A 72,089-nucleotide genomic window follows, 5' to 3' on the forward strand; every position below is an offset into this window, starting at 1 on the left:
AGCCCAAACTGATCTCTGGCAGAGAAACTTCTGTCCTAACATCATCATACACTCTTCCCCACTCCACATAGGTAAATTGTGTGTCCTAAATTCCATAGAGCATTTTCCTCCTTATAGTCAAGGTTACGCTTATGAATCCCTAAAGAAAACTCTCTCCCAATCTTCCAGCTCTTGTATAGAAACTGTGAGCCAAGATTTTGGTTCTATTCTTAACTAATCATCCCTTCCCTTGAGGTTTCTGCACAAAGAATGCCATTAATGCCACCGGTGGTGAGGCAACTAATGGGTACAGGGAATCACTGTGGAAGGAACCTCAAGGATTTCCTCAAATGCAGTACATTGCTAAATTACTTGTGCCCCCTTGTCAGCACTAACTCCAAACTCTAACCTCTGACTAGGGGAGAGATGGTAACAAATAGGAAAGGAATCTGGTTGTGTTACAGTGTCACAGCCTGCCAACAGAGGTGGCTGCTGTACTACGTTTTTTGTAATGGCCCCATATGAGTTTGTGAGAGCTGCTGTAACAAGTGCCACAGACTGGGTGGCTTAAACAATAGAAACATATTGTCTCAGAGTTGTGGAGGCTGGAAGTATGAGATCCAGGTGCAGCCACGGTTGGTTCCTTCTGAGGACTGTGAGGAAACTTTTGTTCCATCTTCTCTTCTAGATTCTGGTGGTTTGCTGACAATCTCTGGGGCTCTTTGTTTGCAGATGGCATTCTCCCTGTGTCTTCATATTGTCTTCCTTCTGATTGTGCCTTGTTTTCTGCACATGGCATTCTTTTTGTAAAGACAAAATATCCATATCATAGATTAGGAGCCCACTCTACTCCAGTATGACCTTATCCTAGCTTAATTACCTCTGCAATAACTCTATTTTCAAATAAAGTCACATTTTTGAGATACCAGTTATGAGGATTCCAATATATGACAGAGGTGCATGGCAGGTACATAACTCAACCCGTAACAGACCCTTTTCCCCAGTTGCTCTGAACAGTTTGAGAGTCAAAAGATGGACCCAACATTGGTTTCTGCTACTTCTCTCATTAAAGAGATGAATCCTCTCTGTCTCAGCCTTTTAATTTAGGGGTGCCATGTTTTTTTATGCAGCAAGACCTGGGATCAGAAACTCTGACTTGAGCAATCAACATGAGTTATGATCAACAATTATATGATCAAGACAACTGAGTGGAGCAGGTCTAAACTGGTGTGTTTAACTCCAATTTGATTTTATTTCATACCAGTGCCCATAGAGACTCTTACAACTTAGTCTTTTTCTATCAGTAATTTTCAGCTTTTATTAGTAACCTCAATTTCATGCACTCATTTCATTTAGCTCAAAATTAAATTACTATTTATATTTAACCACAATTCCAGTGCTAATTAAGTCAAGCCTGTGGCATAACATCTGGCCATAGTCCATAACCTAGCATGGGTGAGCACGTGCCTAGGAAGTCCTTAGTTCATTAATGAGCTAGCCCATTAGGTAACAGTTTTTCTTTCTCCTCTTGAAACTTCAGACAAGCCATACATGTTGTGAGGCCTGAGTCTGAGAGTGCAAGTACTAATAAATTCACAAACCCATATTTCCAAGACATCTGTGTTCTCATTGTTCATTCCCCTTCCAGCACTGAGGCTGTGTTCGGGCAGACGCTAATAACAGGTCCTGTCCTTAAATGGAGTAACAGCTTCTCTCATGACAGAAAGAGGGTGTGAGTGTCTCTTCCGTCCCCTGAAGGGGACCTGAGGATAATAAATGCTCCATCTTTCCTCCAGAGTCATAATGGAGAGCAGGGTTTGATCCAGGGAGTCAAATTTTACAGGACAAAGAGTCAGGGTAGTTATTTTAAATACTGCCCAGCTTCTAAGCTCCTTCCATCTCACCTCCTTAAAATGTGCCTGGTCTCACAGCCAAAATGGCAAGTGCATTCAGGGTCTCCTCAGCCATCTGGTCCTTGAGGAACTGCTGGGACCCAGAGACAAGGGCTCCACCCTCTCCCTGCCTTCCCTCCAATTTCCTGCTGAACAGGCACCTCATTGTTTAGGGAGTTCACGTTAGCCATAGGCTAAAATTATCTCCTCCAACCCAGATTCACTTTTTCTGCCAGCTGACAGTGTAAAGATACTACCAGTATTTTATTGCCAGATTTGAGCTACTATTAATATCAAACATATAGACGGCAAGGGAAATAGTCATGCATATTTCAAAATACATTGTATTATCTTTGGTATCAATTGAAAATGAAATTTTAATGGATGCCGAGCATTCAGTTTGCCATTCATATTACATGGCTATTTCCATACAGCCCCAGAGGAGTATTGGCTGCCAACAAGGTTTATACTTGCTCAGAACACTTTTAAAAACTGAGATCAAGTGGAACATGGATGACTTCTCACCAGATCATACTAGTCAATGCACACAACTAGATTATGCAGCATGAGAAAACCCAAATCAGAGAAGCAAAAGTGCAAAGTCACAGGAGAACTGTCTATAACAGAAGAGTCTAGGGAACAAACCAGAGGTGCTGATTGACAGAATGTTAAAAGCAATAGCTAGGAAAATATTAGGATCCAGTTTGGGAATCTGTACTAAGCTAAAAAACTAAAAGGATCAAGGAAGTAACAGGAAATCTGGGCAGCCCAACTGATTTCCCTCAGAGAGGAATTCCTCAGTGCAGGACTTCTCTTGACATTTCCGAATTCTCCCATTTGGACTTAGCTACGCCTTGGTGTTCACGTTTCTGAAATATTGGATCTTTGGCAACTATGGTTAAGTAACATTTGCATTTTTGCATGTTCATTTCATTGTTCTATTATCTTTTTAAACTATGCAAAATATTATCAGCAGAGAGAAATTAATCATATTACTCAAGCTGGAATGCTTGATTTTTCCATAGTTACAGTATTTACCATGGAAATGGATGAACAGATAATCCTTGGGTAACCTGCTGACACCAATACTGGCTTGGAAATGTTTCTAGCATGGGAAAGAATATTTGGCTAACTATGGTAAAACATGAACTTCCACTCCTAGCTCAAACTTCTGACTGGATTTCTAACAATTTCTCCTCCTAACATGTACACCCCCTAGGAGTGTTCTCTGCTTTATCCCATTTCTGTCTGCCACTTACTCTGTTGTTAAGTCCTTTAGATTCTGCAAAACACTGGAAATATACAGACTGACTGCATTTATCTATTGGTTTCTTTTATTGCAATGTGGTAGAGGAGTAAAATGCCCTCCAGTCTGATGGGCCATAATGAGAAAGGGTCTTCCACTGCTAAGGCCTTGATCATGTGTTGGTGGATTTGGAGGCAATGAGTTGTATAAACAGCACATCACTAACAAAGTAATTTTATAAGACTAAGACTGGGTCTTTATTGTAAAACCAATTTAAGTGGGAGAGTTTGTGGATTCAATTCATTAATTCATTCAGTAAATATGTTTGAAAGTTGATATTAGGCTTGATATTGCTCTGGGTGCTAGAGATTCAGCAATGAACATAAGAAAGTCCACCTGTCAAGGAAATGATATTACAATATTTGTGGAGGAGGGGGAAATGGTAGACAGAGAATGAATAAACAAATAAATATGCATGCTAGCAGTTGATACAGCTATGAAGAAAATGAAACAAAACTGGGTTCAGGAGAGAAGGGGATGGCTGGCAGACACAGGGGCTTGTTTCGTATGGGGGAGTCAGTGTAAGCCTCTGATAAGTGGTTATTTAAACAAGGACTTGAAGAAAGCATGGAAATCAGCCATGCTCCACCAACCTGCCCCTCCTACTCCCACCATAGGATTTCTTTACACAGCCCATTCCCTTCCAGTCCATAGCCCACACAGCCTGGTTTTGACACTCTAGCCCTTTGGGGCCAGAAAACAAAAAATGAGTATCATTCACTATTAACTTCAAAAGCCACTGATCCAGGTATAAAACAGAAAGGATTTGAAAAGAGATGTGATCTGGCATAAACATTTCTGCCGCCTTCCCTCCTGGCATCCAGATTTGATAACATTCCTTGAGCTGGGATGGGCATGGAGAGTTGAGGATGAAGCGTAAACAGGGAATACATTTAACGGAGTTTCTCAGACATGACAAGACAAAAATCATGTCTGGATATGTTTAGTTTTTAATTGAATGGGGCTTAGAACCAGAAATATACCTAATCATTCTACTTTTGAAAAATAGTTAAATTCTGCCCACTCCAGCTCACGATTATGAGAACCAATTCCTGCTACACAAAACTAAACCAGTCAATTCTGTGGGGATGAACAAGACTGTGTAAGAACAGCAAAGATGCCATCAGCCAGTCTGCGAAGCTCCTCTGAAGGCCTGCATTGTGCATGGAAGTGTGAGCTTCAGAGCAATCCCCGAGCCTGCTTCAAATCCCATTTGCCCCACAACCCACCAAATATTGCTTAGGCCACTGCCCCTTCCTATTCAAAACTGCCATAGTGGTATTTGGCTTTATGTTTTCTGTGAGAATTAAGGTATTTGAAAATTTGTAAATTGCTAGAGTTGAAGCTTCCATTGGATGTTGATGGCTGCTGGGCCACATTTCTCTTCTGAGAAAAGCTCCCCCACCCTCCCAGGCAGGGTTTTTTTTACCCCTGATGGTCCTTGGCACACAGCGCCATGGGGTCACACAGGTGCACAAGCCAAACACAATGAGGATCCAAGCAGGACATGAGATGCCTTTGGGTAGAGCTGAGCGGTGGCAAAGCAACCTGTTCAGATTCCCTTCTTTGCTATGACTGGGGCAGATGCACACACGAGAGGCTTGACCTGCTTCTCAGTATGTCTGAGCCACCATCCCGACCCTCCATGAAGCCTGGTCCTCCTGTAATCCCTGTCTTGGAAGGCTCTGGGACTTGGAGTTATGTTATAGCTCAGAAGAAACGGACACCCCTATGTGGTTCTTTGTTCCCTTTGGGTTCTTGCCTTAAACCCTCATTTCGCCCCGCATATGTTATGTAACCTCAAAAAGCATATGAATATTCATTTGCATCAGTCAAATAAATATAACGTGTAAGCCAACCGATAAAATTCAAGTAAACCAACACATAAAATATAAAGCTGTTCTTGGGCAAGTTGCCATCAAAGCAATAGGTCTTTGGGGATGGTGAAGGGGGTGCTCTGTAGCTATGTGGACTGTATTGTTTGTTAGACACTGTATTTTATAGCAGCAGGTGGACCTCAGCTCACCACCCGCCCCATGGACCCTTCAGACAGCCCTTTTCCGGAAGCCCTCCGTCCTTAGAACCGGAAGTCAATGTCTTGGCCAGGGAAGCATGAAGGGCCCCGGGGGCTGATAGTGAGGTTGTGCTCCCTCCTGTGTTCGGGACCTTGACTTCCTCTCATCATGGTTGCGGGGGTCCTGGCCTCGCTAGAGACTTTGGATTAAGTCACAGTGGCTGTCTCACAGAGTGTGTCTGAGGACTGAAGTAGCTGCTTTGGAGACCCAGAGAAGGGATGGAAGGAGGAAGGGCCCCAGCAGCTGTCTTTCCTCCCAGAGCTGGCGCCCCAGCGTAGAGAAGAGGTACTGCTACTCTCTGTGTGGCACGTCCAGCTGCTGCAAAGAAATGGCAGCCCCCAACACATGCATGGCATTTGGAGTAAGTTTAGTCACCTGCAGATAATTATAAATTGTCCTGGAGGGAGGTGGTGGTAGATGTTTGGGAGACTACTCTTCTAGACAGCAGAGCGTTCCAGGAACTGCCTAGGAGGAGACAGTTTGGGGATCGCAGGGGGATGTGTTGGAGATGAACTATGCGTTCTGACCAGAAAGGGACAGAGCCCTACCAGTCACCACCCACCCAGCGAGGGCGGCTCATTTAACGGAGGTCAGTGTCTTCCAGAAATTCTCTGCTCTTATTCCTGACCTAAAAGCACAGTTTTCTATTTTTCTTTTGTAGACCAGTCTCATGAACAATTCACTTTTAACCAGAGCCAATCTTCTTATCAGTAAAGTAGTTGAAAAGGCTTCCCACGTGGAGGCAGACCAGACATTTGTGAAGAGCTGTGAAGCTTAATGTTTACAAAGAGCTTTAGAGACAAGATAAAATCTTTTTCATGATGTCTTTCCTTTTCTAATGAGAAAATGTTTCTTGCAATCTATGCGCTCATCACTCAGTAATCCCACAAGCCTGGGGCTGAAATCTGTAGCTAGATTATTTGTTTTGTTTTGTTTCTTTGGTCAATCATATTCAAATTCTTTCAAGTCTGATGGAAGAAGTAAGAAAAAGGGATGGTAAAGAAGGTCCAGACTACCTACATGTAGGTCTTTTGTGGGTTTTCCCCTCCTAAAAAAAGATGATAGTTATTGGAAAGGAGAGTTTGAAGGGGTGTAACAGATTCAGGCACTCAGTAACAACTTGCTGATTTCCTCCTCTGTGCAGGTGCTGATTCAGGCCCTGGGAACAGAACTGGCCATGGAGCTATAGCGTAGCTTGGGAGATAGATGTTTATCAAATACCACACAAACAAATGTGTAATTATGGGTCTTGCTAACTCTCACAGAGTTCAGGAGCTGTGAGCATGTCAGGTACAGATTGACTAATTCTGAGGGAGGGAACGGGGGTAAAGCTAGCATGAGAGGGGAGGCACAAGTAGCTCCAGACCTAGGGAATGGCATGTGCAAATGTCCTAAGAAAGGATACAGCTCTGAGAATTCCTGAAAAAGAAAGAGGGCTGGACTATCTTGAGAGCAGGGGACAAGGGCCAGAGTGGGATGGAGAAGCTGGAAGGAAGGCACCACATAAGGCACCAGTGACCACAGTACAAGTTTTCATTTTTATTCTATGAGAAGTAAAAAGTGCAGGATGGCTGAAACTTCATAAAACTGAGTGGAGAGGTTGGGAGGGCAGTGAGGGGTGGGATGTAATTGGATTTACATTAAGAAAAAAAATGTTTAATGTTCATTTATTTTGAGAGAAAGAGCATGCACTCAGGGACATAGGCAGACAGAGAGGGAGAGAGAATCCCAAGCATGCTCTGCACAGTCAGCACACAGCCCAATGCAGGGCTCGAACCCACAAACCCTGAGATCATGACCTGAGCAGAAATCAAACATGAGATGCTTAACCAACTGAGCCACCCAGGTGCCCCTTAATTGGATTTACATTTTCAGGCCAGCTTGGCTGCAGGAGAAAGGATTGGAGCCTGAGGAAAGTCCTGGAGAGAGGCCACTGCAGGGGAGTTGGTACCCAAGCCCCAATCTACAGAGGACAGGTGACAGGGAGAAGGAGAAATGGAGCAGATAACAGAGGTAGGGGTGAAATAGGGAGAACCCAACCATAGACTAGATACGGGGAGGCCAGAGCAGGAAGTACTGGGGTGGCTTCCAGGATTTTACTGTGAACAGAACAGGAAATCCTAGTTTTTCAATTTTGTTTACATTTCTATCAGTTTCATAGAGCTGTCATAACAAAATTATCTCAAACTAGGTGGCTCGAAGGGACATATATTTATTCTCTGATAGTTCTGGAGACCCAAAGTGTGAAATAAAGGTATCAGCAGGGCCAGGTTGTCTCTGAAGGCTCTAGGAGAGGATCCTTCCTTGCCTCTTCCTACTTCTGGCATTGCCAGTAGCTCTTGACACTCCTTGGCCTATAGCTGCTGCTTCACTCCAAGTTCTGCATCTGTCTTCATGTGGCCTTTATTCAATGTGTGTTCAATCTCCATGTCTAAATTTCTCTTTTCTTATGAGGACCCCAATCATTGGATTTAGGACCCATCCTAATCGAGTATGACCTCACCTTAACTTGATTACATTTGCATACTCTTTCCGAATAAGGTGACATTCACAGGTCCCAGGGATTAGGATTTCAGTATATCTTTTGTGGGGACACAATTCAACCCACTACATCTTAGGATGATATTCTGTTGTGGCTGTTGATACTGTGTACAAATCTTAAATTTGCTGATATTTTCCTTGAATCCCTCAGTTGTCCTCCTTACTGTTTTCTAACTTGTAGATTCACATAACATGGTCAGTTTCAACAGCCCTACAAAGGAGTTCAGGACTGATGGAGTCCCTAGCATGAATTCATTTTATAGCTTACTAGTTTCTCTATAATTAAAGACATTTCTCATTTTAAAAGGTCTTTTGGTTAAAGTTTTCTATGGTTAATTTCATTGATGACTTCTACTTTTTTCCTAAGGAAATATGGCAAAAACCATCTCCAAAGATGATAAGCACAGAATTTTATTAAGAATGCTATGTGGGTGAGGGTCTTATTGCCCTGAAAGAGGGTTTCGCTGGTCCAGGTCCCCAGCTTCTGGAAGAACTAACACACCTAAGCCATGCCAAATTTGTGGTGGTTCTTTTATTGAAGTGTACATGCCTCGAAATGCATTTCTCCTAAGACTCTGTCCCATGGTAAATATGGTTTCCTCAAGGCAGAACCACTATAAGTTTTCGAGAGTTAAAGCACTGTTGCAAATCTCAAATTATTGCAAACACTTGTATATTTATTCATGTTCATGTATGTAACCTTCCCTCAAACAACAGTTTGAAAAATGGCCCATTTATTTTCTTATGTCTTTAGGAAAAATGAATAAATTATTGTGATTTTCCAGTCCTATAACTATGTATATTCTGCATGTTTATATACCCAGAATATGCTTTTCAAGTTCAGGCATAGAGTAATTTACCTTTGTCACTTGGCCTGTTCCATTTATTATAGTCTACATTGCTATCAGGGTTCTATCAATAAGCCTTCAATTTGGCCTCTACTAAGATGCATAGATTATGGTTCAGCCTACAGAAAGACCTGCCCATGCTTCCAATGCCCCACTGAGATCCCTACCTGCTAGCATTTGGGTTCCTTGACCTTCTAAACATATTTCTGGGTCCCATAAATTCTCAGGATCTTGAATATTGTGCCTTAGTTCAGCTATAGCAATGAGCTTCTTAATCCCAAATTCCTTAAATGCCTCTAACCTTGATAACTAAACTTAAAGGTGATCTCCACACCATTCCCTTTTTTTTACAGCTTTACTGAAATATAATTGATATATAAGATTATATAAGTACAACATAATGATATATGTATGTTACAAAATGACTACCATAATAAGTTGAGTTAATACCTCATCAATTCACATAATTGCCTTTTTTTTTTTATTGTGGTGGTGGTGAGAACATTTAAGATATATTCTCTTAGCAACTTGCAAGTATACAGTACAATATTGTTAACTATAATCACCATGATCCCCAAAACTTAATCACCTTATAACTGGAAATTCGTACCCTTTGACCAACACCTCCCCAACTCACAGCACCTGGCAACCAACATCTTACTATCCCTATGAGTTTGGCTCTTTAATATTCCACATGTGAATGAGATCGTGCAGTACTTCTCTTTTCTGTCTGACTTCACTTAGCACAGTGCCTTCAGGGTCCATCCATGTTGCTGCTAATGGCAAGATTTCCTTCTTTCTCATGGCTAAATAATACTCATTGTATGTATATTCTTGTATTACATTTATATTCCCATTTTCATTTATTTGCCATGAATATCCAATTTTCCTAACACCATTTATTTAAGAAACTACCCTTTCTGCATTGTGTCTTCTTGGCTTCCTTATCAAATATTAATTGACAGTTTAGCATGGGTTTATTTCAACATTTTTAATTTTGTTCTATGGGTCTATGCATCTGTTTTTATGCTAGTGTCATTATATTTTGATTATTATACATTTATAATCTAGTTTGAAGTCAGGAAGTGTAAGGCCTCCAGGTTTGTTTTTTCTCAAGCTTGTTTTGGCTGTTCAGGGTCTTTTGTGGTTCTATATGAATTTTAGGATTTTTTTATTTCTGTGAAAAATTCCACTGGAATTTTGATAGGGATTGTATTGTATCTATAAATAGATTTTGATAGGATGGATATTTTAACATTACCTTTTCTGATCCATGAACATGGGATATCTTTCATTTATTTGTATCTTTTTCATTTCTTTCATCAGTGTCTTAAAATTTTCAGTATACAGATCTTTCACTTCACTGGTTAAATATATTCCTAAGAATTTTATTGTCTTTGATGCCATTGTAAATGTGATTGTTTTCTTTCTTTTTCAGACAGCTCATTGTTATTGTGTAGAAATGATTTTTTATGTTGAGTTTGTATCCTGAAAGTTTACTAAATGTATTTATGAGTTTCAACAGGTTTTTAGTGGAATCTTTTAGATTTTCTCTATATAAGATCATATCATCTGTAAGTAAAGACAACTTTACATCTTCCTTTCCAATATGGATGCCTTTTACTCCTTTCTATGTCTAATTGCTCTAGCTAAGACGTCCAGTACTATGTTGAATAGAGATGATGAAAGTGGGCACCCTTGTGTTGCTCCTGATCTTAGAGGAAAAACTTTCAGTTTTTTGCCATTGAGTGTGATGTTAGATGTGAACTTGTCATAAATGGCCTTGATTATGTTGAGGTTTATTATTTCTATATCTACTTTGTTGAAGGTTTATATTATGAAAAGATGTGGAATTATCCAACGCTTTTTCTGCATCTATTGAAATGATCATATAGTTTTTAATCTTTCTTTCTATTAAGGTGGTATATCCCACTTATTGATTTGCATATGCAAACATCCTTGCTTCTCATGGATAAATCACACTTGATTTTGGTATGTTCTTTTTTATAATGTACTGTTGCATTCAGTTTGCTAGTATTTTGTTGAAGATTTTTACAACTATCCATATTCATCAAGGATATTGGTCTGGAGTTTTCTTGTAGTGTCCTTATCTGGTTTTAATATTAGGGTAATAATGGCTTTATAAAATGAGTTTGAAAGTGTTTCTTTCTCTTCAATTTTTGGGAAAAGTTTGAGAAAGATTGGTATTAATTCTTCTTTAAATGTTTGGTAGAATTCCTCTGTGAAGCCATCTGGTCTTAGAGCTGCTTTTGACTCGAGGTTTTTGATTACTAACTCAATCTCCTCTTTGTTATTGGTCTGTTCAGATTTTCTCATTTTTAATGGTTCAGTCTTGGTAGGTTGAATGAGTCTACAAATTTATACATTTCTTTAGGCTTTTCAAATTTGTTGTGTAATTGTTCACAGTGCTGTCTTATGGTCTGTATTTCTGTGATTTCAGTTATAACATTTCTCTCCTCTTTCCATTTACAATTTTATTTAATCGAGTCCTCTCTCTTTTTTTCTTGGTAAGTCTAGCTAAAAGTTGATTTTGTGTCTTTTCAAAAAGCTCTTAATTTTATTGGTCTGCACCATTCTTGAAGACTGATTCTGGCCAAGGTAGAGAGTTAAAAGAAATAGAGCTTCAATTTAGTAGTGGCCCAGGACATTCATTTATTCAATCTGCCACCATTTGTTGAGCACTTATTACATGTCAAACACACTGCAGTAAACTGTGTACAGGTGAAAAGTCAGGTGCTTCTGTCAAGGAGCTCACAGTCTGACATGTGAGAAAGAACACAGAATGGGCCATTTAGTGGAGTAGCAATTGCTTGATAGTGATGGCTGGGAGAGAATGTACTGCTACTCAGATTCTGATTATTCAAACTGAGCCAGATTACCTTATTTCTCTGGTCCTCTGGCTGATGAACAGCCCTATCCCTGTTGGAAGTGACGCCTATACTGGGCATTTTCCCTTTGACCCTCTGTGTTCATCTTCTTCTATGCTAGGTTCTATAGGCAACTGCAACATCATCCATTGCCCTAGGCTTACCGTGGCATTTACAAGCAATAGCTCAGAAGATAGGAGGAGCTGAGTTGAGGAGTGTTGGTGGCTTCTCCAAAGAATGTAGCTACCTCCACATGGCCCCCTCTCTCAGGAATCCTGTGAACACTTCGGGCCTTCCCCCACCAGGCCCAGGGGGGATGAAGTCTCCTTGTTGTAGCTGGCCCTATTGTGCTTCATCATTTCATGTTCATTTCTTTTAAGCTTATTCATGGTTTTGCAAATAATCATAATATTAAACTTTCCTTAATTATCCCCCTTTAATGTGCCATCTTTCCCTGATAAGGTGCTTGTGCCCTTGCTTTACCTTTGAGCTTGTTGCTGAAAGACATGGGTCGTTGGGGTCATTTCTAAGGAACATGATAAGTTGATATTCAAGTATCAAAGTTTGCAAATGACCTGCTTCTTTATGTAAGTTAGAACTGATTCAAATATATGCCTATGATAACATCACTCTCCCTGTCATTATTCTATGCTTTCTTATGCAAAAGCGGAGGTGGAATCACAGCAATCAGCTGGGATTTTCTCCTCAGTGGGACACACATCGGGGCACCATCTTGTGTCCCCTCAAAGTTCTCCCCAGAGTGGATTCCCCAGCCCTGATCCTCTTTCTGGAGGACGTCCTGTTCACCTGTCCCTGGATCAATGAGCTTCTTACTCAATACATTTCATGGATTGAAATCTGAATGTCTGAACACCTGTGTTTGGATGTAGCCTCTGCCACACCCAGAGCCTCCAAGCATACCTTTGCCTTTGTTACATTAGCATTGTTACTTCACAGACACATCTGCTTTCCTGTTTTGCCTTTTCAGAAGACAGTGAGGTCTTCAGCCATACCACCCTGAACACGCCCAATCTCGTCAGAAGACTGTGAGAGATACCAAGAAAGCTGAAAGAAACCCTGTAACTGAACACACCGTGGGGAATTCCTTTGCAAATACTACTGGGTTGGGGTGGGTTTCTATCACTGGCTTTGCCTGGACACATCAGATTCACATCAAAGGAATTCAGTAAAAGAAACACCTGGTGCTATGAAGTTGTGTCTGAAACTACCATGGCTTGTTTCAGTTGATTGGCAGGTAAGGAATGATGAATTCTGATCTCAAATAAAAAGAAAGCATGTGAGCAGAAGAGGAAGGGGAAGGAGAGCAAACAGCTCAGCCATGTAGGCAGATAAACTGTCCCAAGAAGCCCGACTGTGGCCGTCTGGGAGAATGTTCCTCTGCGAATTCCTCTCTCACCACAGATCACAATAAAGTCAGAGACGCTCACGGTCTGGAGGCGGAGACATTGTTCTTTATTCCATGTAAGTCATAAAAACGGAAAGCCTTTTTCTCTTTTGCTAAGAGATCAGCTTACCAAACGGGTTTGGGGAAGAGGGTGGGTAAATGTGGTCAGTTTGATTAGAAGGTCTAGGAGCCAATTCTTTCTTCACAGTCCATTTCTTTTTGTGAGAAATATGTTTCTACAAAAGAACACTGTCCTGATTTATTTAAGAGAAAGTGGAGTTATTCTTAAAAGTTTATAATTGCACAGTCAGATCCATAATCACTGATTAACAAGAGATTTATGAAGATACATGGTAAGTAAATAACTCCTTTAAGTTTTTAAAACATTACATATGACTGTATTTTTAAAGGTCTCTTTTAGCATATAATGACCACACCTCTTCCCCAACTTATATTGGACCACCCAGGATAAAGGGACTTAAACTGAATGAAGGATCCATAAAAGACATGAAGAGAATAGGAAACACACCAAGTACTTAAACACCTAACACAGGAGAGACTACTTTATACATTCTGGAAGATTATATCTTAAAGAAATAGTCTTCAAACAGCTAAAAAGAAACAAAAACAGTAGTGCTGTTTCTGTAAATACCATCTTGCACAAGCCACTACATGTCAGATTGATGAATCTCCTCCTGCTGATGCCAGGATGGGCCCTGGTCTAGCACTCCCACTCACCATTCCTCTGAGGCCCCTCCTGAAACCCTGGCACTCTAAAGGAAACAGTTTGGAAACCTCTAGAAGCATCGGCTCAGCTGTTCTCCGTATACATTCGAGACAGTCCAAGCATACATGGATTTGAAATGTGGGGGCGCCTGGGTGGCTTAGTCGGTTAAGCGTCCGACTTTCGCTTAGGTCATGATCTCGCGGTTCGTGGGAGTGGGAATGTCAGATAAAATAAAGGACTTTTAAAATATTGCACAGAAGCACCCAAACAGAATTCCAGTGGCTCCTGACTGTTGATGAAAGAAAATACAAAAGCAACTCTTTTAAGGCCACCCAGAGCTGAGCATGCTGCCTAAACCAGGAACCCTGAAGTCATGATCTGGCCTCAAGCTTTTTCCACTGCTGGCCCATCTCCACCAAATAGCATACTAGCATCTTGCACAGTTGGGTTCCCGCCATCTGAAATGGAACGAGTCTGAATTGAGATGTGCCATAAGAGTAAAAATGGATTTTGAAGATATAGTATAAAGAATATAAATATCTCAATTAATAATATTTATTGGGCTGCCTTGGTGGCTCAGTTGGTTGTGTCCAACTTCTGGTTTTGGCTCAGGTTATAATCTCAGGGTTCATGAATTTAGCCCTGAGTCAGACTCTGGGTTAACAGCACAGAGCCTATTTGAGAGTCTCTCTCTGTCTCTCTCTCCCCCTCCCTCTCTCTCTGTCCCTCTCCCGCTCATACATGGGCACTCTCGCACAAAATAAATAAACTTTAAAAATATTTTTTATTTTAATTGCATCATAGTTTTGACATGTTGGTTAAACAAAACATATTATTAAAATTAATTTTACCTGTTCTTTTCTCTTTTTTAAAAATGTGGCTGTTACAGTATCACTTATCATCAGGGAAATACAAATCAAAACCACACAGTCAGAGTGGCTAAAATGAACAAGTCAGGAGACTTGTATTGCTCAGATGCTCGCGAGGATGTGGAGAAATGGGCACCCTCCTACACTGTTGGTAGGAATGTAAACTGGTGCAGCCCCTCTGGAAAACAGTGTGGGGGTTCCTCAAAAAATTAACAATAGAACTCCCCTATGACCCAGCAATAGCACTGCTAGGAATTTACCCAAGGGATACAGAATTGCTGATGCATAGGGGCACATGGACCCCAATGTTCATAACAGCACTTTCAACAATAGCCAAATCATGGAATGAGCCTAAATGTCCATCAACTGATGAGTGGATCAAGAAGATGTGGTTTATGTATCCAATGGAATACTACATTGCAATGAGAAATAATGAAATCTGGCCATTTGTAGCAATGTGGATTGAACGCGAGAGTGTTATGCTGAGCGAAATAAGTCAGGCAGAGAAGGACAGATGCCATATGTTTTCACTCATAAGTGGAACAGGAGAAACTTAACAGAGGACTATGGGGGAGAGAAAGGGGAAAAATAGTTAAGGAGAGGGAGGGAGGCAAACCATAAGAGACTCTTAAATATTGAGAACAAAGTGAGGGCTGATGGGGGTGGGGGAGAGGGGAAAATGGATGATGGGCATGGAGGAGGGCACTTTTGATGAGCACTGGGTGTTATATGGAAACCAACTTGACAATAAACAGTAAGAGAAAATAAATTTAAATAAAAATGTGGCTGCTAGAAAATGTACATTACCTATGTTGCTTGCACCTGTGGCTGGCATTATTACTTCCGTTAGCAGGGTTCTAGCTGTGGTCACCAAGCCAGATGACCACAGAGGCTGGCTGGTAACACGGGTGGTCTCCCTGGGGCATCCACAGGCAGTGATGGGGACCGTGGAGTACGTGCCTACAGCTGAGCATGAACAGGGCCTCAATTGTTCCCAGCTCTCCAAAGCTTGTTTGTTTTTTTTAAATTTAAGTATAGTTGAAACATCACCTAAGTTTTTAAAGAAACATTGGAAATCAGGTTGTAAATGTGTGTGGGGAGTAAGTAAGCCTGAGTGCACATGAATTTTCCGAATTTTTAAATGTTGGCAACTGTCTCATAATTTTAAAAGCGAGCGTAGCACAACACTGTTCAAGTCGAACAACATGTGATGGGAGCCAGACGTGACGCGTAGCCTGCCGCGTGTGCCGCACGTCCACCCCTATGTGCCCACCCCACCCCCACCCCTACCCCCAGTGCTGCCCAAAGCTCTCCCTCTGCCACCAGCCCAGGGCCTCCTGGACCCAAAAGGGTTGTGTCCTACGTTCTGTGCTCAAGTGCCCACCTGAGGCAACTACAGATTCGGAATAGAGGGCCGTGCAATGATGCAATCAATAACGCTTCTGGAATTTTCTTGCTTGGAGGTTCTTAAACGGGAACAATTTCCCTCTCTTTCGGAGTCTTGGCTGTGGTCCTGCCCTGAAGGAGAATGAAGAACCAGCTACTTTACCTCGAAAGACCCCCCTCATTCAAACATTTCTGCAAAACATCTCTTTCTTCCTGCCAGAAGGAGTTACTGTAGGTTTTCTTCTGTGCTGGGGCCAGAAGTTCAAAAAGGAGGAGGGGGAGGNCGAGGAGGGAGAGAGGCTGAAACTGAAATTCTGGAATGTAATTTTTAAACGAGGCCTGAATTCTAACCAGGAGGGGATTTGGATCTTCTCCCTTACACGCTCCTTGTAGCTGAGGTTGCAGACTGCACCATGGGGGAGGTGACCTAGGGGCTTGGTCTGTAAGTGGCCGGGCTGGGACCATGATGTTGCCTGGCTGGCCCGGAGTCCAAGCCCCTCAGGGTACCAGGTAGAACTGAGCACACTCTGCCCAAGGCCGCTTCCTGAGTCGTGAGAGCAGGCAGGGTTATAAAACCATACACTTGCCCACACAGTATTTTTTAACATATCCGACGTTTTAGAAACACTAGAGGTCTAAATTCTGCACTCAGTTTTTAAAAATCTGGTGACTTAAAATGTACTAACTTGAGTTTCAATCCTGGGAGTAAATGTCTTTTTCTGTGCCCTGCGGGGCCTGACTCCCGGAGAGGAGGACCTGGTCCCGAGATAAAGGCACCTGCCGAATGGCCGGCAGGTGAGCTGCTGGCTCCCTGCGCTTCTGTCCTGCACCAACCTAAACATTTAGGACGTTTGAAAACTTTTTGCTTTTCAAATAACAATAATAAGCATTAATTAAAAATCCTAAGTACTTTATGTCCCCACGCTGGAAGCCAGCTAAAGTGCCCACTATGAAAACAAGAAAATATGCCCCAAAGAGAAGAAATTAAAAATTGACTCTTCTCTAGGAGAAAATGAAATTGAGTAGCTCAAAACCATGACCTCTGAGAAATTAGTGTGTTTGGGAAAAGGTTTGATTTTCCAGCCACTGGCGCATCAGCTTTGGCCTTTATATTTGCTCAGCTTCTCCTAAAACCCCCCATGCTCCCAGAAGCATGTTCAAAGGATCACATGCTTCTGGTAAAATGTGCACACGTGAGATATTTTGGCTACTTTGTGGTCAAGACATTACCTCTCTGCACTTCAGCTTCACCATCACATTTTCCCGATGTCGAGTAGCACTGGTGAGTCCAGGGGACTTCTGGAGATCTGTCTAAAAAGGAAGCTGAGTTGGAGATCTATGTGTATACATATAACCTTACAGTGTCTCTGGTGTCTATAGTTAAGTCGTGGCCACCTGTCCTGATCCAGGAAGAGCTTCCAGGAATTCTCCTCCCACACACCTGCTGACTTACTCTGTCAGACAGAGGTCCAAGAGTGCAGAAATTATCACAGTGTGTGTGGGACCTCCAGTGCCAGATCTGGGATGCAGATGGGCAATGGCGAAGAAACACATGTATGGAGTCAGGAGTTACCTCGTAGGAAGCTTTCTAGCATCAGGCATGGAAATTGTAAGCCAAGGATTTCGTTCTCACCAACACCTATTCAAAATTAAAGTTTTCCCCTACAGGGAATATATTCCATAATGTGGTGTATGGGATTATAAAAGTGTTGGGCAGCTTTGTTTTGGTTTTTTTTTGTTTGTTTTTTTTTGGGGGGGGGAATCATGCAGAATAGAATTTATCAGAACTCTTGCGTTTAGAAGTCACAAAGTCCAGTAGTGCTCCAAAGAGCTATGTGTGTGTCCATAGCAGCTCCTATAGGAAGGAAAATTGATACAGATGTTCTCATACTTGGGAATGATTCTAAAATTTTATACAACATCATCAGAAAAGAGTTGAAAGGCTAAAGAAAATTTTTCTAAACTGTCAATAGTCAAACAATCATGTTCCAGGCAGGACTGACGTACTTTTTGGTTTCCTCTATAGGAAATATAAAAATTGTTGTTAAATGAAGAGATGATTGGAGTATCCAACCGAAAATGTAGGTCAGAGAATATTACAGTCAGGCAGCTAATTAATAAAAATAGTGTCATATTTTTCTAGATCTGGTGTTTTATATTTTACAGCTTTTTAAAACTGATATATATTGTGACTTCTTATCTAATTTCCAAATTAATAATTTCACTTTTGTGCTTAGTTTTATGTTAAAATTTTTTATTCTTTTTCTTAAAGAGGGCCACTCCCAGACTGTACAATCTCCAAGCCCTACGAAACCAGATCCACCCCTGCCCTTGGGTGAAAGAGGAGAATGACTTTCAAAAGCAATGTGAAACACACATTTTCCTGCTGGCAAAAGGGGGGGAAATGTAAGAAAATTTTTAAAAAAAGAAAGAAAGAAAAAATCTTAAACTATAACTCAAAGAAGGATCATCTGAAAATGGTTAAAATTCAGCAAAGAAAAATGAATACTCTGGCCCATAGGTTTGCATCCTCACTCCCCAGCAACTTTTCTTCTAGCACCAATAGCATTCCCAGGGTAAAACCTGGATGGCAGGCACTAACCAGACTTCTAGGAAATGTCAACTGCATGTCTGAATTCAGAACTTGCCTTCTCCCCCTGCAAGACTTCAGCCTGGCCCCTTAGAGCAGCTCCAGGCCAGAGAATGAAACCCAACATCTGCCCTGGAGTCTTTCAAGGTGGCCCACTCTCCACGGGGAGATGCTATGCCTCATGAACAAATGGGGACGGGGGGGGGGAGGGTGGTAATGGAACCAGGGACTGAGGACCTTGTGGTCTGTGTTTCTTTTTCCTGTCATGAGGATGAAATTGTCCTGAGACTTTAACATTCTTTTCCATTGCTGGTTGTCCAGGTTAGACAGCAAGTATCCCTTCCAGGCCTGGCCCTATTGGTAACATAGCTAATCTTCCCATAAATCAGGCATTGGTTTCTTTATTAATGCAAGCCGAGACTAAAACCTGTTTTGTGGACTAGACCTTCTCAGTTCCTCATGGTCCTTACTTGAACTTGGTCTGTTTTGCTAACTCTAGACTGTGACTCTGACACCAGTTTCTGGCTTCCCTTCCTTCTAGTCAACTCTCTAAATTCATCCCTGGCTTGGGAACCCTGGTTGTGCTGTGCTGTGTTTGTCCTTATGTTCCCTCTCTGCCCAGAGACAAGGTCGTGGGGCCCTAACAGGGCTCTGTCTCTCATAGAATCTCCTGGGGCTCTGGCTTCCCTTCTCTGTGCCTCTGCCTTCGCTCATGCTGAAGTCCTGACTTACAGTGTCATTGCTGCAATCTTTCTTCTCAGTCCCTCCTATTTTTCCTACTCTGCTTGCTTGCTCCTGGATGTTGACTTTTGGCTCCAGACATGTAGCCCCACCCCTCCTCCATGCTAGGCCAGCTCCCAGAGCCCAGGCCAAGGCCAGATTCCTGGACACCCACTGCCAGGGAAAGAAATTCAGACACACACAGTTCAGTTTTGCTTTTTTTCCCTTGGTCTGAACTTTCCTGTTGCCCCAGATGAGCATGCCGGCCCGCTGCAGAATGTCCCTGGCTCACTTGCTCCAACAGTAGTAGGAAGATAGGGTTTGGTGACTAAGTTTATCAGGATAGAAGAGTTGAGAGTTACGTGGCCCAACAGTCAGGCTGAGGCTGTGGCATCATCAGCATTCTGAAGAACCCAACATTGTTAACCCTTGGGTCCACCCAGCCAACCTCCCTTCTGATTTAGAAAGGAACCAGCTTTCCAGGACCAAGGATGCCATGTGGAAAAACTTGGAAGAGATTATTTACTCTGCAGGCCTCACTGTCTAATTTCATCTTTGTTTCAGAACATCTCTGAGACACAGCATTTCGTTCATTGCAGGAATTGTTCTCCAGCGTTTCATCAAACTTTAAAGGTATGTCAGCAGAGCTTGTAACATCGAAAAAGCCACTTGAAAGAGGGTGCTGTCAGGCACGATGAAGAATTTCACCAAAACTGATGAAGAATTAATGATATTATAATTCCAGCTATAAGTGGTGAAATATCCAAATTCTCTACTTCTGTTGGATTCTAACCAAGTAAAAACACTTTGAGAAATAAGAAAGAAGAAACTTAAGAAATATGGTTTCGTAGGAGGTAGCAGCTTCATGGATGACAGAGCTCCCCTGGGCTTCCTCCAGACTCTTGTGATGGTGAGCCCTGCTTGGAACTGCCACCATTCATGGTGTCCACCAAAGATCCCACCTGGTTAAAGGACCACAGGACATAGTGACATTGCCAGCATGGGTCGGCCTGTAGTCTATCCCAAGTTCTTTCCTGAATTCCATTTGAAGCAGCGATTGCAACAAGCAGGCTGTGTGGAGCATGTCTGTTGTCTGAAGGCTTCAAAGTTAAAAGCTGTATAATATTGATCATGATATGTAGTGACTTAAACATTGTTTAGCTTCTGTTACCATTTTAGATCGATTATACTTCAACTGCTCTAAGTCTTTCTTGAGCAGGTGCAAATCATGTCTGATGCCTGTCACAGACCAAACCAAGACCTGAGCACGGGGTGGCTTTGGGAGATGGGGAGTGGCACTCCATCACTAGGTGCAGTGAGAGGATCCAATGGGAGTCCATTCTTTTTGGATAAACTAAAATTAAAGACAGTCATATGGTTTGACTGAGTCACTGATCCAACAAGGAAAGCAGGAGATCCACTTGCAGGTGGGAGGCAATGGTAAAACAACTGAAGAAGAGAGGAGGGAATCCAATCAAGGTGTAAGAGACATTGTTTTGATAAATAAATAATGTACAAATACTTCTGAAATAACCTTTTCTAGCCTCATCAGTCTGTGACTATAAAGGAAATTGCATTTTCTTCTAATATAATTTTACAGTAAAAGTTTCCTAGTGCCTCATTGGCAGTAATAACATAACTGATATGTCACCCCAGTTATTTTTAGTGTATTTTTAAGTACTGTTTATATTGGTTATCTGCTGCCATTGACCAGGCTGTGGTCATCAGGCACTTCTTTTCTTTTCTTTCTCTTCTCTCCTTTCCTTTCCTTTCCTCTTCTCTTCTCTTCTCTTCTTTTTATTTCATTAAATCCAAGCTGGTTAGCATGTACTGTAGTAGTGGCTTCAGGAGTAGAATTTAGTGACTGATCACTTACATATAACACCCAGTGCTCATCCTAACAAGTACCCTCCTGAAGTCAAACTTTCACTCTTTGCAGATGACATGATACTCTAGATGGAAAACCCAAAAGATTCCACCAAAATACTGCTAGAACTGATCCATGAATTTAGCACAGTCTCAGGATATAAAATCAATGTACAGAAATTGGTTGCATTTCTATACACCGATAATGAAGTAACAGAGAGAGAAATCACAGAATTGATTCCGTTTACAATCTCACCAAAGACCAAAAAATATCTAGTAATAAACCTAACCAAAGAGGGGAAAAATCTATATACTGAAAACTATAGAAAGTTAATGAAAAAAATCGAAGAAGTAACAAAAAAAATGGAAAATCATTCCACGCTCATGAATTGGAAGAACAAATGTTGTTAAAATGTTGATACTACTCAAAGCAATATGAGTACATATGATCAATGTACTCCCTATCAAAATATCCCTAGCATTCTTCACAGAGCTAGAACAACAATCTGAAAATTTGTATGGAACCAGAAAAGACCCTGAATAGACAAAGCAATGCTGAAAAAGAAAACCAAAGCTGGTGGCATCACAATTCCAGACTTTAAAATGTATTATAAAGCTGTAATCATCAAGACAGCATGATACTGGTGCAAAAACAGACACTTAGATCAGTAGAACATAATACTCCAGAATATTCCAGTGATCCATAAATGGACCCACAAACATATGGCTAACTAATCTTTGACGAAGCAGGAAAGAATATCCAGCTGAATAAAGACAGTCTCTTCAGCAAATAGTGTTGGGAAAACTGGACAGTGACATGCAGAAAAATGAAACTGGACCACTTTCTTACACCATACACAAAAATAAACTCAAAATGGATGAAGGACCTAAATGTAAGGCAGGATGCCATCAAAGTCCTAGAGGAGAAAGCAGGCAAAAACCTTTTTGACCTCAGCCACAGCAACTTCTTGCTCAACATGTGTCCAGAGGCAAGGGAAACAAAAGCAAAAATGAACTATTGGGATCTCATCAAGATAAAAAACTTTTGCAAAAGAGTTTTGCAAAACTAAAAGGCAACTACTGGAATGGGAGAAGATATTTGCAAATGACATATCAGATAAAGGGTTAGTATCCAAAACCTATAAAGAACTTATCAAACTCAACACCCAAAAGACAAATAATCCAGTGAAGAAATGGACAAAAGACATGAACAAACACTTTTCCAAAGAAGACATCCAGATGGCTAACTGGCACATGAAAAAATGCTCATCATCTTTCATCATCAGGGAAATACAAATTAAAACTATGATGAGATATCACCTCACACCAGTCAGAATGACTAAAATTAACATTTCAGGCAACAACAGATGTTGGTGAGGATGCAAAGAAAGAGGAATACTTTTGCGCTGCTGGTGGGAATGCAAACTGGTGCAGGCACTCTGGAAAATTTCTGAGATTCCTCAGAAAATTAAAAATTGAACTACCCTATCACCCAGTAATCACAGTACTAGGAATTTATCCAAAGGATGCAGAAATGCTGACTTGGAGGGACACATGCACCCCGATGTTTATAGCAGCACTATCAACAATAGCCAAAGTATGGAAAGAGNGAAAGACAAATATCATATAACCTCATTCATAGGTGGAATTTAAGATACAAAAAAGATGAACATAAGGGAAAAGAAGCATAAATAATATAAAATCAGGGAGCGGAAGAAACCATAAGAGACTCTTAAATACAGAGAACTGACTCTGAGAGTTGATGGAAGGGTGTTGGGTTGGGAGATGGGCTGAATGGGCAAGTGTTGGGTGAGCACTGGGTATTATATGTTGGGGATGAATAACTGGATTCTATTCCTAAAATCATTATTGCACTATATGCTAACTTGGATGTAAATTTTAAAATTAATTAACTAATTGATTAATTTAATAAAACAAGTACCCTCCTTAATGCCCATCACCCATTTAGCCCATCTCCCCACCAAAACCCTTCCATCAACTCTCAGTCAGTTCTCTGTATTTAAGAGTCTCTTATGGTTTGCCTTCCTCTCTGTTTTTATCTTATTTTTCCTTCCCTTCCCCTATGTGCATATGTTTTGTTTCTTAAATTCCACATTTGAGTGAAATCATATATTTATCTTTCTCTGACTNTATGCTAACTTGGATGTAAATTTTAAAATTAATTAACTAATTGATTAATTTAATAAAACAAGTACCCTCCTTAATGCCCATCACCCATTTAGCCCATCTCCCCACCAAAACCCTTCCATCAACTCTCAGTCAGTTCTCTGTATTTAAGAGTCTCTTATGGTTTGCCTTCCTCTCTGTTTTTATCTTATTTTTCCTTCCCTTCCCCTATGTGCATATGTTTTGTTTCTTAAATTCCACATTTGAGTGAAATCATATATTTATCTTTCTCTGACTGTCTTGTTTTGCTTAGCATAATACACTCTAATTACATCCACTTTGTTGCAAATGGCAAAATTTCCTTCTTTTTGATCACTGAGTAATATTCCATTGTGTATATATACCACATCTTTTTTTTTTAAACATTTATTCATTTTTTTTTTTAAATGTTTTATTTATTTCAAGGAGAGAGAGAGACAACGTGAGCAGGGGAGGGTCAGAGAGAGAGGGAGACACAGACTGAAACAGGCTCCAGGCTCCAAGCTGGCAGTCAGCACAGAGCCCGACGCGGGGCTCGAACCCACGAACCGCGAGATCATGACCTAAGCGAAAGTCGGAGGCTTAACCGACTAAGCCACCCAGGCGCCCCCATTTATTCATTTTTTTAAGAGACAGAACATTAACAGGAAAGAGGCAGAGAGGGAGGGAGACACAGAATCTGAAGCTGGCTCCAGGCTCTGAGTTGGCAGTACAGAGCCTGACATAGGGCTCAAACCCATGAACTGTGAGATCATGACCTGAACTGAAGTTGGGCGTTTAACTGACTGAGCCACCCAGGAGCCCTGATACCACATTTCTTTATCCATTTGTCAGTTGATGGACCCTTGGGTTCTTTCCATACTTTGGCTATTGTTGATAGCACTGCTATAAACATTGGGATGCATGTGCCCCTTGAAATCAGCATTTCTGTATCCTTTGGATAGACTCCGTTTGTATTCCCACCAGCAGTACAACAACGCTCCCTTTTCTTCACATCCTTGCCAACATCTGTTGTTTCCTATTTGTTAATTTTCATTCAGACAGGTATAGTGTCTGAATAGAGACAGTGTGTCTCAGTGTGGTTTTGATTTGTATATGCATGATAATGAGTGATGTTGAGTATCTTTTCATGTATCTGTTAGCCATCTGGATGTCTTCTTTAGAAAAGTGCCTGTTCATGTCTTTTGTCCATTTCTTCACTAGATTATTTGTTTTTTGGGTGTTGAGTTTGATAAGTTCTTTATAGATTTTGGATATTAGCTCAGGGGCTATTTTAGAAGCTGCCCTCTACACAACACTGCTAGATGAGTTGCTAAAATTCCCTGGCTTATTGCTTGCCTCCCACCACTGCTGTGACTGCTGCTTTGGCTGCTAGGGGCCCAACAAGATCATCACATGGATGCTCACAGCTCCCCACCCCACAAGTGAAATGGAGCTCTGCTCCAAATAACACTTCACCAACAGCCCCTGGGATTAGGAAACCACAACTCAAAGAGTAACAACTCACAGAGCTGTTTCTGAAGGGCCTGTTCGTAGGGGTCATACACAGGTCCCAGCCTGACCCCACAGGTGACCTCCCAGGAAGCTCCCTACCTGGTCCCAGCCCAGCCACATGGCAAGGCCTGGGTCACATCACCATGAGAACTGCAACAACTCTCCATTCTTCAGTCTTCCTTTCCCAGATATCCTGCCTCAGGATAAATGTTTCCCCAATGACTGAGGTTGAAAACATCCATTGCTTTTACTTGAAAAGCCCCCTGCCACTCAGAGTGTGTGGTCTGACTCCTTGAGCTGAACAGGACAAACACATCCCATCAAACATTCCAAAGTCCAAAATCACCCATCGTCCATTCCCTCAGTCCTACTTATTCAGTAAAATGTCAGGCAGGGGACCTCAGTGTCCAGACCAGTGTGTGTGCCATGCTTTTCCACTCCTTTTTCTATCATTCCCTCCAGGGTCAAGGGAAGAGACAATCAGCTAGGTGTCCCTGCTGGCCTTGTCTTTAGCTCGCAAACTCCTGGGAATAGTTCTTAGCTATGATCACACCGTAAGAGCAATAATGTTCAAGCACAGGGCAGCCTAGCTCCAAGTGGGAACAGTGCTAGTAAAATGCCCAATTGACATTACTAGGTGCAACATTCAGTCTGGAGCATCTTTATTTGGGTTTCTTTATTGCATTCAGGGTTTTGTCAGGACAATGTGTAGACAGTTCTTCTAGAAGAGGAATTAGAAGATATTCTAATCTCTACTTCGAAAGGTAGAAAACTGGGGCACCTGGTGGCTCAGTCAGGTGAGCATCCACTTCAGCTCAGGTCACCATCTCACAGTTCATGAGTTCGAGCCCCGTGTCAGGCTCTGCTGACAACTTGGGGCCTGCAGTCTGCTTCAGATTCTCTGTCTGTCTGTCTGTCTGTCTCTCTCTCTCTAAAGTAAACATTAAAAAAGGAGAAGAAAAGCTTTTTGGCTCCCAAAACCTCATCTTCCCTGCTTTAAAATAATGCAAACTCTAGTCCCCATCAGGCACTCCCTGAGTCCCTGAAGTCTCGAGTGTTGGGCAAGGGGTGCTGGGGAGGTGGGGGATGTGGTGTTCAAAAGCCTGGAGGATATTCTGTGGGATAAAGCAGCCCTTCAACACGCTCAATGGGCCCCTCACTCTTCCAAACTTCAAGTGGTACTTTCTTCTACTGTCCCAGGATATAATGAAGGAATCTCATGGTCGCTGTGCACACAATTCCATGGAGTCTACATGTCAGCTGGTCATTACCATCATTATTATGACGTGAAGCTGAAATCCATGGAAGGAGCAAGGCACACAAGTCTCCCCATGGGCTGCAACTGACCTCCCCCCTGAAATACCCAACATCCCCAACACCCCGGAAAGAGAGAGGATACTTCTGCGATTGGATACATAGGTGGCGACAGCCTAACCAAGCTTGCTCCCATTTTCCATCACCTGATACTTCAGAGGGCGTTTAACAGATTTCCTGGTGCTGGATGTTGGGTTCTGTTCTCTGGGTGCACATCACTGTAGGTGGGGACAGGATGATCAGGACGATGAAGAGGAGGCACTTGGGGGGATTCATCACTGTAGTCAGACATGATCAGAGGGGGATTATGCCCCCTTTTAGGAGGACTCCTGCCCTGGTTTGTGAAGGTTTACAGGTCAGAGAATCCTGGTGCTGAAGGGTTGAGGAATAGTTTTCCCTGCTTTGGCTTGGTCTGCGAAAAATGAAACAGCGCCAGACGGAAGGACTGCCAAGCACAAATTTATTCACTTCAACGATTTTTTACTTTTTCAATCAGAAAAAGACATGAGACTCCAGACTCTAGACTCTCTATTTCAGTCCCAAATTGCCAAATTGCTGATGTTGCAGTCTTTCTTAGAATGTGTTTAGAGAAAGCAGCAAACGGACGAAAAGGAAAAACTGTGTTTTACCCAAACGAGCTCCCTGAATTTGTAGAGTGTGTTATTAAGCAAAGCTGTGTTGGGACAAGAATCATTTTACATTCTTAAAGGGTGACGCTCTGAGACTCTTCAGCCTCGGGGCTGGTAAAACTCTGCAGAGAAGACAGAGGAGGAGAATTCAAAAATAACGGAGAATCTGGAGCTTAATGTGGGAAGGAGGAAAGGCAAGCACTTTTGAAACGTTCCCCTAACTTTGTTAGCCCTCTTGACACTGGCTGAGCCCCAAGCCCGTGGCTGGCAGCCCCACACTGGGGCGGAGCTTGTGGCTCTGAGGCCCCGCCCACCCATCGGGTGTCCCAGTGTGTGCAGGAAACAAGGCCAGAAAATCTCCCTGCGGCTCCCCCTACGTGCCTTGTTTAATGCCCTCATTCATATGGACTGAACCCATCCTGACACACAGGCTACCCAAGTATGAAATTCCTTACTTTCACAAGCATTGAATGAGCACCTACAGTATACCAGTCAGAGGGTCCCCATGGACAACGCACAACGCATTATGTCACAGTAAGTCAGCGGTTGCCTGGGCTACAGCCCGTAGAAGGCAGAGCCGGGGCTCCCGGAGGAACAATGTGCAGATAGAGAGGGAACCTTGCTTCAGGTAACCTCCATCCAAAGTAAGTCATCTGTGTTTGGTTTGGTCCTTTGCACGTAACACTCCTCATGGTTTTATTCGTAAGTGGCCTTTATTGAAGGAACAAAAAGAAACAACCTTTAGTGATTTATAATTGCTGTGTAGACATCCTGAAACCCAAGCAGACATCCTGTGGGTCATTTCATGGGTCAGTGTGTCTGACATTGCTGGACACTGAGAAGTCCAAAAAGGCAAAAAAGAGCAAAGAAAAAACTAGAGAAAGAAAGACGCCAAGTCTGGCGTCAGGGCATTTCCCGGCTACTGAAGAAACAGCCCTGGAGCGCACCTTGCAATGCAGTTTGGGGGTTCTTCCAGAAAAGCCTGGGTGCTGGAGTGCGGGGAGGGCCTCCTGAAGAGGTTTCGGAGGGTGTGCACACTGCAGCGGGCCAGAGGGAGGAGGATGTGGAGTCCGAGGGGGGAGGCTCCTGGTGTCCGGACTGTGGCCGGTTTGGGAGGAGAGGCCAGGTGCATGTGGGTGGAGGGAGCGCGTGTGAGCCCCGGGCGGCCTGGGGAAGGGAAAGCAGGACGTCATGGGGCCAGAATCTAAAGTCGCTAGGGACCGCAGTCCTGGAGGCCGAGGGGCCAGGCCAGCGTGTTCTGGATTCTATGCATTAGGCACTGACAGCCGATGAAGGACCAGTGACAGATTTTAATCTGGGGGGTAACAATATTTACCTAAAAAATGTCATGTGTATTGGGGTTCATTTCCCAAGTCCAAAGGAATGTGCTCTCTTTGAAGAAAAGTTGGAGAATCCAGAAACATGAAAAGTTAAATAAAATTTATGAAAATGAGAAATCGCCATCCCACTTCCTAGAAAGAATTGTAAGCATATTAAACCATAGCGTTGAGTGTCCCCTTGCTGTCTTTTATAGATACTGTGGTTGGTTTCTTGTCAGGGGGTGAAGAGGAGAGAGACCCTGGAGAGGTCACCTCAACCAGTCAGGGAGAAAAGAAAGGAAAAGACGGCTCTGGGGTCTGAGCCCATGCACAGGCTTTGTGTCTATGCAGAACAGCAGTCGTGGTCACCGTTTGGCGGAAGTTCTGTTTACCTTCCAGCTGAAGAGAATGACATTTATATGCTGTGTTATCTGAGAAATTCAAAGACATTGTGAAAATATTTTCAATAGCCAGAAGCCATTACTCATCTTTTCATCGGTTTCCTTTTCAGAGCGTTTGATTTGTTAGCCTGAGGAGGTGGGGAGACAAGTGGGAGGTGAGGAGCCACCCATGATATGAACATCCTGAAAGGCCTTGAGGCATAATGTGGATCCGTCGCCAAGGAGATGGAAATTCTTATCTGTCTTCCCTGTCCTCTGTCTCAAGCGGTCTTGGTATTTTCAGTCCCGACATGCCTTGACCCCCATAATTCTCTTTCCATTGTTGGGAGGAAGGATCCTTGAAGTGATCCAGAGCAAATGCTTCCTTTACTTAAGAAAACCGAGACCCTGAGATACAAGGAGACCTGCTTGGAGTCACAGACCTGCCATGGGAGAGATGGGACCAGACGTTCCCAGAACGTCCAGGTTCACCTTGCCTCTCCTGAGTGACCACTTGCAACCATGCTGTCTCCTTCTGATGCTTCATAATATATTCCCAGTAGGTAGAAACACACTTATTCATGTCATTTAACTATCACAGAAAGTAAAGGTGGGGCTAATATTACAAATTATTTCAATACGCTGTTGTTTGGCTTTAGAAAAAAGCAAATGTTTGAAGAGTTATACATTTTTTTTGCAAAATTTCCTTTTTCAAAAAAAGATTGTTTAGAATTAATTGTTCTTATTTTGAGAGGAGAAAGGGAGAGAGAAAGAGAGATCCACTGCCAAAAAGACAGCTAATATTTTCTTATTTACTTACTTTTCATTTGAGAAACTTTCAAGCAAACACCAAAGTAGAACAATATAGTGAACCCCTATAGATCTTTTGCTCGACTTCAATGATTATCAGCATTTTGTCAAACTTGATGCCAGAGAGCTCTTAAAATATAGTTTAATCCACAAAGATTGTATTTCCATCTAGCTTTTCATGACCAAGTCTACTATGTAAAAAAAGACAATTTTTTAAACGTGTTTATTTGTTTTTGAGAGAAGGAGGGGGCTAGTGGGAGAGGGGAAGAGAGAGAGAGGGAACAGAGAGAATCCCAAGCAGGCTCTAAGCATGGAGTCTGATGCAGGGTTCGAACGAACAAACCATGAGATCATGACCTGAGTTGAAACCCAGAGTTGGACACTTAACTGCCTGAGCCACCCAGATACCCCAAGAAAGACAATTTTAACTCATTTCCTGATCTAAACAGATAGGGAAGATCATGTTCTTCTGCTGGCTACTCAGTGATTTCTCAATTCTCAAAGGGCTCCTGGAACACCTTCTTGGCCCCACATGGAGACAGCACCTACACCAACCTAGATACCCCTACTGACTGACCACGCCCTGTTCAGCCACCACCACCTGGAGCCATGCAGCCTGTGGGGGGGGGGGGGGGGGGGGGGGGCGGGGGGGACGACAAGGGACTGCAGTCAGCAATCTGAAGTTCTTACCTTGGCCTTGCTGCTAAGCCAACCCAAGCCACAGGATGTCCCCAGTGACTGGAATTCCTCCATCCATTGAATGTAGCTGTGTCTGACGTGTATCCTTGAAGTCTGGGAGAAGCTATCATCAAACACTTAAAATGCACTACCATGCTAGGTATGGCACTGGGCACGTCTCCACCACACGCTGTGCTGGTGTCACCACAGTGCCCATCACTAGCTGTTACTTTCCCGTTCATTTGTCACTTTGCTTATTCTGCTTTGTCTGTTGTCCCTCCTCCTGCTAAAGTGCAGATTCCTTGGACACAAGAGAAGCATCTCCCCTGTTTGCTGTTGAACCCCTGTGAAAGACTGTCCACCCTTCAGTCATCTCACTGGTGAATCAGATGGGATAGTGCTTATAAAAACATCACATGCAATAACACGTAGGGTTGTTGTTTTCATGATGTTGCTTTAGCTGGCTCTTAACCTGCTGAGCCCTGTGCTCTCCAGACGTTTATCCAAAAGCAGAGCTAAAAGAAGAACCTAGCAATCAGCTCTCCTCTCTTTCTAGTTGGTGAGTTCTTCTAGGATTTCCACTGAATCATTGGGCTTTCTGACCGCTGTTGCATCCCACAGGAGTCTCTGTACATCTCACAGGGCCCCGTTAGTATTTATTCAGGAGGTGCCTTTACTAATGTTGATTTAAAAAATCCACCACTTCTGCAGAAGAGAGAGCCACTGCACATGGAGGAGGTACCTCTGGTAAATTGTATTTTCCAAACATGACTGAGGCAATATACTTTCCATCCTACATACTCTTACAGTCCTACTTGACATTTCTGCAATAAGAGGTGGGCTCTGTGAACCAGAGCAGGCCTTTGCGACTGCCGTGGCCAACAGAACACAGTAGAAGTGATTCTGCGTGCCTGCCAAGCCTAGGTCGTAAAAGACATACAGCTCTGCTGGATCTTTCTTTGTCTCATGATGGTCACACTGAGAAGCCAGTCCCCACATTGTGAGGAAGCCCCGGTCACATGGGGAGGTCTTCATTACCGGTGAGCAATAATGAAAGATGATTGTCATTTAAGCCATTAAGCTTTGGGGTCATTTGTAACACAGCAACCGATGACTGTTGCACAGACTTTTGGAGATCACTGTGGTTTCGCTGCCAGCATATATGAATCTCTATAGAAGAAATAATGGGCCTGTAGTTTGGCCATCTGGTTAGAAGAAGGGTCTAGGGGATTCATAGGAAGCTATGCTTGAATCCCAAGCCACTATTTTCACTTGGGGCAGCTGGAGGTAAGATAATGGAGATGCTGCTTCTGGGCATCACTGTGGCTATGCAAGTATCTATGCAGTTGACTAATCCTTTAAGAGTGTTTAATAGCCCTTCCATAACTTTGTAAAGCAATCTAAATCCTTCTGAAATTCCCATAAGAATAGTTAAACAAGCTACTACCTTGAGAACTGGACATATTCTTGGGTCTATAATATTATTGGGATCCCCAATGAAGTGGACCCACCCCATGCCCACCCTCACCCTATATACACGAGACCTCTGGTGATGCAAAATGCTAGAAATGATGCCAGCTCCTTCTTTAGCAAGTCATTTGGGGGACCAGTGCTGAAAAGACGAGCAATAATGTTTTTGGAGTCTGACACTATCATGACCTCCAACATTTCATGTTAATGTTATACATCTGGAATAAAAGGAACATGCATGACATCATAATAACAGCCAAGAATCCTAGAAAAGAAATGGCTTCAAAACAATATGTACCCTAGACGCCCACAAGTCTCAGTGCTAGTTGTTAAGTGGCCGTGGGGGTATAGGGCCGGTGGGGAGCAATCTGTGTGTTTACCCCATTTTTGTAAACAAATGGCCTTCCACATGTCAGCCTGGCACATATTTAGCAGCGGGCTTTGAAAGCTTGCTCCCCTGGAGACTTTTCCTAGGAAAGTAGCAAGACTTTTCCAAAAGAGTAAAAAATTACTAGAAGATGGATTGGAAACAAAACAGCTTTGTAGAAGGGATAGAAATCATACAGCAGGGACTTATCAAACTTTCTTCCTTGAGGGCATTTGCTTGTTCTTTGATTCTTCTGGCCTTCCCGCAATAGCCCAGCGGGCTTGTCAGCTCTGGTTCACCCTTAAATGAACTGCAGTAAAAAACTGCCTGGGGTTGCAAACATCACTGATGGCTGATGTAAGGAGAGCAGATAAATGAGAAATGCAGGGCTACACCCTTTCTAGGGAATGTTTGAAAATTTGCCATTGTTCCTGAAAATCTTCGAACTGCTTTCAAAGTCTGAGAATACAGAGGGAAAGTTTAGAGCTTGAAAAAAGGTAAAGGGGTTATGTTTAGGGCTGGGGGAGCCTTGGCCTTTGTAAAAAGACTGTCCTGATGATGCACACTGGACTTCTTTCTCTATGAGAAAGTTGTGGGTTTTGTCTTAAAAAAAAAAAAAAACAAAGGAAGATCACTCCATCTCTATTTTTGTTAGGGGAATAGCCTTCATTGTAAGAATCTTTGTGATTTACCTAAAATGGATATCATGGACTGCAAAGTAGAAAATAGATCATTACAATGCACTGGTGTTGCATGTCACCCAAGTTTAATCTGACCACTGACTTTAGAAGTGAAAGACTCTCCCTGCTCCGAATTGCACACAACCATTGCTGAGGGAGGAGAACAATACCTCTTCATTGGGGCTGCAGGAGAGAAGGCCACATTGGAACACCAGGCAACTGATGCCCAAGTCCTGCTCTAAACTTTTCAGACAATGTTAATGTAGCTATGTATTTCTGATTGATCAAAATATAGATCTGAATCCAGCAAACATTTTTTTGAGACTTTTTCTGTGTCAGAACCATGTATATATATGGTTTATATAAATATGTATATATACACAATGTGTGTATATATGTCTATATCAGGTACACACTCACAGAGATATAACACAGACAAGAAAATATGATTGAGGTCATAGAAGCTTAATAACAAGATAGAAGTGATTCGATCCCACAGAAAAGGAAAATCCTCATTCTCCCATTCACCTCTAGAGATTTGATGATTATGTTAAAGGTAGAAGATCACTATGTCTCGAAAAGCACCAGCTCCTGCTATGGATTTAACCTGATCCTTGCAAAGTAGAGCTGTGATATGTCTTACTCCACAATAGTCATGTGTTCAGAACACAGATTTGCAATAAGTGCAAGGTAGAGGAGCTTCCAAAAACAAAATAATAACCAGAGTCAGCCAGACCAGACTATTCATGGCCTCCCGGACCAGTAGCCTCTGGAACACCGCAGCTCTGCAGTGACAGCACAGCATCTGCCTGCTTCACCGGCACTTTCCTCATCAGCGGCCCCTGACGACTCCGACTCCGCAGTTGGTCCAGCTTGCTGGACCAGAGGCTGGAGTTAGGAAAACGCGATTACTCCTGCCCACTTCATCCCTAACCTGTGCATCCTGTTCTTCTTCCTGTTCTCTACAAACTAGAGAAAAGAGGTCGAAATATGCCCACAGTCAGCCAAACCACGATGAAATTTGATGGCTGGAAAGTTATTGGCTGTGAAGTGCTATCTGAGCCCCACAGGTTATAAAAACCTAGATTTAATGCATGGAGGAGTGGCAAGGACCGAGCACAGAGCCCCGCTGTCTTCAGTGAAGTCCTTAGCGGCAATGAGAAGAAAGAGCGAGCTCTTGGAAGCACAAAGGCGGAGTGATCAAATCTGACATAATCCCTTGGGGTCTCACTGTCCCCATTTAAAAAAAAAGTTACGACTTCCTAGGGATTTGGAGGTTACAACTATGAAAAGATTGAAATAATTTGGGAGACATGTTCTAAATTCTCTATGGAAACGTAATTATTAATTTGATTTTTTGTATTATAATGCACAAATGTGGGACAGGCTACATAATTTGTGAGAGCCAGTGCAAACCAAACACAAGAGGCCCTTGTACAAAACTTAGTATGTATTTCAGGCTGGGGAAAGCAGAGCATTAATCTAAGCACGGGGCCCTTCCAAGCAAGGGCTGTGTGATTGCACAGTCCCCATGAAGCTGGCCCCGCACAGACCAAAGCCAAAAAGGGAATGAGTGATCTGTGATACTTATAGGGAAATATTCCTGTTTGCCACAGGGCACAGGAGTGTGGGGAGAACACACACAAGCCGCATGAGGGCAGAAATACTTGTCTGGTTCACTGTTCTTCCAGAGCTCAGTAACTATCTGTGCTGAAGGGGGAAAGAACAAACAGGAAACAGAACACTCTGCTTCAGGATATATTATTATTTCCACAGTCATCTTTAAAAATGCACAAATATATATTACAAAAAAATATGTTATCCTTAAGCTCTTTGGGAGGCAAAAACTAATTCCTTATATTTAGTTATAGATAAATGTATTTACTTAGATCTACTTATATATGGACCCTATATCAACTATATGGAGAGAGAACCGCTGTATCAAAAACACTCTGGATCCTATGCCTCAGCATTTCTGTATCCCTTGGGTAAATTCCTAGTAGTGCTATGTTCATAGCAGCACTCTCCACAATAGCTAAAACATGGAAAGAGCCTAAGTGTCCATCAACAGATGAATGGATCAAGAAGATGTGGTTTATCTATACGATGGAATACTACATGGCAATGAGAAACAATGAAATCTGGCCATGTGTAGCAACATGGATGGACCTTGAGGGTGTTATGCTGAGCGAAATAAGTCAGGCAGAGAAGGACAAATACCATATGTTTGCACGTATAGGAGGATTAGGAGGAACTTGACGGAGGAACAAGGGGGAGAAGAAGTGCGGAAATGGTGGGGGAAAGGGAGAGAAGCAAACCATGAGAGACTCTTGAATGCTGACAAAAACTGAGGACTGATGGATGTGGGGGGAGGGGGGGATGGGCATGGAGGAGGGCACTTGTGGGGATGAGCACTGAGTGTTATGTGGAAACTAATTTGACAATAAACTATTAAAAAAAAAAAACAAAAAACAAACAAAAAAAAAACACTCTGGATCTTCCATTTGAATTCAATGGTGCTTTCCCTTGTGTTCCCCAAAAGTGATTCTTGGATTTAGTTGATTTAAGTTTTTCAAAGATTTTCTAAACTCAGGCTTAAAAAACTAGAAGCTTGGTTGTTAAAGAAACGTTCATCCAACATAAGGAGATATTATGCCCTGGGCATCCTTTCCTTCCTTCTCTTTGTTTCTGTCTCAGATCTCCTTTTTCTTCTGTCTTCCCTTCTTCCCTCCTCTTCCTGCTTCCCATTTAGGTGTCTTTCACTGTCTGTATAATATAAATTAACTTTGAGTTCTAACTACAGCCCTTGTGGGACATCTGAAGATGACATCTTCTATGATCAATCTTAATTGGCTCAGGTCACTGCTCCCATTTCTCCAAATACATTTCAGATTCTGATACTGAGATTACTTGGGTAACAGACATGAGCCTCAGCCACCACAGTAAGCATAAAAGATAACATATAAAAGCAAAAGCATGAATACATAAGTGTGCTTTTATGATTATCATTTCATCTTAGCTCCATCCTGGTGATTGGAGTCCAAGAAATTCCCACCCTTTGGGTTTCCCATGGTGAGTATGCATGCTAGATTTCCAGAGTGGCTGGTGTGTGGCCAGGTGGAGGGTTCGTGATGAATTATGGACCTTGGAAGTATGGACCTGTCTTTGGGAGAGGTAAATAAATGCAGATACTAAACCGTCACATATGGGGGATATGGGTCCAAACTCGAGGTTGCCCAGGGCACACTGTCTTGCACAAGAAGACTTGTGTAGCTTTTCTCCTGGTTTTTTCTTCTGAGCTGCTGAGCCCACAACCCTATCCCCAGTCCCTTTTGTCTGTGGGAGGCAGAATGTGGTCCCCGTAATTAAAAAAAAAAGCATTTATAGAGAGAGGTAGTCCCCCGGGAAATACTAGCTAGCCTTGTAGGGCTTCTCCTGGATTTATTCCTTTCTAGGGCATTTATGGTTGCCAGATAAAAAATAAAGGATGCCCAGTTAAATATGAATTTTGAATAAACAACAAATAATTTTTAGTATAAGTATCTCCCAACTATTGCATGGGATATACTTATCTAAAAAACATTACTGTTTATCCGAAATTCAAATTCAACTGGGTATTCTTTTTGGGTTTTTCTTGTTGGTTTGTTTTTGCTAAGTCTGGCATCCTACGGAGCATGGCATTTAGCAGAACACACTTCGGGTATTACTGAGGTTCTACTACTTTCCTATTCGTGTTTCTATAGCAAACTCACCCAGAGCACGAAGGGCGTGAACGGTTGATTGCGTCCCACCAGAGTAACTGAAGCAGTAACACCGACTGGAAGGAATGAAAATAGTGCAGCACTTAGGCGGTTGTGGGTCTGGAGGTGCCAGGCAGAGAGTCCTGGAGTGTGTAGACACTGCAGGAAGCCCCAAGGAAGCAGTGGCCACACCGGGGAGGGGAATCGAGCGGGACCCCACGTTTCCCGTTTGGGGTCTCCTCCTCTTAGCAGGGGCAACGGGGTACTGACAGAAGTATCTGTGTTGTCAGTTTCATTAGGATGTTTCTGCTTTAGCAAAAATACTCAAGTATCTGAGTCAGCAGAAAGGATGCATCACCCCTGGGAAAAGGTAGTTTTGGGGGACACCCTTAAGCTGGTGTAGGGGAGGGAATATATCTTAGGTGAGGATAAATACAGAGTCTTCAGTAGAAGGCTGTGGCCCCAGTCTGAAATGGGGATATCAGAAACCTAAGGTCTATTTTCCTTTCCCTCTGGCAGAAGCTCTTGGTTATTGGCAGAAAAAGCTGTAAAGCTTGGAGCAAATTAATTTTTTTTTGTATAGTAAAAGAAAGAATTAACTCACCAACAAGTTCTATTTATTTAAGAGACACATAGTTACTGTTTGCCAGGCATTACTCAAAGTGTTTTGGAAGTTTCAATTCATTAAATTTTTTTTTAAATGTTTTATTTATTTCTAGGGGAGAGAGAGAGAGAGAGACAGCGTGAGCAGGGGAGGGTCAGAGAGAGAGAGAGGGAGTCACAGACTCTGAAACAGGCTCCAGGCTCTGAGCTGGCAGTCAGCACAGAGCCCGACGCAGGGCTCGAACCCACGACCCGCGAGATCATGACCTAAGCGAAAGTCGGACGCTTAACCGACTAAGCCACCCAGGCGCCCCTCATTAAATTTTTAAGTAAACCTAGAGGGCAGATATTACCATTCACCCCATTTTACGGGAGGATAACCTGAGGCACAGAAAGGTTAAATTGCTTGCCCGAGGCCACACAGCTAGAAGGTTGCTGAGCCCGCAGTCATTCCACACAATCTTTTAACGTTGAAGAGAGCATGTGCCAAGGTTATATCAGGCAACCAACCTTTGGTGTGTGGTGATGATGTTAAGAAGATGAAGATAATGAAGATGCACTTACCAGGCACAAAGCTAGCTCAGAAAAGAGATGCATGACAGGTAGCTAGCTGGCACATCACAGGCACTCAAAAAATCGTGGTTATTGTTCTTACACCCACAAACCTTTATTGTGTGTGCCAGGCTCAGTATAAGCTGCTGGGAACACATACAAGAAGCAGGCTGATCTCTGCCACAAAAGGTGACAGCTCCAAATGATGCCTGCCTCCCAAACGGGAGAAGAGGGTAACAGTGATCTTATTAGCTAGGGCAAAAAACTAGTTTAATAGTCCTTGGAAAGTTCAGAGAGGACCAGACCACCAGGGATCAAGCTTACTGGCCAGTCTCCTCTCCACACTGCTCACTCAGCTGTTTATCTGTATTTCCTGAAGACGTGCCTGTTGGCTACACCGTATACCCCATTATTCACGTATGGCATCTGTCCAGCAATGTTGGCCAAATTAGCTGAATAAATCACAGCATTGTGTATCCTTGGAATTGTTTTTAAAAAGTATTATTGTTAAATGGTGGTATATTTCCCAACTCTTAATAGGAGAGATTTACAGGACCAGATATGTTAATATTTGGGGTATGCAGATTTGAACATTTTGCTGAAATTTATAAAGTCAGAGAATCTCAGAGTTGGCCAGTACCTTCAAGTTGTTCTGGTTCAACAGTTGCCCAGGGGTCTGGATGTCCCCTGGCTTGTTCCTGCTAAGTTCTACAGAGCTCTTAGTAAAGCCACATGTACTGTTTTACACATCAGCCACTTATTATTGCTGCTGTGAATATGCTATACATCCTATGCTCTTTCTTTTTTTTAATTTTTAAAAATTTTTTAAAATGTTTTTTATTTATTTTTGAGAGAGAGAGAACATGAATGGGGGAGGAGCACAGAGAGAGGGAGACACAGAATCTGAAGCAGGCTCCAGGCTCCGAGCTGTCAGCACAGAGCCCAGTGTGGGGCTCGAACTCGTGGACCGCGAGATCATGACCTGAGCCAAAGTCAGATGCCTAACCAACTGAGCCACCCAGGTGTCCCCCTATGCTCTTTCTTATCTAGAAAATTGGGAAAGTACAGGAGATGACTCCAGACTACAAAGTGAATGTTGATCACATTTTCTTAAAATATGTATACTTGTCTAGCTAAAGTTTGTCAGCTTCATTAATCTTTTCAAATAACCTACTTCATTGTTTTTCTGTTCTCCATTTTATGAATTTCCACTCTAACCCTTATTATTTCCTTTTTTCTACCTGCTTTAGGTTTAGATTGCTGTTCCTTTTTCAGTGCCTCAAGTTGGAGGGTTAGGGTTAATTTGAGATCTTTCTTCTTATATTATGATTGGCATTTATGGCTACGCATTTTTCTCTAAGCACAGCTTTAGCTGTATTCCATACATTTTTGTATGTCATGTGATTTCCTCATGACTCATTGCTTATTAAGGAGTATGTTGTTTGATTTCCACATAGTTTTTAATTTCCCAAATTTCTTTGTGTTATTGATTCCTAATTTATTCCATTGTAGTCAGAAAAACAGACTTCAATCATTTTAACTAACAAAGGTTGTTTTATGATCTAGTGTATATCAATATTTGAGAAGGTGTTTCCTATAGTCTGAAAAAAAATGTGTATTCTTCTGTTGTTCAGTGGAGCATTCTAAAGATATGTTAGGTCTAGTTGGTTATCTCACATCTTCTATTTCCCTGTTGATCTTCTGCTTATTTGTTCTATATCCATTATTGAAGGTTGGATATGAAAGTCTCGAATTGTTATTGTTGAATTGTCTAGGTCTCCCTTTAATTCTGACAGTTTTTACTGCATGTAAATTGGGGCTTTGTTTGCTCAGTGCATAGTTTATAATTACTGTATCCTCCAGATGGATTGGTCCTTGTATTGCTATAAAATGTTCCTCTTTACCTTTAATAACATGTTTTGTTAATTTATTTATTTTGAGAGCAAAAGAATGAGAGAGAGCTCTGCACATGCAGGGGAGGGGCAGAGAGAGAGGGGGAGAGAGAGAATTCCAAATAGGCTTTATGCTCAGCACCTAATGCAAGGCTTGATCCCACCAACTGTGAGATCATGACCAAAATCAAAAGTGGTACACTTAACTGACTGAGCCACCCAAGTGCCCCTGTTTTTTGGTTTAAAATATTTTTTGCCCGACAGGAGCAAGGCCTCTGCGGTTCTCTTATGGTTACTATTTGCATGGCACATCTCTCCCCATCCTTCTACTTGCAGCCTATTTGTATCTTTGAATATATGGTTTTTCTCCTAGAGACAACATGCACTTAGATCTTGTATTTTCATCCAGTCCAATGTTTTGTCTCTTGAATGAATTGCTGTCCAATGAGAATCCATTTCCATTTAATGTTATTATAGAGATAGTTGTAACCATATCTGACATTTTACTTTTTTCTGTATGCCTCTCATGTGCTTTTTGTTCCTCCATTCCTCCTTCCTGCTTTCCCTTTGCACCGTGTAAATATTGACTAGTAGAACATTTGCACTCCTTCAGTGATTTTTCACTATATCTTTTGAGTTGTTTTCTTAGTGATCACTTTAGAATTTTTGTGCCTTATCAGTATCTTCTTCAGATTTATACCAACTTACTTCTACTGAGATATAGAAGCATTACTCCTGAATAGCTTTATTACGTTCCCTCCTTTTTGATCTACAATTATCACACATACTACATATAGACATAGGTTTGAAATTCAATATTACAGGGGCAACTGCGTGGCTCAGTCCATCAAGCATGAGACTTTGGCCCAGCTCATGATCTTGCAGTTCATGACAGCCCACAACCTGGGACCTGCTTCAAATTCTGTGTCTCCCTCTTTCTCTGCCCCTTCCCTGCTCACACTCTGTCTCTATCTCTCAAAAATAAATAAACATTAAAAATTACGTGGCAAATTACATAAACACCAATATTACATCCCAAAATTATTGCTTTATAGAATTTTATGTTTCTTGAAGGAGCTGAGAGAAGTCATGGTTCAAATGCCATAGACTCACTGTTCTTACAAATTTTTTTATTAAAGTTTATTTATTTATTTTGAGAGAAAGAGATAGAGCGTGAATGGGGGAGGGAGAGAGAGAGGAAACGAGGGAGAGTATCTCAAGCAGGCTTCACACTGTCATTGCAGATTCTGATGTGGGGCTCAATCCCACCAATCATGGGCTCATGACCTAAGCCGAAATCAAAAGTCAAATGCTTGACTGAGCCACCCAGGTGCCCCAGTTCTCACAAATTTTTGATGAATTTTCTTGAATAAGTTTCCTTCATTTACTGCATGCCCTTGGAAATATTTCAGAGATTTTTAAATGGCTTGTATTGTTCTTTATCATTTTTACCAGGTGTCCTTGTTTTGCAGAGGAACAAGGCCATGCAGCTCCTCCATGGCCAATCTTCATGTGGAATGCTAAAGTATATATACTTTAATTTTCATCTCTTTTTTAAAATATGCTTTCTATACACAAAGAACAATTTTCATGAGTTTAAATGGCCTGTAGCAAGGGGGAAAGACTTTTCTTTATATTTACAATATCATTGAACACATGTGGAATGTATGTTTGAGCTTGTTTGGTTGGTTAAGTACTTGTTTACAGCCTCCTCCCTACATCAGACAGGATTGGAGATGGTTTAACTGCTGCTTACACTATGGCAAGACAAGTAAAAATTAACCAAGGAGAGTAAGGCAAAGGGAAAGTACGAACTGCTCAGAGGTATTTCCAATAATGGGATAATTTTGTTAAGTGTTTCTACTTTCTTGACTGCTCTCCAGTGTAACCAAAAGCAGATGCAATTTTTTGAAGCTCCTGGTATCTATACAGGGACTAAAACTTATCCCCATGCCTGTGACTCACAACCCGAGGAACACTTGGGTTCTCTGGACTGTATTTCTCTGCAGTGCTTAACCTATGAGATGAGCCATTCATTAGCACAATTTTTCAAGCCCTTTGTTTTTACACAAATATTCCTCCTGTCTTGTGCCAATATTTATGTCTCCACACTTATGAATTCATGACCTATCTTGTTCCCAGAAATATTGCCCTAAAATTTATCATTACATTATCTTGTAAGAATAATAACCAAATTTGAAATGAATGAGTAATTCATTTGGATTAATTTGGAAGACCTTGTTCATGTCTGTGAATATACAGAAATATTTGATAGACTACTGAATAGCCTTCAGTCTAATTACTGTTGGTCAAGAACACCAATCCTATGTCATTTACTCTTGTTTTAAATTCTGTTGTTAAGAATTAAATATTAAATTCCATTGCAAGGATCAGCTCTTTAGGACAGAGTTTACTTGTAGCCAAGTAAATGTGATTACATCTCCAATGGAATTAAAAATCTTGGAGCTGCGTTGTTCAGCTGTGGTAAAAGCTTCTGTCTACCAATATTTATCTCCAGCCTTCTTCTTTGCTAACAAAACTATGATTTTATTCAGGGTGGCAATTTGACTAGCTCCAGACATGATTCATGATCGGTTTAGGCCAATTATGACAATCATTCATCTCTGCCACGTACCCTTTTTCCCGGACTCTTTTGCAAGTATTTGACCCAGGTCTGGTCATGAGATTGTAAGGGGAGGTGCTGGAGGACCCTCTAGGAAATATTTTCCTCTGCTATAAATGGAAATCCCTTTTTTCCTCCGGCTTCTTTTTCTCCCTATATTAAATGAAACTTTGACAACTATTTTACAACGTCAAGGTATGAACTTAAAGACAAAAAGCTGGTACTGCAAAGGATTGGAAAGACATGAGTCTGCATCCTTGATGACATTTCTTGAGCTTCTATGCGAAACCTGGACCTTTGTCTTATTATCACACTTATTATGTGAGATAATTAAACCATTTCAAGGTTTAAGTCCTTTTTAGTCAGGTGTTCTGTTGCTTGGAGCTTACTGCATTCCGAAGTAATACAGTGGTCCTACCAAGTTATTACTAAAGTTTCATGGTATATAGACACATTTGCACAGAAGGCAGAAGAATTAGAACCTAACCCCAATGTAGAAGAGAACTTAAAAAAAAATGCTTGAGTGATTTAATCAGATAGTTGTGACACTAGTACTTTTCAGAATTTAAGAACTCCACCAACAGTTAATTGAAAATCCAAATGGAGCTGTGCCAATGGGTTTTCTCCCCACTGTTTGCATCTGAGTGGATGTGCTTGGGGCTCTGCAGAAGACCCCTGTCAGATTTGCCAGACACATGCAAGATTCCCCCATCCTGAGTGGATGTCACCAAATATTGATTGCTTTTAGAATTTGTGGCCTGCAAATCCCTACTTAAAGCTCATCAGGAAGCATTCTCAAGCTCTTTCCTGTCTCGGTTGTGGAAGCAGAGGTCTACCTTGTACCCTACTACATCCCTTCACCCTGCATCTCCAGCCTCTCCTGTGCTCTGGGCTAGTCCACACTAAAGTAGGCAAGAACCTGGGTGTAGACCTTGCACCACCATGGTTGCATTGGCACACGGTTCACTTCTGTTTCTACCATAACAACCCACCAGGGGAGGTTATCTGAATGCATCTTTGTTACTATTTATAAACTAGTAGGTCTGTTCCCCATTTTCTTTTCCTAAATGCATCCACTCACCCTTCTGCTCTTATTTAAATATAAGAGCAGAGCCCTCCAGAAGTTATTGGGTTCCTGCCCCCTATCAGGTTGACACCAAACCCTTATTAAGACAAATGCTTGTCTATTTTTGTACTATATGGTAACTGCATTTAATTAGCATATCATGGATTATATTGGTATGTGACTTAGAGTTTACAAGGTGCTTTTATAATAAACATTTTGTCATTTAGTGACCTCGCAATTTTTTGTGTTGGGTATTTTATTTTATTCCTCTGTTTAAAAACAGAAAAGTTGAGATCAAGAGATTAAGCGACTTGGGTCATGTGGTGATTCACAAAGAGAATGGGATCTGAGTGGGATCAGGGAAGGAGCTATTCTGAATCAGAAGCAAATAGCATCCAGGAAAGAACAACATCAGATCCTGGGCCTTCAGAGCCAGAGCACAATGGCAAAGAGACAGGGCAAGACGCTGGGTCCCAAGGGGAGCAGAACAAGGCTGGGAAGCAAGATAACATGGGGAAAATAACATGATCTAGTTCTTGATGTGAAAGAAAGGCATCTTGAGTGGTTCTGCATTCATCTATCTTGGGTTTTCAGTTCTGGAAGGCAGCATATTTGGGGGTTTTTTGATGCAAAAAGTTTCCAGAGATGAATATCACATCTCACATGGATTTTAGTGTCTTGGGTAGATTGCAAAATCAAGAATGTTCCATGAAGGCGATCAAAGATGATTCTAAATAAACCCTGGAACTATACTTAGTCTTTTGGCAGTGTTGACACTAGATGTGGTATAAGAAAATTATTTTGACCCCTCCTCTCATGTTACAGACTAAGAAATCTAGACATCTAGACTCAGTTGACTAAGATTTTGCCTAAGCTCATATGCCTTTTAATAGATACCTGGGTCAAATCCCAGACCTATGCTTTTCCTATTGTTCCACATGGAAGTGTATCTCAGTGATGGGGAATTTCTCATGGCTTCCTTCTCTGCCCTACACTGTGGTTGGTACACTGATGGTTTGGTAGTTGCAAATATGTGTAAACCCTAATCCCACCATTTATCAGCTGCCTGACTTTGAGCAAATTATTTAACCACTCAGAGTCACAATTGGCCATTTAAAAAATGAGCATATGAATCCTTGTCTTGCAAGGCTGTTGTGAAACTTTATAAGACAATATGCAAAAAGAGCCTTGGAGAGTGTTTGCACATAAGAATTGTTTAATAAATGCAATTTTAAGGTAGTGAATCCACGCAAGATAACACTCTAAGGGTAAACTTCTTTTCTGTAAAAATTGTCATTATCATACATCAAATTATCATGTGCTAGGTAGTGAAGCAGTTTGAGCCATCAGCACTACTCATAAGCGTTCATTAAATCTCGACTCTGTTTGGAGCTATGTGTGTGTGTATGTGTGTGCACACCCTGGGTGGGTGTGGATGTGTGTGTGTACATGAGGGGGTTGCAATATACAGTAGGTTTTAAGTAAATGCTAAGCTTTCAAGGAGTTTCCAGACTTACTGAAGAGATAAAATTTGGACCTATAAATTAGCAGCAACAGGATCAGATGTTTTTTAAATGAAAGATAGAAAGAATAAGAGTTGTGGGGGTAGAGGAGGTCAGCCCCAACTAGAGCGGTCCAGAGAAGCTTAACTGAAGATGTGGATTTGGACTCACCCTGGAAAGAAGAGGAAGTTCAATAAGCAGAGAAGGGACAGAGAGTCACAGTCATACCATTTCAAAAAAGAGAAAAGGAATTCTAGATATCACTTTTCCTGCTGAATTTGGCAATCACTAATCCAGAAGTCAAGAAGTAAGGAGTGTCCCTATCAGAGAGCTCTAGGGCCTGTGTCAGCTCCACACTCTGCAGGCAGCTCTGTCCCCCAGACAAGAAAAGTATGGAGTCACAGGCAGCAGGGATGAGGGTGGAGGCTCTATTGGCGGAGGCACCAAGTTGGCTGTGGCTCTGGGGCCAGTGAACCCATCAGTTGGTGGCTGGCAGGCACTTTACATAACATGGGGTCCTGGGAAGCCTTAAAGGGCTTCCCTTCTGCAAACAGAGAGCTGCACTGCAGTAGGTGCCCTGGTCTCAATGCAGAAAGAGTTTCTAGCAGAAAGAGTACCTGCTGCCTCTCCATCACAGCTCCTCATGCCCAACAATGTGAATGGCATGTGTGAGGGAGCAAACAAGAGAGCAGATTTTCACATTTCCATAGTCTGGCTTCACAGTGATAGCAACTCGTTGATTCATTTTAAATGGCATTATCCTGCTATCCCTCAATAATTACTATTATATACTTTCAGTGTTCTAGAATTCGAAAATTTACTAAAATTTGAACACAGGAAAATGACATTTATTCCAACTTTGAGAAACAGTATTAATAACATTACCCCACACACCCATCTTTTTCCATGGGCTCTCGCAGGCTCTTGGCAAAGCTCAGCCAAGCATGGCTGTGGGGACTTGATTCCTTTGGGAATTCAAGAGTTCTGGAATGCTTTTTAAACAGATACAAGGTGCAATGGTTAATTTTATAGGTCAGCTTGGCTAGTCTACGGTGCCCAGTTGTTTGATCAAGCACTAGTCCAGATGCCACGGTGAAGGTATTTTGTAGATGTGGTCAAGATCTATAATTAGTTGACTTTAAGTAAAGATGACCCTCATGATGTGGGTGGGGCTCATCCAATCAGTTAAAGGCCTTAAGAGCAAAAATGAACATTTCTCTAAAGTGAAGGAATTCTGCCTCAAGACTACAGACTAAAAACTCTTCCTGTATTTCCAGTCTGCTGGTCTACTCTACAGATTTGGGACTTGCTGTTCCCATAAATCACAGGTCAATTCCCTAAAATATCACATAGATGTGTATATGTATGTGGGTTCTGTTTCTCCAGAGAAACTTGACTTGTGACCTTGTAAATAATCTCCTGGGATCCAGGGAAGGATAACCAAGAAATATGAAAGGAGTCTGTGGGGAGGGATGGCTGAGTCAGGTAAGAGAACTTCTGTTCTTCCCAGAGCACCTGGGCCTAGTAGCCTCTGAGCACCCATAGCAAGAGAGGCTGAGACACATCTACAAATGTTATAGGTTTGTGGTCTTTTTACAAAAGATCATTGATTTCCCATTTAATTGAGTTTTCCACTTTATAATATGACTGCCATGTCTGTTTATTGTAATGAGTAATAGGCAATTATATAATTTCTTAGTTTCCACACCATTAAACTGGGTACTCAAAACCATCATGGAAGTAGGTCCCTTCCAAAATTCCTGATTCCTCATCTTTGACAGGAACTGGGCTGCTAATCTGTCCCAGGGGTTTCAGGCTGCCCCTCAATTTGGATATAATCTCCAAATCCAACTCAGTACCAATGCTTTCTTCTCCTTCCTCCAACCTGCTACATGATTAATGAAAGGCCTTTATCTTCCTAGTTCCAGCTAACGGCTCATTCCTCATTTCTGTAGCATTAGCCAAAAGAAACTACTCGTTGTTAAGGCTTCTCTGATATGCATAATCAGCCATTTCTCTTACATTTGAAATGTCTTCATTCCTATAATAGTTTTGTGGCTGCAGCAGCTGTTGGACATTTTCTATTTTTTGCAGAGCTTTGCAGCTGTGGAAAAATCTCCACTAAAGGTTCTACAGTTTAGTTTAATGCAGATGTCTGGACCTGGTGTGGTTAGTATAAAAATTCAATAGCAGGAGTAATTATTTTTTATTATTGTAATATACGGGAAGAAGATCCTGGCTTCCAAATTGGAAAGTCCCACAGTGAACCAATAAAGTTTCTACCTCTGACCTCCTCAAAGGCTGGGATAGGGAGGCTTATGGTTTCGGGCCAAGGTCCAGGGGCTCAGAGTGCATGGTCTTGTCAAGGTCAAGGCCCTGAAGCCTGTGACCTGGGCTGGGAGAGGGAAGGGGAGCAGAGCTGAGGTCACTGTTGGCCTCCTCATTCATGACTCCTGCGTGTCATTGGGGCTGGCTACGGAGCCTCACACACAGCCCCAACAGAGATGGTTATGCTTTTTCCTTTGTTTTTCCAGCCCCAACAAAAACATCTTCTGATTGAAACACTTGAGAAAGCTCCTTCACTTTGGAAATTTGTGACATCACACAGAGATTTATGTTTTGACCTCTTAAAAGGAATTAAAAATGTCCCAGGGTATTTGCACTAAACTAGCCTAATTCAGGGACTTCCCGTGTGTTGGCCATTGGCGTGAACAGTGAGGGATGCCAGAATCAGCACTGCCTTTCCTCTGGCCTCTCAGAGTTTTTCCTCAACAAATTGACAGTTTCTGACTGCTATGACTTGATTGTTCCAGCACCTTTCATTCTGTGAGTGACAATCGTGTGGAACCTGGTGCCAGCTGAGTCTTGACTGACAAAGTGCTGTCTCTGTCTCCAAGCTCACCTGTCACTAGGTCTCTAGGTCAATAGGAGGTTGCCTTCAAATTTTCTTTTTTCTACTTTCTAAAATACTCTATGAAAAGAACAATTTTATATATATGGCACCACATGATATTTTTTAAAAATATTTTTATTTATTTCTAGGAGAGAGAGAGAGAGAGAGAGACAGCGTGAGCAGGGGAGGGTCAGAGAGAGAGGGAGATACAGACTCTGAAATAGGCTCCAGGCTCTGAGCTGGCAGTCAGCACAGAGCCCGACGCAGGGCTCGAACCCACGAACCGCGAGATCATGACCTAAGCGAAAGTCGGAAGCTTAACCGACTAAGCCACCCAGGCGCCCCAACACCACGTGATATTTAAAAATGTTCTCATCTTATAGGCACAACTCAGGGTGTGAAATGGTGATGGACCAAGGAACACGTTGGACACTCAACAGGTCCCAGTAAATATTTGGTGAAGGGTTGCTTTAGATATAAAGTCAAGGTCATTATGACATCATATCATAACAAAATGTGTCCTCACACCCAGGGGAAGAATGGGGCAGGGTCAAGGGAAGCCATGACCTGATGATCTGAGTACCCAACCTGAGGGAGTAGCAGGACACTTAATGGAAGAGATGACTGAAAGCATTTAGACCTTATACAACTTTACTGACAGTTCCTCCAAGGAGTGACCACAGTGTTGTTTTTTCATGGAAAAGAGGTTTTATGTGGTACCTCAGTATTCTTTTTTTTTCTTTTCCAGAGACCAGTGAGAAGGAGGGACCTGGGTTCTCCAGGCCTGGACAGCCAGTGTGTGGCCGCACTCAGCCTCTCCCACCTTTCCTCCCCCCAAAGGGTTCCTTGGGTGATTGGGGCTGGAGACCGTGCAGCAGATCCTTTGAGAAGCACGACACTTTACTCATATACTCATTAAGATTGAGAGGATGGGCAGCACTGGCTTTCGCCCGCAGGTTCCAGGTGAATGGCAGCTCCCTTACTCAGAGGAGTCCAGGCAGCTGCAGGGGGCTGCTCAGCGGCTTCCTGTTCCCCACCAGTCCTGTGGTGGTATCAGACTCAGGGACATCAGCGTGGCTGGGAGTCAGGGCCAGTGTGGGGTTGAGAACCAGGAGAGAGAGAAGAGGAAACAGCATTTCTGCTGGATTTTTCCTCTTCCCCTTTCTATCTCTCCTGGACCCTGAGTGGCCTCTTCCTGGCTCAGGTCCTCAGCCCATGGATGCAGCCCCCATAAGGGTCACTCATGCTGGAGCCCCCAGTGCAGAGGCCCAGTTATAAGATTCTAGAGCCTAGAATTCTTCTTCAAAGCTTGTGTTTCCCTGTCATCCTGTAAGGCTGAATATGGGGTGCAATTTGAGAGACCCCAAAAAGTTACCACCACCACCCAAGCTCCCTCTATAAATCACTATAACTGAGGAAAGATAGCCATTCCTTTGGAGTGAGGCATCTCTGTGGGTCCTCCACCTTAAAATAGGAATATGTTTTGTAAAGCAGGGCAAGTAATTCATTGCACCACTTATGCTTTGCTTATACACCGAGTAAAATGCCTAGAAGGGGCCAAAGGACAGCAAAATTTTGGAAAGGAGGGTAAAGAGGAATAGTTCACAATATGGAGGATAGGTGCAGGGAAATGCCAAAACCAGAGTGATCCCAAGGAAGTAAGATCATTGGTCACCTTGATGGAGGTAGAATGAAGGAGCAGGAAATGCCTTTCAAGAGGGAGGGAGCACAGAAGAAGCCAAAATAAACACCCCATTACACTTGTCCAGCACAGATCCACTGGGAAAACTGACAACGGATAAAAACAATTCTGACCAGTCTACTCCCTTTGGCTCACTGTTAATGACCTTTGAGTCAACTCTTTTGAGGCCAACCCCCTCCCATTTTCATAGCCCTGCAAAGTCAGCCAGCAGGTATAACTACTTATTGATTTTATATGAACTAAATAATCTAATTAAACAGTTGATGAATGAATAATAGAAATCAGTGTCCCTGGATTTTACATTTACTCATACAGACAAATTCCAATCATTCTAATTTCCCAGCATCCCACTTTCCAGAATGCATCCATTGAGCAGTAGACCGCTATAACAATTGACCAGGGTGGTCCCCTTCTCCAGCCTCACAAAGCTTTGCCCACCCAATACAAATTCCATGATGAATCAACTGGGCTTTGATCTTATCCTAGAGAGTGTGTGTGCAAATATCTGGTTAATATCACAACATAAGCATTTTGAAATAGCATTGAAAGACCCTAGCTAGTCACTGGAAGAATGTGAGGTTCCCCAGTTACTGCAGAGAACAACGATAGTCTGAAGCACAAGGGTGGGGGAGAAATAGAGAAAGGGAGAGAGAATATTTGTTCATACCTAACCTATGATCCAATAGCATCTCAACACAATGCAGAGATCTCGGTGCTTGGCTTTATCTAGTTAGTGATATGAAGACTTACAGAGAAGCCATGAGACATGCATGTTCATAATGACCTCTACCGTATACTGAGCATTACTATCTTCAAGTTCTATGCTCGGGAGTCTACAAACATAATCTCGTTGAAGCATCACATGGATTTGAGCAGCCAATGCAAACGAGTGACCAATGTTCTACAGATTAGGAAACTCCTTTCAGAGAGGCCAAGTTAATTTGCCCAAAGTCAGAGTCAGGATTGTAATTTGGGTGAGTCTGATTCCAAAACCTCCACCTTAACCACCATCTCACACAACCTTTAATGATCTTTGTCAGTTACACATTTTCCCACATCCAACCTGGCCTCAGGTTAGCCCTCATAAGTCTCCAGCCCAAGTTAGGGTCTGCCCTTCCTAGTTACTAAATAGCCCTCAGAGTTTGTTGCTTTAATAGATCCTGTCCAGGCCAAAAATTTTAGCTGATTTTAATAGAAAACAATAATTTAAATTAGACACTGAAAATTTACCTGCAGTTGACTTAACCACAGACAGCTGACATTTCTTTTCATTTATGTCAAGGATCAAACTTTCTTAAGTGTACTTGGTGACCAAAGCACATCTTTTTTTTATTAGTCCTTTAAACCTGAACTCATTTAAAGTTTTAAAGTTTCATTGAATTTATTAGGTTTTAGCTTGAAATGTTGCTGGCCCGTTAGGCTGTCCCTGGAAAGTGCAGATTTGACCACTGAAGCAAAGAGAACATTTAATAAAGAGCTTCCTGGAGGGCTTATGTGTGACTCACAGTGGCTGGATGATGGTTGTATAGTATCCTGAGATGTCAGTCACACTTTTGCCCCCATACAGTTTGAGCTACTAAATAAACAGCTGTCTCTTCTTTGAATCACACTTTCTTTAGTATCTAAAATGTAACAGCGGCTTCATCCTATATCTGTACCTTAAACTCTCATTTTATTTAAATAATTTCTCCTAAAATCATTATTAATTTTATGATGGTCCAGCTTCTCAGGTCTGGCCAACCTATGATCTAGTGTTAGGACTAAAGGAAACATTCACCTCATCCTTGGAAACTATATCAATGGGAACATGAGGTCCTTCAGCTCATGCTAAAATCTCCAGGAGCTGTCAGCAACACAAGGACTTTCCTGCCTGCCACGCTCATGTACAAAACCCTACTAGATATATCTTATATCTAGATAATTTTTAAAATCAAAATTAACATATCAACTGTATGTAAGTGCAGAGTGTTTTCAACTCAGATTGGCTTAAAACTAATAGAGTTGCTTTAAAATGATCACTTCTTGATTTTTCTTTCTATTACATGCATTTCAAATATATACATAGAGGAACTTCTGGTTCTGGTTGCATGGGAGTAACTAGTGCCAGACTTACCCTTGCACCATAAACAGTCATAATGCTGGACAAATATATGAGGACATTGTTTTTAGGCACTGAACAGTACATACTGCAGAACTGGGATCCCTGAGAGAAGGGAAATATGCGAGATGAACCCCACATTTATCACAGCTCTTTGAGGACAGCTGCTTGACTTAAGTATCAGAAGGTAGAACTCAAACCGAGTAGGGTAAACTTGCTGAGCTGAGAAAGCATAGTTTTGAGTTCAGGGCTCAGGATATCAGAGAGTAGGGAGTTGCACTGAAGGAGGGGACAGATAGAATCAGAAAGGGACAGAAGATTTGTGATGCTTCTGTGTGGGTCCTTAGTCAAAGGCTCACTGCACTTTTCTTCAAACGGCTTAGCAGAGAGATCTGCTACAGGGTTGAGAGAGGAACTAAGATACTAAAGATATACAGTTCTGGAAGACAGTGAAATTCTAGCCCAGTCAGTATAGACAGTGCTCATTAATATCCAGGTATTCAGCTGGGGCACTGGAGAGGCAGTTCCTTAGGTGTAAGCGCAACTCCTGAAATTAAAGGTCCCCTGTGCCGTATCACCCAAAATGTCCAGCATATTAACAAAAATTTTAAACATGTGAGAAACAGAAAAATTTGACCCATAATCAAGAACAAAAATAGTAAACAGAAACAGACCCTGGAATGACCAAGATGTTAGAATTAGTATAGAAGAACTTTAAAACGGGCATTATAATTATGTTCCAAGTCTTAAAGGAAAATACAGTCTTAATGAGAAAGCAAATAGGAATTCTCAGCAGAGAAATTAAAGATATAAGAAAGAAAAAAAATTGAAATTCCAAAAATAAAAATCATAAAGTCTAAAATGAAAAAATTAATTTGATGATAAGATTAGATATGGCAGAAGAAATGGTGAGTGAGCTCAGAAACAAATCTATATAAATGATCCAATCTGAAAAGCAGAGAAATAAGATCTAACCAAAACAAATAGCCTGGGTGACCTATGGGATATCAAGTGGGCTAACAACTACTTGTTATGTATTACTGGTATGTAATCAGGTCTCAAAAGAAGAGAAGAATAAAAATAGGAGCAGGAAAAGCATATTTTGAAGAAAGTCTGGTCAAAATTTCCCCAGATTCAGCAAAAATACACAAACCTATGGAACTAACAAGTCCCAAAAACCAAACCATGGCAGATCATAGTCAAAATTCTGAAAATCAGGGGCTTCTGGATGGCTCAGTTGGTTAAGCATCCAACTTTGGCTCAGGTCATGATCTCACAGCTGATTACTTCGATCCCTGCATCTAGCTCTCTGCTTTCAGCACAGAGCTCACTTTGAATCCTCTGTCTCCCTCTCTCTCTGCCCCTCCCCATGCACTCTCTCTCTCTCTCCATTTCTCAAAAACAAATAAATGTTTTTTTAGTTCTGAAAATCAAAGACAAAGAGAAAAATTTTAAATATAGAGAAAAATAAAAGTGGAGCAAGAAGAAATGATCTGTTATACTCAGAGGAACAATAATTCAAATGATGGCTAACTCTGCATCAGAAATACTGAGAGCCAGAAGGCAATGTGATCAAATTTTTAAAGCTCTGAAATTTAGAAGAAGGAGGAGGAGGGAGAGGAGAATGTAGAAGAGGAGGAGGAGGTGGCATTTTCAAGTAAATGAAAACAGAGAAAATGTATTATCAGCAGACTTACATTACAATAAATACCAAAAGAAGTTATTTAGTATGATGGGAATAATGCCGGGTAGAAACTCAAATCTCAAAAACAACTGAACTATACAAGACAGTTAAATACATGGACAAATACAAAAGATGGGTTTTTTAAATTTTCTTAAGTTTTGTAACAGATAAATAACTGTTAAACTAGCATTGTACTAGTGTATTAGCATTGTAAGACAGGGTTTGTAACATACGTAAAGTAAAATATATGACTTAAACCCAATCATATCAATAATTACATTGATTAAATAGGACTAGGCACTCCAATTAAATGACTGAGATTATAAAGTGAAACTCAACTATCTTCTATTTGTAAGAGACACATTTTATTTTATTTTTTTACATTTATTTATTTATTTTGAGAGATACAGAGAGAGTGTCAGCAGGGGAGGGGCAGAAAAAGAGGGACAATCTCTGCACTGACAGTGAAGAGCCCATGCAGGGCTCAAACTCGTGAAACCATAGATCATGACCTGAGCCTAAATCCAGAGTTGAAGCTTAACAGACTGAGCCACCCAGATGCCCCAAGGTACGTTTTAAATATAAAGGCACAAAGGATGGAAAGATAGACCAAGCAGATATTAAGCACACAAAAATTAGTATGGCTGAATTAACATTAGACAAAGTAGACTTTAAGATGAGGAATATTACTTGGGGTACCTGGGTGGCTCAGTGGGTTAAGTGTCTGACTTTGGCTCAGGTCATGATCTCATGGTTTGTGGGTTCAAGCCCCTTGTCGGGTTTTAAAATTTTGTTTAAAACATTAAAAAAAGTTAAGATGAGGAACATTACCAAAAATAAAGACAGACATTTCATGAAAATAAAAGTCTATTCAAAAGTAAGATATGCAAATAAATACATAAGCTATCTGTGCATATATATGCATGTTTTTCCTTTTATTTATTTTTAAAATTTTTCTTAATGTTTTATTTATTTCTGAGAGAGAGAAACAGCATGAACAGGGGAGGGTCAGAGAGAGAGGGAGACACAGAATCTGAAACAGGCTCCAGGCTTCAAGCTGTCAGCACAGAGCCCAACGCGGGGCTCAAATCCATGGACTGTGAGATCATGACCTGAGCCAAAGTCGGACGCTTAACTGACTGAGCCACCCAGGCGCCGCATGCTTTTTCCTTTTAACTCCTAATTCCTTCTCCATTCCACCCTGCTTCAGAACTCTCATCTGCGCTCCAGAGTGTGGAGATCTATAGTCCACATGTCTCAGACTCTCTTGCATTCAGGGTCCTCACTGTGAGGAAGGATTCGAACAATCTGATGTCTTTGAGTGACATTTGGAAGGCAGAAGTGAGGCTGAAGCTGTGCATCAGCTGATTCTGTTAGTGAACACAAAGAGCCACTTGGGTTTTTTAACACCCCAGTCATTAGACGTCTCAGTGTCTAGTGATTATCTTGAGTGTGCTCTGAAAAGGAATGAAGCATCCCTTTTACTACTGTGGATCATAACAAGTACCAGAGCCAGTACACAAATCACGTTTTCTGATTAAGGTGGCCTCCTCCTCATGGCGGCTCTTTATTGTGGGATCGCAGTTGTGAAGCCAGTGGCTTCCTAATCATTGAAAAGTCAGTGCAGCATTATGCCTTTGGGGCACATGCCTAATACTGAACACAAAATCTGTTTCTTTGGCACTCCCAGTGATTCTCTAAGCCAACTGCGGACCAGTAATAAGTTCTGTCCCGTGAAAACCCACTAGTGATGGTTCTATACTCAGCACGCCAACCCTGACAGATACAGGTATGACCTTCTGGCCATAGTTATCGTGTTCATTTGCTAAAATGTTAGGGTTTGTTTGCTACCACAGCATGCCCTATCTGACTTCTGATGACTAAGCTGGCCTCATAACCCATACATGCCCAACACCTAAAGGTCTGCTCTTAACTACCTTCTAATGCTTACAGTTCCCTTGGAAGGACAAGATGGACATACAATCATGAGAGATTGAATTGTCACACAAAAAGGCAAAATGAATATACAGTCATTAGAGATCAGATACCAATAGAGGAAGACCAGATGGATATACAGCCATGAGAGACTGAAGAGCAATATAAGAAGGCAAGATGAATATGTAGTCATGAGAGATCAGACCACCATGCAAGATGGGAAGGAAGGGCTCAGAATAATGGTATGGACAGTGAGGCCAGAGACACACACACACGCCGCTCACAGGGAGTGGGGATGGTGAGGAAGGGCAAAGCACAGGACTGGGGCTTCACATATCAGGCAGAGAGGAGAGAAGCTAGAGCTCTGTGGTTCTGACAAAGTCCAATTTCCTGATTCCCCCTCCTCTCCCTGCGTGACAGTGACAAAGGCCAAGCTGCATTCTACCACAGCTACCATTTACGGCAGAAATCCAAGGACAGCTTGGCCCTTGCAGACCAAGTGACTCATCGAGAGAAGATTAGATGGGTTAGTTCTGCACACACCCGCAGATGTGGTACACAGTTGCTGGAACAATTTTGTCTGTAGTTGCTTTTGGCAAATGAGATTTAGCACATGTTACCTGTCTGTGACCATCTGTTCCTTGAAGCTGCTTAGTCAGACCCATTAATGTGCTAAATAATGGAACCTGTGAGAAGAAATTACTTAGAAATACCAGTGTTTAGAAAGAAGGAGAATATTTGTTCAAAAGTATGCCTCTAGCATTTTGTAGAATTGCTGCTCTTGTTAATTTCACTGGAATCAGTTACTGTCATTGGTGTGTCTTATAGGCTTGGAATAGCATCATCTTTTATTTAAGAAAAATCACAATATGTCATTGTTTGAAATAAGTCATCATCTTTCTGGTTCCTAGCTTCTGATATTGGGCAAGTCATATAACCTGTCAAAGATTCTGTTTCCTCAACAAGGATGGAAACTATATCTGATGATCAAGCCAGTTGATTTATTCTATCTACATTCATTGAGTATCTACTCAATATTGTGAGATGAAGGAAATACAAAAACTGTCCCAAAGCAAATATTCATTTGTCTCAAATATTTGGCATTTTGCTTAATGGTCATAAACACCTGCTCTGACCCAAGGTAACCATATCTATGATGGCTATTCCCAGTGGAATATAATAATTCCCAGAGTTGGGTGAAGCTCTGCTAAGTGAAAACCCCATTGCTGTGAATGGGGTGACATCTGATCCCTGGGCTTCTCCATAAGCCAGGAGCCCAGGGGGCAGAAATAACTTCTCAGGAACTCATCTCTTTCAGGAGAGAGAGGGATTCAGACCCTCAGAGGGGATAAATCCCGTTTTTCAAACTCTGTGCCCTACTCTTGCTCCATTTAAAAGGTTCGAATGGAAATCATTGACAGTTTCAAACAACTGAGCTTTAAGCCCTGACAAAGACAAAGCATACTTACCCAGGAGAGGAAATAGGGGGGAAGTACACGGAGCCTGCAAGATCAAATTAAATCCCGCCTCTGACCCTCAGTTGTTTTGTGATCTCAAACAATCTCATTTAGCCTCAGCTTCTCCACCCATCAAATGACCCTGGTAAGAATTCTCACCTCATGGGAGTTTTTATGAGGCTTTGTGATAAAACATGCCGAAGTGCTTAGGGAGTTGCTGGTATGCAGCAAGTGCTCAATAAATCATTATTATTTTCATCATAAACTTTCATATAATTACCCACATTTCACAGGTCCCTCCCATCTCAGCAAATTGCTGTATTTCTGTGCATGCTTCCTCATGCACATGCTATTTCACTTTCCTATAACCCCATAGATGGATTGTTCCCTGATGGGTCACATGCTGTGCAGAACCTTGGCACATGCTTTCTGGAAGGGGTGCTGATTGCTCCTACCCTCCTCACCCAGAGGCTTCTCCAGTGATCCCACAGCTACACACCAGCCCTCCTCTCATGACTTGCTGTCCCTGGCATCTCCAGCAAACCTACACAGGCAATTTCAACACCGAGGGGTCCAGGACCACCTGGAGATCTCCAAAGAGCCAGGACTCCAGAACTGGAAACTGCCCCAGGAGGGCCATGGATGTTTCCAGAAGTTCAGGCAACTTACAGAGAAGCTACATCCCTCAGTTTCCCTGCCCTGCAAGAATGATCATGATGAATAAAAATGGGAATGTAGGAGTCAGAGGACTGAGGCCAAAGACACACTTGGGCCAATAGGCAAGGGTTTGCCTTCGCTGAGCATCACATCTTTACCTGTACAGTGAAGGGCTGAATGTTTCGACTTGTAACTCCTGGCCTAAAGCCAGCAACTTAGCCTCTGTCTGTCTCTCTCTGTCTCTCCATGTTGCGCTGTCTCTCTCTTTCTCCCTCTCCCTCTCTCTGTCCTTTTCCCCATCTCTCCCAACCCCCACCCCCGTCTCTACTTCCGTCTTTCTTTCTATATCAAAGTTCCTGTAACTGTCAGGCCTTTGGGTGAAGACTGAAGCGGAGGCCTTGTCTACTTCTCAGGGTTAATCTGAAGTATTCCAGGCTCAGGGCAGTGGAGACAGAACAACTCCTCAAATATTTTGGCCTCTTGTCATTGAACCTCCAGACAACATTTTGAAACCTCTCTGACCCATCTGATCATACTGTCATTTTGCCTACTTGTATGTGTTCATCTCTAGGGAACTGAGTTGCAGAGAGGGGACTGTGACTGTAGATATCTCTTTGCTGCCAATGGAGAAGCTTCTGTTTGGAAATTCTCACTTATTCAACAGGACATCTAGTTTGAAACAGGGATATGAGAAAACACTCTGCAGGAGGGAGTGACTTCCTGGGAAGCCACAGGCTTTCAACCCTCCTCCTCCAGGTATCCAAGGCTGAGTGACAGTAGGGGGGATAATTGGAGAATTGCCCTTAGCCCATACCTGCCTCTATCACATACACTCCCTATGTTGCTTCTCTTCAGGGAAAAGAGGGTACATGGCACCCCCAAGGTAGCTTTGAGAGAAAGAAAGGTAACACTGTTGGGGGGCTGCATGGGTAAGGCATGTGCACAAGGTAAAGGTGGTCATGTGACTTGAGCTATTTCAGAGTCCCACAGAACCACCAACCCTGCCTACTCCAGGTGTCTCCAGAGTCTGAGCTCAGAGCTAGCTGTAGGACACACCTGCAAAATGTGGAGTGGCTCCCTGCATGGCCTCCCAGAACAAGACTATGGTCAGGATGACCCATGGCCCTGCATCAGGAACCCACACAGCCTTGGGGAGATGTATATTTCCTCCTTTATGCAGTTAACTGAGCACTCAGAGAGGCTAGGCTGTGGGGTGGAGTGCCACTCATCACCCTAAGGTGCACCCATGCAAATGCCTTCCTGGGGTTGTACTTTTCCTGGTTGAAGAATTCTTTCCCCTGGAGCAGTGATCACAGAAGATGCTCACAGCTTACAACAAAGAGCAGTTCCTCTATAACTTCTCTTGCACAGATCAAGAGAGATAAACTTAGAAAAAAGAACACAGTTTTCAACTAACTGGACTGAGACACTGCAAAGACGAGCACTGAATGCTGATCTGCCCAAGCCCAACTGAAAAGCAATCTCAAGTCCTGCATGTCTCTCTCATGCTATTTATGAGATTCAAATGGAAATTATTGAGGGTCTATGCAATCAACTGATCCTTGAATTTCTGACTAAGACAAAATGGATAAATATCAAAGAGAAGAAATATAGGGAAGGTCAAGAGCTCAGACTTTGGAGGCAGTAAGGTACACCAGGGCCCCTCCTCCTGCCCCCAGTCACTGGACTGGGGAGTGCAGCCTGGGGTAGTTCCCTGCTCTGTATCTTAACATTACCTAACCTCATAGAGGCTGTGCATGGATGCAGCTCTCTAAAAATGTGCCAAGTCACAATGAAAGCATTTTTAATAACTGGTATTTCACCAAATAATGTTGTGATAGTTTTGTCTTCATAACAACTAATTCCTTGAAGATACTTTTTTATAAGTTTTATGGATGAACTTATGTAATGTTTATAAGTTATAGCAACAAACTTCCAAAGCAACCACAGTAAAATAAAATAATCCCATAAGCTGCTATTGGCCATCATCTATCCCATGAAATAGTGGAATTTACAGCTGGCCTGAGTCTCACTACAGACTTTCTGGGTCCCCTTGTCTTTGTGAGAGGAAACATAGGAGTGACCAGGACAGAACCAGAACGGCTCACAGCAGCACTGGGTAGGGTGACCAACAGGCATGTTTATGGCCCAGCAACTACACATATCAGCTGGCCAATATTAAACACCCAATATATGCCAGGCCCTGTACTGAGTCTTTTGTCATGAATTCCTACGCCCACCTTGGAAGTCAGCACTATTATTATATTCATTTTACAGATGAGAACACTGAAGCCCAGAAAGAATAAAGACCTTTCCCAAAATCCGCTTCTGCTGAGAACCCAGAGAAATGTGCCTAGCTGACCGCAGCCCGTGTTCCCAACCACGTCACCCAATACCCACAGACCATGAGTGGAACTGAATGAGATGCACCCAGACATTAGCATGAGAAGCTGAGAGATGAGACAAAGACTCAGGCCATGGCTCGCTTGGCCCATATTTGACCTGCCTCTGGCCCACACTTGACCATGGGCCCTTGTCAGTCCCCTCACTCTGTCTGTGTCATTGACGCCAAACCATCTTCTCAGTGCATCAAACTCAACTCTCCCTGTTCAAGTCGTCTCCATGGACAGAGAGGGTTCCTTTCATTAAATCATGTTCATGATTAGTTTGTCTCAGAATGCAGTCATGAACTTCAGCATTCACCAGTTGCTGAGTTATTCAGTTGGAAGTTGCTCACACCTTCACCAGCAGCCTTTGAAGGAGCTCTGAGTCCCACCTGCTTTGTTTGAAAAGTGCTCACACAGTATTATCTTCTGCCCTAACCAGCAGCTGGGAAAGATCCTGATACTGATTTTGCCACTGACTGTGATGGATGGTGGCCTCAGCTCTCTCGATGGCAGGTGTCAAACTGACCTAATCTGCTTTGGCAGTGGGGCAGTGAGGATCGCTGGCTGTGAAATCTTTCTGCTGTCCACCCTTATGTTTCTGTGGGTATTTCTTTTTTTTTAATTTTTTTAACATCTTTATTTATTATTGAAAGACAGAGAGACAGAGCAGAAGCAGGGGAGGGGCAGAGAGAGGGAGACACAGAATCAGAAGCAGGCTCCAGGCTCTGAGCAGTCAGCACAGAGCCCGACACAGGGCTCGAACTCATGAACTGCAAGATCATGACCTGAGCCGAAGTCAGACGCCTAACCGGCTGAGCTACTCAGGCACCTGGATATTCTGACTTACATCTTCAGTGGGTTTCATTAAGTATGAATCTCAGTGGCCTCGAAGAGTCTGATAGTATGATCGCAACTCATTTAAGGAAAGAAAAAAGGGGGCAGATAGAGAAAGTGAGTCCACAAAGCTAACCAGGGGCAGAGGCGAGGGGCAGGCAGGCACCACACACCAGTCCAGCCGGGACTTTGGGTTCAGATGAGCCGCGTGAAGCTCACCCACACTCCTACAAAAGGGTGCCAGGATCACTCCAACCATGGAGGCTTGTGACAGTCATCCTTCTGAGAAGGGATGATGCCATGGGGGTGACAAGAGAGTTTCTTCAGGAGAGATCTGCTCAGACAATGTTTCTCTCAACAGTCAGCAGGGCCTTAGACTTGTGAGAGGCTGGGCAGAGAAGGGGTGCTGACTAGACGGAAGGGTGGATACTTTCCAACCAAAAGAGTTCATGGAGTCACAATGGCCTGGCACATGATCCGCCTGGTGACTGTCCAGATGCTGAGAAGTCCCACGGGAAATAAGAATGGAAAAATGAAGAAAATACAAGCAGAAAATGAGGTCTAAAACTTGGAATATGACCAACAAGTGACTGGATGACTCAGTTTGTGCCTAAAATATTTGAGGTGATACTTCATTAACACAGAGTAATGTATTCAGTGTCTATGTTAGTTACAAAACATAATTCTAAAAGGAACATCTGAGAACCATGGATCAACTTAAGAACCAGACCAATACCTTTGAAATTATCTAGATATTTCCTCCTGATTGGTTGGACTGTGATAAATAAAATCCTGAAAATTGTGTTTATCATCATTCCTTTTAAAAATAGCGGGGGAGAGGGAGAGAGGCAAACCATGACAGACTCTTGAATGCTGAGAACAAACTGAGGACTGATGGGTGTGGAGGGGAGGGGGGATGGGCATGGAGGAGGGCACTTGTGGGGATGAGCACTGGGTGTTATATGGAAATCAACTTGACAATAAACTATTTGTAAAAAAATAAAAATAAAAATAAATGGATAATGGGGCACCTGGGTGGCTCAGTTGCTTAAGCATTGGACTTTGGCTCAGGTCATGACCTCACAGCTCATGGGTTCAAGCCTTGCATCCGGCTGTCTGCTGTCAGCACAGAAGCCACTTCAGAGCCTCTGTTCCCCTCTCTCTCTGCCCCTCCCCTGTGCATGCACACGCATGAACTATCTCTCTCAAAAATAAATAAACATTTAAAATAAAATAAAATGGATTATGGCGGTGCCTGGGTGGCTCAGTCAGTTAAGCATCTGACTCTTGATTTAGGCTCAGGTCATGATCCCAGGGTTGTGGGATCAAGTCCTGAATCAGGCTCTACACTGACTTAGCAGAGCTGGCGTGGGATTTTTTCTTTCTCCCCATCAATCATTCTCTCTCTCCCTTTTTCTCTCCCTCTCTTTCTCTCTCTCTCTCTTTCTCTCAAAAATAAATAAATAAACATTTAAAAAATGGTTTGGGTATCTTTAAACAATATAGTGTTTAGTTTTGCTTGGTTTTGAGCCTGTTTTTTGCAGTCAGCATTTTTTCCAGGATGCAATCCAGTTTGTTAATGTTGCTAAAGTTTATTCTTTGCTATTTAATATTCCATGTGGTTCAACAAACACATTTATTTACCCTGTCTTGACAATGAACATTTGGGCTGTTTTCAGTTTTTTTGCTTTTATGAATAACACTAAGGACATGGCTTGCCTGTTTCCATGCGCACATGCAAAGGTCTCTCTAAAGTACATGTAAACATACCTCTGGTGGTGGAATTGCTGGGTTGGAAAATATGTTTACCATGTTCTCAACTTTACAACATAATGCCAGATTGTTCTCCAAAGTGTACCAATTTATACTCTTTAACTGCAGTTTTTAAATCTCTAGGAGTTACTATTTCCAGACACATAGATTCTTGTTAATATCAAGGTAAAAGTTCAGGTAAAAGATATCTCCTATGTTCTTAGTTTACATTTTATTGATGCTAAGTATATTAATCATATTTTGTGTATTTATTTACCANCATGGATCAACTTAAGAACCAGACCAATACCTTTGAAATTATCTAGATATTTCCTCCTGATTGGTTGGACTGTGATAAATAAAATCCTGAAAATTGTGTTTATCATCATTCCTTTTAAAAATAGCGGGGGAGAGGGAGAGAGGCAAACCATGACAGACTCTTGAATGCTGAGAACAAACTGAGGACTGATGGGTGTGGAGGGGAGGGGGGATGGGCATGGAGGAGGGCACTTGTGGGGATGAGCACTGGGTGTTATATGGAAATCAACTTGACAATAAACTATTTGTAAAAAAATAAAAATAAAAATAAATGGATAATGGGGCACCTGGGTGGCTCAGTTGCTTAAGCATTGGACTTTGGCTCAGGTCATGACCTCACAGCTCATGGGTTCAAGCCTTGCATCCGGCTGTCTGCTGTCAGCACAGAAGCCACTTCAGAGCCTCTGTTCCCCTCTCTCTCTGCCCCTCCCCTGTGCATGCACACGCATGAACTATCTCTCTCAAAAATAAATAAACATTTAAAATAAAATAAAATGGATTATGGCGGTGCCTGGGTGGCTCAGTCAGTTAAGCATCTGACTCTTGATTTAGGCTCAGGTCATGATCCCAGGGTTGTGGGATCAAGTCCTGAATCAGGCTCTACACTGACTTAGCAGAGCTGGCGTGGGATTTTTTCTTTCTCCCCATCAATCATTCTCTCTCTCCCTTTTTCTCTCCCTCTCTTTCTCTCTCTCTCTCTTTCTCTCAAAAATAAATAAATAAACATTTAAAAAATGGTTTGGGTATCTTTAAACAATATAGTGTTTAGTTTTGCTTGGTTTTGAGCCTGTTTTTTGCAGTCAGCATTTTTTCCAGGATGCAATCCAGTTTGTTAATGTTGCTAAAGTTTATTCTTTGCTATTTAATATTCCATGTGGTTCAACAAACACATTTATTTACCCTGTCTTGACAATGAACATTTGGGCTGTTTTCAGTTTTTTTGCTTTTATGAATAACACTAAGGACATGGCTTGCCTGTTTCCATGCGCACATGCAAAGGTCTCTCTAAAGTACATGTAAACATACCTCTGGTGGTGGAATTGCTGGGTTGGAAAATATGTTTACCATGTTCTCAACTTTACAACATAATGCCAGATTGTTCTCCAAAGTGTACCAATTTATACTCTTTAACTGCAGTTTTTAAATCTCTAGGAGTTACTATTTCCAGACACATAGATTCTTGTTAATATCAAGGTAAAAGTTCAGGTAAAAGATATCTCCTATGTTCTTAGTTTACATTTTATTGATGCTAAGTATATTAATCATATTTTGTGTATTTATTTACCATTCATATTTTGCTCTCTATGAAATAACTGCTTATAGCCTATCTATTTTTTTATTGCATTGTTTTTCCTTTTCTTATCAACTTGAAGGAATTTTTAATATGAAAACAGTAATAATTATGTGTTGCTTATGTGTACTAAAAATACTTTCTATTTTGGGGCATGTTTTTCATTGTCTTTTTGGTATCTTTTGAAGTACAGAAATCTTTCTTCTCAATGTAGGAAATTATATCAATCTTTCACAGTTAATAATTAATGTATTTTTTTAGTCCCTATTTCAAAAATCTTTTTTTAAATTTTTTTAATGTTTTATTTATTTTTAAGAGAGAGAAAAACAGAGTGTGAGCAGGAGAGGGGCAGAGAGAGAGGGAGACACAGAATCGGAAGCAGGCTCCAGGCTCTGAGCTGTCAGCACACAGCCCCACGTGGGGTTCAAACCCACAAACCACGAGATCATGACCTGAGCCAAAGTCAGACACTGAGCCACCCAGGTGCCCCCCTGCTTCCAAAATCTTAAAGGACTTCTTCAATATCTTTTTAAGCTTGAAGTCTTTAAATCCACTTGGGATTGAGCATGCATATGGTATGTGGTTGGGATTTAATTTCCGTTTTGTCCATATTGATAACAAACAGTCCCAAGAGCATTCTAGTAAGCTGTGCTGTCACTTCTATTGTATTTCAAATTCATAAAAGGTGTGGAACTGGTTTTTTGGTTCTCTAGCCTGTTCCATGGGTCAGTATGTCTCTCGTTGAGCCAATGAGCAAATACCCATTTGGACAAGTTCCTCTACCTCATTTTTCCTTTTTGCTAGTGTACAGACTCTTCTGGAGGCTTTGTCTTCCATCCAAGTTGTAGAAAAACACTCCTATGTTCCTTGAAAAACTGTTGGGTATTTGATGCAATTGACTTCTTTATTGGATAGTTTTTTAAACCAAAAACATTTTATCTCTCCATTTATTTATATCTTGTATCTCTTTTAATAGCATTAAAAAATTTTTGTCATGCAGGTCTTACACACCTTTTGTTAAATATATTTCTAGTGCCTCATTTCAGAGATACGTGTGTGCTACTGAAAATAGCAGTTCGCTTATTTTTATTATATTTTACAAATTGTTGCTGGCATTTATAAATGCAATTGATATTTTACATTGATCTTGAATCCAGTCATCTTGCAAGAACATTCTTAATTTTAATATTTTTTTGTAGATTTCTTGAAGTTATTTTTAATGTAGACAAAACCCTATCACCTGATAGTACTGATAGTTTTGTTTTTTTCTTTTAGCTATCCTCACAACTTTCATTCTTACTGTGCTGGCTAGGATTTCTACTATCAAGGACATGATGGTGGTATACTTGCCTTGTTTCTGAATTTAAAATTAATGCTGCTAACTCTCCACAATAGCTAAAACATGGAAAGAGCCTAAGTGTCCATNAAACACAAATAGGGAATTTCAAAATTAAAAAAAAAATAAAATAAAATAAAATTAATGCTGCTAGCATTTCACCATTGGAAATGACATTGGCTCTCATTTCAGTAGACAACATTTGTCAAGTCGTTGAAGAAGTTTCCTTCCATTCCTGGTTTATCATAATTGTTTTTACTTTATCAAATGCTTTGGCTTCATCTAAGATTGAATGAATAATTACCTAAAGCAATATTTTAAAATTCATCTATAAAACCACCTGGGTCTTTGAGGAATGATTATCATCTTCATTCAATCCTTATTTGTTTTGTTATATGTAATACAACAATATATTGTGATATTGTTATTTAATGACAATGGAATTACCAAAGCTTTCTATTTATTCTTGCGTACATTTTGATAAGCTTATCAAATGTTATCAAATTTTAAAATTCATTCATTACGGGGTGCCTGAGTGGCTCAGTCAGTTAAGCGTCCGACTTTGGTCCAGGTCATGATCTCACAATTCGTGGATTCAAGCCCTGCATCAGCCTCTGTGCTGATAGCTCCAAGCCTGGAGCCTGCTTTGGATTCTGTGTCTCCTTCTCTCTGACCCTTCCCTGCTCAGAGTGTCTCTCTCTCTCTCAGAAATCAATAAAACATTAAAAAAATTAAAATTCATTCATTTCATCTATACTTTAATGTTTGTGGTATAATATTGTTCATTGCATTCTTTCTTAATATCTTTGTTACTGTATATGTAGTTATGGTACCCTTTCACTATTAAAATGTTTATTTGTGGTTCCATACAAATTTTAGGATAGTTTGTTCTAGTTTTGAGAAGTATGCTGGTGCAATTTTGATTGGAATTGCATTGAATGTGTAGATTGCTTTGGGTAGTAATGACATTTTAACTATATTTATTCTTCCTATCCATGAGCATGGAATGTTTTTCCATTTCTTTGTGTCTTCTTCAATTTCCTTCATAAGTTTTCTATAGTTTTCATCATAGAGATCATTTGTATCCTTGGTTAGGTTTATTCCTACGTATTTTATGGTTTTTTGCGCAATTGTGAATGGGATCAGTTTCTTGACCCAGCCATAGCACTGTTAGGAATTTACACAAGGGATACAGAAATGCTGATGCATAGGAGCACATGTACCCCAATGTTCATAGCAGCACTCTCAACAATAGCTAAAACATGGAAAGAGCCTAAGTGTCCAAAAATGGATGAATGGATCAAGAAGATGTGGTTTATCTATANGCACTTGTGGGGATGAGCACTGAGTGTTATATGGAAACCAACTTGACAATAAACTATCTGTAAAAAAAAATAATAAAAATAAAAAAATAAAGTATCTGTTCTACTATTTAAAAAAATAAATAAAAATAAATAAATGTTTATCTGTGGCTTCTCTATATTTTTCTTTTTTTCTGTATTTTTCTTGATCAATTTCAGCAAAGGTTTATTTCATTACTCTTTTTGTTGTTGTTATTTCAGAGAGAGAGAGAGACAGAGAGAGCCCAAGTGGGGAAGAGGGTCAGAGGGAGAGAGAGAATCAGAAACAAGCTCCATGCTCAGTGAAGAGCCCAACACGGAGCTTGATCCCATGACCCTGGGATCATGATCTGAGCCAAAATCAAGAGTCAGATACTTAACCAACTAAACCACCCAGTACCCCTATTTTGTGACTATTTTAAGAATCTCTTCTGAAATTGTTAATTCTAATATATCTTTATTTTCTACTTAGTTTTTTTCATTCATTCTTTCCATTTTTGTATTATTTTATTTTCTGGAATTACTTTTTAAGTTGGATACTCAGCTCCTCAGGTTTCTGCCTTTCTTCTTGTCTAATATAAACTTTTAAGGCATATTTTGATACATGTTTTGGCAATATCTAATGAGTTTTAATATATGCTATTTTCATTATCAGTTAGTTGTATTTTAAATTTTCCTTAAATTAACTGTAGTTTCTTCTTTTACATGTCATTCAGATGTATACTTATTACATTTTTAATGGTTTTTAATTTATATTTTTGTTACTAATTTCAATTCAATTGTTTATAGTCAAAATATGTTGTATATGATTCCAGTTATTTGAAAAAATATGATATATGTGACTCCAATTCTTTGAGTTTATTGAGATTTGCTTTATGGCTTATCAAGAGGTCTAATTTTTTTAAACATCCCATGTGTAAAACATAGAAATGGATGTGTATTCCTAATTTCTGATTCTGTAAGTTTCCATTAAATCTAGCAAGTTGATTGTTTTGTTCAATTTTTTCTGTATTTTTATTGAGATTGAGAGAAGCACATTAAATCTCACACCATGATGGTGAATTTGTCTATTTGTTTCTGTTAATCTATCACATTTTGAAGTTATGCTATCAAATTCATTTAGTTTAGAATTGTACATTTCTAATGAATTTTAATCTTTTTATGAGACACCTTTCTATTGTTAATAATGCTTATGTCTCTAAGTCTATTTGTTGGGTGTTAATTTAGCTACTGGGTTTTTTGGTTTTGTTTTGCTTACATTGGCCTGATGTATATTTTTTCATCTTATTTTTCTGCTTTCCATGTCTTTACCTTTTAACTGTGTTATTTATGAATACTAAATACTCAACTTGGTTTCAGGACTATTGTTTTCCTGTCAACTTATCTCTGTTTATCAACTGGAGTGTTTAGTCCATCTATATTTATTGTGATTGCTGATGTATATTTAGAATATTTCACTACCTCCTTACTTTGTGCTTTCTGGTTATTTCACTTTTGCAAAATTTTTTTTTTTTTTTAACGAATTTATCATTTTGGAATTGAGAAAACATGCTGGAGGGGCACCTGGGTGGCTCAGTCAGTTGAGTGTCCAACTTTGGCTCAGGTCATGATCTCATGGTTCATGAGTTCGAGCCCTGCATCAGGCTCTGTGCTGACAGCTCAGAGCCCGGAGCCTGCTTCATATTCTGTGTCTCCCTCTCTCTCTGCCCCTTCCCTGCTTGTGTTCTGTCTGTCTCTCTCACAAAAACAAACATTAAAGAAAAAAAGGAAGAAAAAAAAACGTGTGCTTTTCTAAGCAGTAATGATGTCTTAAGGCTGTGAGTGGCACATGTGAATGAATAAAGGAATAAAAGAAGTAATGTTGACCATGAAGGAAGCTACCATAATCCATCAAGACCATCCCCAAGGATCCAAAATAGGACATATGGTGACAATCACTTTGAGATCATGCTGCTCCCTTGTCAGGATTCTTCTGTCTTCATACAACAGGTAATGCTCCAGACCCTCATTTGTCCGTGGTGGCATACATAGTGCCTCCTTCAGGTTAGGTCCTATGTTAGGGCCAGAGAGACAAAGCTGAGCATGACAGCCTCTACCCTCATGGAGCTTGGCTCACACTTGTCAACGGATTATTTAAATAACAGAGAAGAGGGAAAACAAAATTAAATATTATCATAAGGTAAAAGGAGCACATGAAGTTAATCAGAAGTGGAGGTGAGTGAGTATTGTGGCAGCACAGAGGAAGTAGCAGTTCACCATTTGGAACAGTATGGATTCTCCAGAACAAAACCAATATATACATAATACAGATTCATTTTATTTTACTTTTTTACACTTTTAAAATACTCATTTCTTTTTGAGGGGTTGGAAGGGGCAGAGAGAGAGGGAGACACAGAATCTGAAGCAGGCTCCAGGCTCCAAGCTGTCAGCACAGAGCCCGACGTGAGGCTTGAACCCATGAACTGTGAGATCATGACCTGAGCCGAAGTCAGATGCCTAACCTACTGAGCCACCCAGGCGCCCAGTACAGATTCATTTTAAGGAACTGGACCACACATTCGTGGAGTTGGCAAGTCTGAAATCAGCAGAATGGGCTGGCAGGCTGGAAACTCAGGCAGGGGTTTCTATGTTACAGTCTTGAGACAGAATTGCTTCTTCTGGGCCCTCAGTCTTCGCTCTTAAGGCCTTCAACTTGTTGGATGAGGCCCCCCACATTATGGAGGATAATTGGCTTATTAGAAGTCTGTTGATTACAAAATTTTAATCACATCTAAGAAATAAATACCTTTGTGGCAATAGCTACACTGGTGTGTGACCAACATCTGGGCACTGTGGCCCAGCCACATGTTATTCAACCTCCACAGCCAGGGTAGGCTTCCCAGAGAAGATACTTCTTTATCTTTGTGTGGGTGGCTTTGAGGGGGGATCCCAGGAAACACAGAGGAGGGAGGAGAAGTTTCTTCAGGAAAAGGACAAGAGGCAATCAGGTGTGGCTGGGGAACAGGTTGTCCCTTTCAGCAACTGGTTTGCAGTCCCGCTCAGGACCTTCTGTGGCTTTGACCACTAAAGTGACAAGAGAGCTTGTGCACCAAGACTCGTGGCCTCATCCTAAGCCTGAGGACTGAGACAGAACTCCCAGGTACCCATGGGAAAGATATGTGGGGATGATGTTCCTGCCCAAGCCTGTGAAGTCCAGGCTGGTGACATCCCCAGACCGCAGCTCCGTAACTGTCCCAATCTGTCAGGACTGCCCCCCATGCGTGGGCGGAGCAAGGACTTCGTGGGGGCTGGAGGAAACATCGGGCAGGGAAGCAGCCTTGGGAGGGAGCTGGAAGAGACTGTGTTCACAGAGGGTGCCCAGCAACCCCCCCTCCCCGCCCCCCGCAAGTGGGCCAAGGAGGTGGGCAAAGCACTAGCGTCACCAGCCAGCCACACCCAGCTCTGCCACTGTGACCTTGGCAAACTAACTAACCTCTCTGAGGCTCACTTTCTTTATTCCTAAATGGGTGGATTTGAAAAATTAAGGAGCTCATGCATTTCAAGTACATAGAACAAGGCTGAACTTCCAGCTGACCTTTGCCCTCTCACCAGCCCCAGGCCAAGCTGAGCTGTTGGGATTTGCTCCATGTCCAAGGCAGGGAAGCTCTGCTTTCTTTTAGTGTCTGCAGGCTGTGAAGCAGAGGAAGGAGACCTCCACCGAAGGGTCGCAGTGACACAGCTGCTAGTTGTCAGAGCTGCCTCCCGCTCATGACTCACTTTCTCAACAAAGACACGCCAATGATGCCAACATGAAGGAGGAGGGTTTCTTCAATTCTCTAGAGTCAAGCGTTTTTGATGTAAATGTCTCCTAGCCCGTTTCCCACATGATCAACCCACACAGTCTTATCTCCAAATGACTCAGGCCATGAGTCCAAGAGCTGGCAGACGTTTTTACAGTAACGTTCTCATAACCTCCATATCCACTCCCTTGTCCAGGGGCCATACAGCTGCATCTGGGCTCAGGAGGCCACTCCGTCCATCTGCGGTGACCACTGAGTATTGCACTCCGTCTTCCCCCTCGGTCACGGCTTGCACACCGATCGTGGGCCGTCCTGCCCCCTCACAGGGCTTGCACTGTAACCAGGCCTCTGCCGGGGTCCCCAGCTGCCCTGCTCTGAGTCCATTCGCACACTTTTCTAGGAACTGCTCTCCTTCCTTGGTTTAGGTGGTGACAGGGGTCTCCTATAAGTTGTAATAATAATTTTAGCTAATATTTACTGAGTACTTACCCTGTGCAGGCATAGTATATTCAGAAGCCCATTTAATCCTAGAAACTCCATGAGATAGGTGCTATTCTTGGCCCCACATGGCAGATAAGGAAACTGAGGCAGGAAGGACTTTGTAATGTGGTAATATATCATAAGGACGTGGTGGAATCAGGGTCAGAGCCCGGGAAGTCTCTCTTATCTACCTCGCTATCTCCTCCTTGGTGTCTGCACATCCTGATCTCTCTCTGGCTGAGGTTCATTAAAAGGTCAATGGTGGGTCTGACCCAACAAGGAAAGAGGCCTCTGATTAATATTCAGAATTAAAACAAAGTGTGGGGTGGGGGGGGAGACACCACCTGGCAGAATCGTGCTGTGCAAACAGGAACACGCATCTTCTCTCACTCCTCCCTGAGTAGCTAAGGAAGCCCGTCTAGTGGACAGTCATTGCAGATATGCAACCCCCACGGGAAAGAGCCCACATGGGAAGGCCATGGTGCTGGCTGCCGGCCATCCCTGGCCCAGCTGCACTGCCAGTCTGAATCTCACGGGAGCTCCAGGATCAGAGCCACACAAACACCTTGACAGGCCCAAACTAGAGAAGACTGAGCACTTCCTGACTGCACTGAAGACAAGAATAGTGCTCAACTACTGGGGCACCTGGGTGGCTCCATCAGTTAAGCGTCTGACGCTTGGTTCTGGCTCACGTCATGTTCTCACAGTTCATGAGTTCAAGCCCCACACTGGGCTTTGTGCTGATGATGTTGAGCCTGCTTGGTATTCTCGCTTGCTCTCTCTCTCTCTCTCTCTCTCTTTCTCTTCTCTCTCTCTGTCCATCCCCTGCTCTCTCTCTCTCTCCCTCTCTCAAAATAAATAAACTTAAAGAAAAGAATACTCAACTATAAACCAAGCACAAAGAAATCCTGCTAACTACTTTACCTTTTAAAAAAATGTTTTCTTTATTTATTTTGAGAGAAAGCGTGAGTGAGAGAGGGACCGAGAAAGGAGCGAGAATCTCTGTGCTATCAGCATGGAGCCTGACTTGGTGCTCAATCTCAGGAACCCTGAGATCATGACCTGACCTGAAATCAAGAGTCAGACGCTTAAGAGACTGAGCCACCCACGCACCCCACTACTTTACTTGTAAAAAATTGCATATTAGATTTTTTTAAATTCTATTTCTGCTTTGCTCATGCTCTAAGCACCTTATAGCTATTCTTGTATATTTATAACAAATTCCGCTGCTTTACTTGAAGCACGTGCTGCCTTCTGCCTCTTGTCTAAACTTGATGGGAGCAACTCAGCCATCTCCAAACCAGCAGACGGGCTGGCAAACACAGCAGCCATTTGCCATGAGTCATAAAGGTGTTTTAGGCTATGTTTTGATCCATGACTGTGAGTCTTATTCTTTTCAGTTGAACATAGATCTTTTAAAAATGTGTTTTCCTTAAGATCCATTCAATGAGAATTTTTCATTATATTTTCATAGACACTGAGAAAGGGAATGTGAACAGGAAGATATCGTAAAGAGGAAACGCTGTGCCCTGGAGACTAGGTTAGGTCTTTAGAACACCAGCTGCTGTAGGAGGAAGGATGGCCAGCAGGTTTCACCGTCTGTGCACATATATGTGATTCCTCACAGATACTCTGAGAACAGAGCAGGGAATGTCATGGCCACCACTGCCTCCTGAGAGAGTTTGCTGGTGCTACAAAAGGTACCAGTGAGAATTTTCTACGGCTGCAGGACAGTGTGCCCAGGTCACTCGACATGCACAGAGCATGAG

Source organism: Crocuta crocuta, unplaced genomic scaffold (genome assembly GCF_008692635.1).
Source record: "Crocuta crocuta isolate KB4526 unplaced genomic scaffold, BGI_CrCroc_1.0 scaffold11, whole genome shotgun sequence".
Lineage (NCBI taxonomy): Eukaryota > Metazoa > Chordata > Mammalia > Carnivora > Hyaenidae > Crocuta > Crocuta crocuta.